General features: G+C 33.2%; 8 protein-coding genes across 8 annotated transcripts; 2 read left to right on the top strand and 6 right to left on the bottom strand.

The window, feature by feature from the left end:
* Positions 1 to 370: 370 nt before the first annotated feature.
* LOC134262027 (uncharacterized) lies at positions 371 to 4,872 on the bottom strand. The gene is made up of 3 exons (XM_062744405.1): positions 4,514 to 4,872; positions 3,250 to 3,396; positions 371 to 1,399 (listed from the first exon to the last, which is right to left on the bottom strand). Exons 1-3 carry the CDS (start codon positions 4,671 to 4,673, stop codon positions 1,173 to 1,175), a joined length of 534 nt encoding a protein of 177 aa, XP_062600389.1. The 5' UTR covers positions 4,674 to 4,872; the 3' UTR covers positions 371 to 1,172.
* A 15,912-nt stretch (positions 4,873 to 20,784) lies between these two features.
* Positions 20,785 to 25,301, top strand: LOC134262013 (neuroglobin-like). The gene is made up of 3 exons (XM_062744394.1): positions 20,785 to 20,943; positions 22,427 to 22,658; positions 24,806 to 25,301. Exons 1-3 carry the CDS (start codon positions 20,792 to 20,794, stop codon positions 24,959 to 24,961), a joined length of 540 nt encoding a protein of 179 aa, XP_062600378.1. The 5' UTR covers positions 20,785 to 20,791; the 3' UTR covers positions 24,962 to 25,301.
* A 2,261-nt stretch (positions 25,302 to 27,562) lies between these two features.
* LOC134262014 (uncharacterized) lies at positions 27,563 to 29,353 on the top strand. The gene has a single exon (XM_062744395.1). The coding sequence runs from the start codon at positions 28,214 to 28,216 to the stop codon at positions 29,213 to 29,215; it is 1,002 nt and encodes a 333-aa protein (XP_062600379.1). The 5' UTR covers positions 27,563 to 28,213; the 3' UTR covers positions 29,216 to 29,353.
* A 3,662-nt stretch (positions 29,354 to 33,015) lies between these two features.
* LOC134262015 (uncharacterized) lies at positions 33,016 to 35,243 on the bottom strand. Its single transcript, XM_062744396.1, has 5 exons — positions 35,126 to 35,243; positions 34,722 to 34,838; positions 33,996 to 34,107; positions 33,766 to 33,889; positions 33,016 to 33,614 (listed from the first exon to the last, which is right to left on the bottom strand). Exons 1-5 carry the CDS (start codon positions 35,201 to 35,203, stop codon positions 33,182 to 33,184), a joined length of 864 nt encoding a protein of 287 aa, XP_062600380.1. The 5' UTR covers positions 35,204 to 35,243; the 3' UTR covers positions 33,016 to 33,181.
* A 4,395-nt stretch (positions 35,244 to 39,638) lies between these two features.
* On the bottom strand, positions 39,639 to 41,240 carry LOC134262024 (uncharacterized). The gene is made up of 2 exons (XM_062744402.1): positions 41,047 to 41,240; positions 39,639 to 40,749 (listed from the first exon to the last, which is right to left on the bottom strand). The coding sequence occupies exons 1-2, from the start codon at positions 41,238 to 41,240 to the stop codon at positions 39,639 to 39,641; spliced, it is 1,305 nt and encodes a 434-aa protein (XP_062600386.1).
* Positions 41,241 to 44,765: 3,525 nt separating this feature from the next.
* Positions 44,766 to 47,046, bottom strand: LOC134262017 (uncharacterized). The gene is made up of 2 exons (XM_062744397.1): positions 46,949 to 47,046; positions 44,766 to 46,566 (listed from the first exon to the last, which is right to left on the bottom strand). The coding sequence occupies exon 2, from the start codon at positions 46,544 to 46,546 to the stop codon at positions 44,876 to 44,878; it is 1,671 nt and encodes a 556-aa protein (XP_062600381.1). The 5' UTR covers positions 46,547 to 46,566; positions 46,949 to 47,046; the 3' UTR covers positions 44,766 to 44,875.
* Positions 47,047 to 62,654: 15,608 nt separating this feature from the next.
* LOC134262018 (uncharacterized) lies at positions 62,655 to 65,305 on the bottom strand. The gene is made up of 4 exons (XM_062744398.1): positions 65,080 to 65,305; positions 63,264 to 63,344; positions 63,042 to 63,185; positions 62,655 to 62,960 (listed from the first exon to the last, which is right to left on the bottom strand). Exons 1-4 carry the CDS (start codon positions 65,292 to 65,294, stop codon positions 62,795 to 62,797), a joined length of 606 nt encoding a protein of 201 aa, XP_062600382.1. The 5' UTR covers positions 65,295 to 65,305; the 3' UTR covers positions 62,655 to 62,794.
* Positions 65,306 to 70,562: 5,257 nt separating this feature from the next.
* Positions 70,563 to 71,102, bottom strand: LOC134262025 (uncharacterized). Its single transcript, XM_062744403.1, has 2 exons — positions 70,952 to 71,102; positions 70,563 to 70,894 (listed from the first exon to the last, which is right to left on the bottom strand). The coding sequence occupies exons 1-2, from the start codon at positions 71,100 to 71,102 to the stop codon at positions 70,563 to 70,565; spliced, it is 483 nt and encodes a 160-aa protein (XP_062600387.1).
* Between the last annotated feature and the right edge of the window lie 987 nt (positions 71,103 to 72,089).

The raw sequence follows: 72,089 nt of genomic DNA on the forward strand, positions 1-72,089 counted from the left end.
CGGACGGACGGACGACGGACAAAATGTGATCAGAAAAGCTCACTTGAGCCTTAGGCTCAGGTGAGCTAAAAAAAATACTGGAAAGAATATGTAATGCTACGTGTATCAGTTCTTACAGAATTTCCTGTTTTCACACTAGTATGTTGTTTACACGTTGGTCTGTCGATCTGATGCAGGAGCTATAATGCTGATGGAATGCACCTATAGCTAGCTCCGGCTGAGGTCGCACGAACAGAAAACCTTTGTTTATAAGGGGGAACTTGCCAACAAAGTTATTTTATCTTTTTTATACTTTAGATGCGCCTGTATACTAGAAACTTGGCTTCGATTCAAACGTGTATCTGCAAAAAACAAATCACAAGCCTTTCCACACAGTTTCATCAGTTTAAAAAGAAAACCTTTATTATGTAGTACAAATTATGTAAAATAAATTAAAATACTTCTAAAACACAATGTAAATATATATATATTTATATAGACACGAGTAAACTATACATCTCTTCTTGCTGAACATTTGTTAATAGGCACCTGTTATTAAAATTTGTGAACAATCTAGCAATAAATGTAATTCAGCATCAAAAATATCATTAATTGCAAATTTCATCCAATATTCCCTCGCCTTGACTCTTTTTTCTCAACAAACTTAACGGCTGCATTTGACGAATCGGTCGTGAGAAATGTGTATTCTTTCTTAGAGTTTCTTCTCTATTTGACAAAAATGGACATTCTTGAGATTCTGATGAATAAGTAAAAAAAAAAGGGGAGTCATAATAATTTTTTTCCGCTAATGCCGATGTTGATAACTACAGAGATATTTTATTAATAGCCAGCAGCACAAAATAAAGCAATCTGTTTGATAACAACTTACATACAAAGAATACTAAGGAAAAGGGAAGGAATTAAAAATGTCCTGGATGACTCGCTCTGAGATAATTTATTGTTTTATTGTCTAATTAATTTGAAAACCACTTCTCAGTTTATAATGCTGACGTCACTGGCAAGAGGAACAATATAAAAACAACTAGTTTTTGTTATTATGGCACCTCGGTAGTGAATAGATACCTATTCCAAACGAAGACAATATACACATTAATCCAGCAGAATTGATTGAGTCATGTTATTCGACCTCAGTGTATAAACGTATAAAATCTCTCTGGATCTGAGGCGTGGATCTATCTTCTCGCTACAGTGACAGTAGTGGTGGTGGTCTTGGTGGTTCGCACCGCGCCCCCACTGGATCCGCCGACGATGATGACGTGAGAGCGACGATCGACGATGAGCAGGATGCCGCCGATAACGGCGAGGATCGCAGCGATGATGCAGAGAACGAACGCCCAGGATAAATTATGCTTGGCCTGATCAATCACATATATCAAAATACCAAGTATGATCAAACCGGCTGTAAAACAGAAAATATTCATAAAATAAATGAATGGATGGCTGAAAACAATCTAATGTAAATAGTGAGCTAGGTATTAAATTAAAATAAATCGCTATATATATAGTCAACTTTTGTCTTAAGTGATATAATATAATAAAGCTTCAAGAAAGTATTACTGTAAGCTTATTTTAGCGGTACATGTATAGTCATATAGTTTGCGAATTTTGCAAGTCTTCTTCAGTGACACATCGAATGCCTTGTGCAGGGCCTTTTTCCTTTTGTTGACAATAAAACAAATTCATAACATGTTGATGTAGTTGAAACATAGTATATAGCCCACTGTGTATATATATATATATATTATATACACAATGTATACAGCACAAATCTGTAAATGAAAATCGGCAAATTTATATATACTATCATGTAGGGTGCATGTGTAATAGGGTGTGTGTGTGTTGGGGGGGGGGGTACCCACACTTTAAACCCTGTCTCCAGAACCGTTAGAACAGTGCATTTGTATCCCCAAGTTGACCTTACAGCATACTACTTAGTACATAAATGCATCTTGGCATAAACATCATAGGGAAACCACATGAAAAAGCTCTTACAATGCTCTTTGTACCGACCCAACCCTTGTTATGAAAATACTTGATCCGCGCTGGTTTGCTAATATTTAAAATTCTTTGATCATGTTGATAAGAAATGATGTAAACTGTGAGATGCTTGCAATGCGTTCGTTTTCTTGCTTCTTAATAAAGTTGGAATATTCCGACCAGGATAAATTAAGCGAAAGCACAGGGGAAGATTTGGAATGTTTTCAAGTTGTATCGATTCACAGAATAACTTTATAAACGCCAGTCAACCCTTACCATGATTGATACATGTATATCCTTAACATTTCGTGACATTTTTATAAATTTCACAAACTTCATCGGCGAACTAAGAATTCTCACGGAATGAATTACTCACTTGTAGTAGGTAAACTTTTACATATTTCTCTGTGCTACAAAAGCACTCATCTGTAACTAATTCTTGCATGCTATCGCGCTCATAAAAACAAAAAACAAAAAATTAGGAAAATATTTGGCCTGTGATATATTTTATGAAAAACATAAATTGCACACATTCATTCGTGTAACCCACATCAGGTATGAAATAATCGCGCGACCATCTGATTTAGCTTCTGATTGAATGCAAGCGCGGCATCTATACTATCATTAAGTTTCTCCTGAATGTCTCATTGCGTTTCGTAGCAACAGAATCCCCTAGATCTATCAGACGTGTGGGTTGCAACCCCCTCGTGTCTTACACACGGCGGGCACCTTGCAATATTTTGGATGCAGCTGTCAACACGTTTCACCAGAAAGGCATTCCAAGTTTCCTCTCTGTTTAGCGTCTGCTAATCCTACCTATATGTACTCGCTAAAAACAAACCAGCCCCCCCCCCCCACCCCCACCCCCCGAGAGAAACAAATAAATAAAACAGAACCTTTAAAGTCCTAAAAGACAAAAAATCAAGGGATTAAGGTATGTCAACAACCAAGGCGCACGCATACGCTACACATAGGAAAAACTTGGAATGGCCTAAGATACACATGTATAAGCAACAACTGTGAATATAGACTCAGTAAACTCACCAACTTCATTAAATCGTCGGCGCCCCTTATCGTTTTAATAAAGATCTCTAAGAGAAATTATTACTGGGAACAAACGAAGATATAATCCTTTACTTAAAACAGAAAATTATGAACTTAGTTTGATCTAGGTAACTCTTCAAAAACAAAGTGTACAACTTGTAAAGAAACTGCATTGAAGCTCTGCTATAATTAGAGGATTTTTCATGACGTCATAATGATCGATCTTACCTGCCACGAATGCGCAGATGGCGGAAGCCAGGACAAGCTGGAGGTTCGGACTTGCGCAGATATGGACCAGCAGCAAGATCAGGATGATGACCAGCAAAATGAAGGCAATCGTCTCAAAGGCACGGATCGCGCCCATAGATCCACTCCCTAAAACATAAAAAAAAATCTAGTGAGGATATTGCTCTCGCATGCATGTACCATTATTTTTCAAATATATTTGATAAAATAAAATAATCATGAAATTAAGAGGACTGGAAGGCGGTGAGGGTTGGAGTCCTTTTGAAGTTCTACCTTTTGAATTCATACAAAAACGTATAGGTCTTATTTTGATGTTAATTGTGTACATGTTAGCATTAGCAAATGATATAGATATATTATTAACACAGGGAAGTATATACATTCTTTTTTTAAGCATGAAGTTAATCATTCTAAGCGATTCAAGGATGTAATTTTAGGAACTTATTTAACATTGTTCAATTCATTGGTGACATTCAACATTTTGCATTGGAGATATAATGTCAATAAAGAGAAGCGTCTTTTGAAATTATATGAAGCTGTTTTAAAGTTTAATTTTAACAAAAAGGCCCGTATGAGACAAACTTTGCTTATATTTTTAGACAGGATCGAAGAAAGAAACGTCGTAAGGCATTGATACTGAAAGACACCCTTAAATCAGCATTGACTTTCTACTGTTAAATTGTTAATTATCTCTAATTTAAATACATGAAAAAGTCATTGTTTGCATGATATGTATGCTATATTTATTGATTTGTAGCATCCGGCCCCTCCCGGTTTCCTGAATCCCATAAAAACACGATACTCTGGCGGGTCCTGAAATCTTAAAGGGTAAGTTTGGGGCCAGGGTGGGGGGGATCTTCAGCCACACCAAAAAATATTGATATATCAAAACCTGTGTCTTTTTTTTTGGACACAAAGAGGAGGCGGGTCCATTGCCCCCTTTACATTAGCAAGTGGGATATATACATTAGTAGAAATCAGGCGCGGATCCAGGAATTGAAGTTGGGGGGGGGGGCGCCAAAAATAGGCAAGGGGTCTGGGGGCCGCCTTGAGGCCCCCAGTGGGTTCAGGGCAAAGCTCCTGGATTCTAGAGATTTTGTAGGGTAAAAATGAGGTCTACCGAGTAGACATATTTACATTTTCTAGACAAAACTGTGATTTACGTTAACTTTGACAATTTTAGGGGGGCGCGCGCCTGGTGCGCCCCCTTAAATCCGCCACTGGAAATGGTAAGACTGTTACTTACCTGGCATTTCATTACAGCGGCTGGTGCACCACTGCCAGAGTCCAGCATTATAATTGTAGTACGACACCCAGTAGGGACAGGCGAATCCCAGGAGCTGACACACGGCGGCCCCTATCAACAGACCAAGGGCCACCTTTAACAAAACGGACATCACCAACATGGCTGCTTAAACTATCAATATATTATCCGGGACAATAGAAAATGCCTCTCCCTAAAGCGATGCTACACACACAACAACAAACACTCCGTGTGTTGGCTTACTACACACAAGATGAATCAGCGCGGCAAAGCGACCGCCGCCTACAAAACAATTTTTTTCGGAACGCGCCCTTCCGTTGTAAATTCCATCCAAAAAGGAACTTGAACAGCTTAAACAATTTCCTTCTCTTTCTAATTTGTAAGACACTATAGCTCTTTACTCATATTTGTATGCAAAAAAATCATTTGTCCAAAATGACTACCATCTCATAACGAAGGGCCGGGGCTTTATCTCTGTTTTATGTCGCGTAATATAAATAACTTAATCAATATCTACTATAGCCTGTTGTTTGTATTAGCGGTCAGAGAGAGAGAGAGAGAGAGAGAGAGAGAGAGAGAGAGAGAGAGAGAGAGAGAGAGGAGAGTTTAATAAAAAGACAGCACTTTAAAATTCCTTGGTGAAAAAAATTACTTAACTGTACATGTATTGCTATTAAGATAGGCATTGACAAATTGGTTACGTTTTATTTCTAATTTAGGGCAAACTGCGGTAAATTATTCCTTTTTGCATGGCTATAATTATGAATAAGGATCACATTCTTTGTGAATGCAGATGTACATAATAGGAAGCATGAGTCAATTTAAAGCCACAATGAATTATTCTTAAAAAATCAAAGTACATGTACTCCGTATCTGTAGAGATCATAAATTTACAACTGATTTACTCTTAAAATTAACTACGTATTTTTGAATTTTTATTCTGACAAATTAGTAACATACATAACATTCGTATCTACTCGAAATTCCCAATCCGAACTTATAGTTTATAACCCCAATCCATCTCAATACGATGTAAAACTACAACAAAAGATTGATACACGAACTACTTTTATCGTCTTTCTGTCGTCTGTCAAACGATTTGCATAAATTATATCCAATCGTTTACACTGCAACTATTGTAGTGATGTCCAATTGATGATATGTTTGTCTAGTGTAGAATTAGTCACATCTTGATAAATCTTAAATAATCGATTTTTTTGCCCCCCCCCCCCCCCCCCCCAATAAGAGATGAGTCTACATGCACACGCCTCGGTGTAACAGCTGATATTATCCGCATGTAGCCCGGAGTGAACCTTGTGATCGGTGTTTATGACACATGAACTTCAGCAAAACTCATAAAATTTTGAAGTAATCCTCTTAAAGATTGACGTGTACTTAACATTTATCTAAAGCATTCTCTAATAAAAGCATTTGAAAGTGTATACATCCTATCATTGATGGAAAAATTCAGAGTTATTTTTTTTCCCGGTAGAGACCCAATGCATGTGATTGTAAAAAAACAATAATAACGTTTATAAGAATGGAAAAAAAGATGGGGACGCTTAAGGATAAATAACACAAATTTTCTTTTCTTCAAAATTCAAATATTTTTGCTTAATTTAAACAGGTGCCTCAGTTACTGCGGAAGTTGTCAAGTTGTAAATCAATCTAATTTATAATTTAGATGTTAGATCCGCTCGCATACTCGCTAAACTAACAACGATGTAAGTGTATCGATATGCAAGCGGATCTAACATCTCATTTTAATTAGATCGGTTGAATGTATTTTTTTTTATTTACTGCCAATCAGTAAATTAAAAATTTACGATATGACAAAGTTTCATCTGTTTGTAATTACAACTTCTGTGTGGGAGAAATTTTTTTTGTGGTATAGATCTTTAAAGGATAATAGAGCTACATGTATACAGATCAAAAGCCATTACGAGTGCCCTCTTGTACACTGAAATCCTAGAGGTGTATTTACACAATGTTAGGTATGAACGTCATTTATTTGAAAAACATTAGAGCCTCGTTTAAGCCTTCCTTTATCATACAAGATCCAATTGAGTTTTCCTAACTCTTCAATAATCGGGACGACCAATCGTTTCGGATTAACGAGGTTATACTGTAATAAAAGTACGGATTGGGAATTCCTTCTGTTTTCTCCCTTTTACATTTCATATATTTATTTTTCCAATTGAGGTATCTTTATTATTTCATTTCTTCTTTCTTTCTTTCTTGTTATTTTTTTGGCTATGATAAACTGAGTCTTACCCTCCTGTGAAGTTAAGCAGTCATTTTTCACAAAAACAAAAAGAATGTGGAATGGAACAACTCATAATAAATATTCGAAGGAAATATTCAAGTTGTCTAACTCTAAAGAACTGCTGGATAAAGGAAAAATAAGCTTTTGTTCGCTACTTGTAATGAAAACAGCAAAATGCGGAGGAGGGCTTTACCGCTACTTTGATAATGCATTTGAAGTGGGCTGATTTACTGGCGGTCGACTAATACACAAGGCATCTGATCTGAAGTGAAGTTATATTTTTCCATCCGCTTTCTCGCTGCGAGTGAACGAAACTCATCCCCTAAAAATTCTTATCTTTTTTTTTTTTAGAGAATAATCAACAAAATTTCGAATTGTGATGCATGTTGTTTAAATCTACTGAAATAAATTTTGCAATTTTTTTTGTCTATTTTATTGCAGATATTACTAATACATGCATGAAATATGCCGTGCTTTATTTTACGAAATGATATTTTTTATGCATCAGCTGTTACACGGAGGCGTGTGTAGGCCAATCTCTAAAGGGAAAGGGGGGGGGGGCAACGGCAGGAAAAATCTATCAAGATTTGACAATTTCTACCCTGGAAAAATCTATCATCAATAGAACATTAGCATTGCCCTCCTGTACAAAACAGTTGTGCAGTCATAGGTCATACATGTATACAATAAAAAAATCACTTAATATTTCTCAGTATACCAGCTACTCTACCTAAAACATCTGTACGGAGAACTCATACAAAGGAAGATAAGGCAATAAAAATTATCGTGAACCATTGATTACTGTTTGAGTAATGGTTCTTTGCTAGGAATAATTTCCATGTAGTCATGCAGAGTTTCAAGGGAAGAGGAACTGTACATAATACCCAGGGTTATACATTATTTTAATAATCTCACGTGTATAGTTGATATATATACTGGTACCACATGAGTTTGTGTACTTATTAATTTTACCGAATTTTCAGTAAATTAAAAAATACGTAATACCTATTAGGCTGTTCAAAGTTAATTCTACGTGTAACGTCACATCTTAAGTTCAAAACCTACGAGGGAGGGAGGAAAAAAATAAACAAACAAAATTTTCAAACAATTGTGAATTTATTCAAATTAACCTATTCAGTACATTAAAAACATTACAATCAAGTAATATGAGCATTTAACTCTTTACACCTTACTGAACTGTTTTGCAACATACACTTAATGTTCACGTCATAAAAACAGAAATTTACCATTTCCCCGCAAGCATCGTATTGCGTGGTATACGTTTCTCTAAAATTTGTCGTAAATAATATAATGACGTAGAATTTTAATACAAATATAACTTTTCTTATTTTATGAGATTTTTGCAAGTATAAAATAGAATGAAATTGGCATTACATTAAAGATTAAATGAACTTTTTAAAGTGCGTGAAAATGCGTGATTGCGGGGAAACGGTATATGCGTGATTTTGCGTTAGAAATAGGAAACAGTATATGCGTTAAAATGCGTGACTGCGGGGAAGGGGGTTAATTGATATGACACCCAAGATTAATTTTCCTAGCGGAGTTTTTCCTTAGTATGTTAAACCCCTGTCACACCGGGGCTGCGTCCTCACGGCGACTGCACGGCGTCCTCAAAAAATGCAAAACGCCGAGGTGCTCGCAGTGGAGTCTCCTACAGCGCCGAGACAACTCGGTGAGATCTCCACTGAACGCCGTAGGGTCGCGTAGGGTCTCCTAGAACGCCAGAGGACGGCGATCACTTTGGGCATGCACAAAGTACGCGCCGTGTGATCGCGGTCTGATAAGAACGCAGTAGCGTAGCAGCGCGATGAGATCTCCAACAACGTAGTGGGAGCTCCGTACGAACGCCGTGAAGACGCACATGATCGCAGCACGAACGCAGTGATAGAAGACTGCGCTTCCGCGGAGACCTCACGGAGATGTCGCGGAGTCCTTGGAGATGTCACTGCGTTTCTATCGCGTTTTTACGGCGCTTCTAATGAGATTTATCGTCTTGTGAATTTTTCGACAGCGATTACACGGCGACAGCACGGAGTTGTCACTGCGATCGTTGCGCTCCCGTGGCGTTTCTACAGCGTCCGTTGGCGATCACAATGCGCTTTCACGGCGTTGTTAGAGCATTGTTAGCCAGCTCACAAAACAAGAGCAATGGGATCATAATTCCAACGTATTTGATTTCCTAGGAGCATTTAAGTAAAACATGGAAGAGAAAATTACACCAGAACTTGTTCTGTTGTTTCACTTAAATTTTGTAGAAAACTTTTCAGTTTGTTTATTTTTTTTTACGTTCATATTAATAAAATCAAAGAAAATTAACAACACATCTGAACCGATAAAATTGAGGAAAAAAGTTTAATCATAAAAGTATTAATAATTTAGTACTAAATTATTTAAATAGAACATTTTTAATTATTAAGAATTTTTCTTGTCATAATAAGAAGTCTTTTCATCGTGTAACTTGAATCTTTAAACAAAAATGTTTTACATTCCTTCTGAATATATATCAATGGTTATAGAACGCATTGTGAACGTATTGTGAACGCAGCCAGCGCAGTGAGAACGCCGTGAACACGAGGTGAAAACTCCTAACGCGCCGTGAAAACTCCGCGGATGTGCAGTCAATCGCAGAGAGATCTCCGTGGGAACGCAGTAGAACGCCGTAAGATCGCCGTAGAATCGCGACCGTCGCCGTAGGAACGCCGTGACATCTTCACATTGTGAAAATTTTACAGAAATTTGGGCAATTTTCCTGAGATTCCACGGCGATTTAAAAAATTTAACAACGCCGTAATGACTCCGTGTGAACGCAGGTCGGTGTGACAGGGCCTTTATTAATCAGTTTGAGTCCTATTGTTAGCAAAAAATGTAGTCTAAGACTGAATGTGCAGGAAAGTGTCTTTTAACTAGGCCTCAGTTGTCCTTTGAATTTAAATTGCCACACGTCCATGGTACCCTGGAGGCAAATGCTTCTTCTTGTGGGAATAGTTGCTCAATATCTACAATTAAAATTATTGATGACAATATTTAAAACTGTTCATGTTGAAATATCCTCAAATTGAATTATGTCGTATTTTTTCTTAATATTAGATCTACTAGCATTAAGTTTTGAAAGTGTGAATACTAATATTTGGACCATACTGATAGCTGTTAGATTATCTTTAATACCTTGAATTCCACACAAAAGACAGGATTCTTCACTTCTTGGAATACCCCAACCACTTTCATTACTCTCCTTCACTTGAAAGGCCCTATCTTCGGTAAGATTCTCCCTGCTCAAATGGTTAAGACAAGTATTATCTTTTCCAAAAATTGTAGCTATTTGTAGGTACATGAATTATGAAGAAATCAATTATCTTACTCATTACTGTTCCTTTCGATTTTTACAGAAATATTTTTTTAATATGAAACATATTGAATAAGATTTAAATGATGCTTTTCACTGTATATAAATCTTGGTTTTTGACACACTTTCCATTCAGTAAAAAAGTTTTTTCGATTCTCTTCAAAATACAATGAAAAGTTCAGCCAATAGAAATCACGAAAATCCAGAGTCTGTCAACGCTCGATGTACAAGATTCTTGTACAAATTTTAAACGGGGAAGATTGGAAATTTAAATGTACTATAATGACTTATTTTCAAAGTTTTTAGGGAACTATTTTGCGGAGTAAAAATTAAAATCTTAATTAAAAAATCCTTTTAAGGTGTAACAAATTAAAATAAATAATGTTTTCCGATAAGAAATATAATTTACAACTATTATTGATACAGCTTTTAATCATTTACAATTTTCCCAAGAATCTTGCATAACAAGCGTTGACAGAGGTGTATGTGGGAGAGAAGCGGGAACGACAACTCTGTATAAGAGAATGGAACTGAGAGTCTGTCAGTCTGTACATGTGACTGGAAGACTGACAAAAAATCAACAAACTAGACTTTGTCTTTAACTTCTATTTTTTACTTACATTTATGGTCCCAAGCTCTTTAATTCACTATTTTTCTTTATAAGACTGCATTAAGACACCAACTGCCTTTACTGCGGCTATCAAACACATTTTCTGTCACTACGGGAAGCAGATTTCAGTCGCTAATTATAGAACCAAACCGGAACGGACATACGAAATTCCGAATTGTTTGTTTTTTTCAAAGACGAATTTCTCATAAACCTACGCGCGCGGGTGACGTTAAATATAGTTTTAATTTTAAACAGCCTTATAATAATAACACTATGATTTTTTAATTACTGAAAATTTCTGTAGAATTGATAGGTACGCGAACTCCTGTGGGTATACGCAGAGAGAGAGAGAGAGAGAGAGAGAGAGAGAGAGAGAGAGAGAGAGAGAGAGAGAGAGAGAGAGAGAGAGAGAGAGAGAGAGAGAGAGAGAGAGAGAGAGAGAGAGAGAGAGAGAAAGGTGATAGACAAAGGATAAAATTGCTATAGCCAGATCTTATTCTAATATTTAATCAACTGTGATCGACCGTGATCATGACAACTTGTATACATTTTCCCACAATAAACTTCAAAATACACCGTATCACGAGTTTTTATTGAGGGGCGGCTAGAATTCCTCGTAGTTTAATTTTCGTGAAACATAAAAATTGATAGTGACTTACTATTGAATATTTTCCATAATTATTATGGGAGAGGAACTCGTGTAAGATTAATGCACACTATATTGGAACGACCAATTTTTGGAGTGTTTAATCCTTTGGCATCCTGGTAATCACTTACCCGTAAAACTTACTAAAAGTACCCGTAAAACTTACTAAAAGTACCCGTAAAACTTACTAAAAGGGGAGAATGCATGAGGCGCAATAATTAAAGAAGTTATTTAATCTAAAACAAAATGATACAATGAAAAACAAATACGTCAGTGTTTTCCTTTTGTAGTAAGTGAGCTGAGAAATATCAGCAAATCGAACACACCCGGAAAAAAAATTCAGTGCTATGACATGCTTGGCGCAGTGCATGGTAAGAATTTTTGCTACCGACTCCTGAAGTAAGGAGTTCATCCTTACGGGCTAATAATGATGATGTACATGTTCTAATTGAATACCAGTATGTGATGTTAATTATGTTGATGAAGTATGTGTCTTTGATCTTGTGATGATAATGATGATGTACATATTTTATGACTTTACGATGATTATGATGATATACCCCTGGTATATGTTTATGATTTGACAATGATTTGGTAAAGTACATGTTTTATAATTGACGATGATTTGGTATAGTACATGTTTTATAATTGACGATGATTTGGTGATGTACATGTTTTATAATTGACAATGATTTGGTAAAGTACATGTTTTATAATTGACGATGATTTGGTAAAGTACATGTTTTATGATTGACGATGATTTGGTGATGTACATGTTTTTTTTTATAATTGACGATGATTTGGTGATGTACATGTTTTATGATTGACGATGATTTGGTGATGTACATGTTTTATGATTGACGATGATTTGGTAAAGTACATGTTTTATAATTGACGATGATTTGGTAAAGTACGAGGGTCGTTAGAAAAGTTCGCAGACACATTGAATTACGGAAAATCTGTTGTGTACTGTGAAGTATGACCTATGTCTAAATAAATTCCTACATTTTGTTTATTGGTATGTAAAAAATCAGGTCCATTTTATAAAATCTTGAAAATTTACAGCGATTTTTACTATGAGGTCATGGGATTCACGGAGCAATCACTTGACGTAAGGCGACGTGACAACCATGCAGATTTCAACCCGTTAAGCTTTGTCGCAGTTCTATAAATATTTAATTTCTTAAGATATTTCTTATCTTTTTTCTAGTTTAAAATTAAATATCTATATCAAGACATGTTACTGTTCTTCTATAATGTCTTTTGTACTGATTCGGATATTATTGAGATCTTTAAAAAAGTTATGCAGTCAATCAATCAGGTATGGAAACTGTGCTAAAACCATATAGGCGCAACACAATCCATACGATACGGGGGTATTGAAGTATCGGTGGAGTTAATCATTCAAAATGTTAATCCTTCCATTCTTTTGAAGCTATAACCATTTGAAAACTTGTCCATTGTAGGTGTAGGAAATTTCCGGCAGCATCTTGAATATTTTAATCTCTTTTAGACATTCTCACGTCTGCATACACAATTTTTACGTAGTGCAGTGCTCCATGACGCTCAATGACGTTCCAATTTTTGGCTGTGTTTTTAAGCGTTGATCATTTATAAACGGCTATAAAACAGTCATATACCTTCCAATGTTGTTCAAAATTTCTTCCAGTGACTTTTCATGAATACTTTAGCGGCAGGTAAAATGTCATAAATCTCTTTGCGTTACAATTGTGCAATTTTTTTATTTTAGTAAAGAGTATTATTTTGTGATGTAAACGTGCCAAAATGTAGCATGCTCCGTGAAGCAATTTTTATCAAAATAAAACAGCTGTATATTTTTCAATAATAATTTAACTAGAGAGCATCAAATTCTTGTATATTTATTGGAAAAAAGGTAAAGAGTTTATCTGGAAAGTTTGACCGGTTTCGTTGAAATAGCGCGCTCACAACAGAACTTGTCCGCGAACTTTTCTAACACCCCTCGTACATGTTTTATGATTGACGTTGATTTGGTGATGTACATGTTTTTTTTATAATTGACGATGATTTGGTGATGTACATGTTTTATGATTGACGATGATTTGATGATGTACATGTTTTATGATTGACGATGATTTGGTAAAGTACATGTTTTATAATTGACGATGATTTGGTAAAGTACATGTTTTATAATTGACGATGATTTGGTAAAGTACATGTTTTATGATTGACGATGATTTGGTGATGTACATGTTTTTTTATAATTGACGATGATTTGGTGATGTACATGTTTTATGATTGACGATGATTTGGTGATGTACATGTTTTATGATTGACGATGATTTGGTAAAGTACATGTTTTATAATTGACGATGATTTGGTAAAGTACATGTTTTATGATTGACGCTGATTTGGTAAAGTACATGTTTTATGATTGACGCTGATTTGGTAAAGTACATGTTTTATAATTGACGATGATTTGGTAAAGTACATGTTTTATGATTGACGATGATTTGGTGATGTACATGTTTTATGACTGACAATGATTTGATGATGTACACGTTTTGTGATTTGCCAATGATTTGGTGATGTACATGTTTTATGATTTGACGATGATTTGGTGATGTACATGTTTTATGATTGACGATGATTTGGTGATGTACATGTTTTTTTATAATTGACGATGATTTGGTGATGTACATGTTTTATGATTGACGATGATTTGGTGATGTACATGTTTTATGATTGACGATGATTTGGTAAAGTACATGTTTTATAATTGACGATGATTTGGTAAAGTACATGTTTTATGATTGACGCTGATTTGGTAAAGTACATGTTTTATGATTGACGCTGATTTGGTAAAGTACATGTTTTATAATTGACGATGATTTGGTAAAGTACATGTTTTATGATTGACGATGATTTGGTCATGTACATGTTTTATGACTGACAATGATTTGATGATGTACACGTTTTATGATTTGCCAATGATTTGGTGATGTACATGTTTTATGATTTGACGATGATTTGGTGATGTACATGTTTTATGATTTGACGATGATTTGGTGATGATCATGTTTTATGATTTGACAATGATTTGATGATGTACGATGATATATGTGATGTAAATGTTTAATGGTTTTACGATGGTATTTGTGATGTACATGTTTTATAATTTGACAATGATTTAGTAATGTACATGTACATGTTTTATGATTTGACAATGATTTGATGATGCACATGTTCTGTGATTTGAAGATTTGAATGATGATGGATTGCTGGAAAATTGAAGATCTGTATAATTTGCTTTCTAAAACTATCTTGCATTGTGTTCAACTAAAGATATGAAGATCATAAACTTTAAATCTATGCTTTTGCAGCTTTAACCCCCAGTCTTTGCACTACACGGACCTTCTTTTCGCATTCTTATAATTATCCTTTCTCAGTCGGCATATTTATAATCGAATTACTATAAATTTTACATATTTCAATAAGGCGTTGACATTAAGCAATCAAGTAATGTCATAAAACTAAGGTATGTGAAATGTATACAATTAAATTCATATTCAAATTAAAAGGTCCTGTGGTAATATTATAGTGGTTTTTTATATGACGAATAAAATTAGCCCATAATCACTGGAATCACTTTGTTCGATAATGTTCATATATCAGATTAATGCTAACGAGGAGCTGTGATTATGGTGTTTTATTCACGTAAATATCAATACAATGTATTACTTTTTTAGGTATCTCAGACTAAAATACATCTCACGCGACATAACGATTCTAATAAAGAGCGTTAATTAGCACGGTAAAGCTAATCAAAACGGTTTCTGTGATTGACACAAACGATGCCTTGTTATAGAGATGTATAATACAGAACTACAGTGTGACACACGGATCAATGTAATGGTGCATTTTGTTGGTTTGGAGCATAATAAACGGTGACCATTTGACCGGAACTAAGCATTGAAAGTATCTGATTTGTTTTAACGGCCAGCCACTGAATCCCACGTGTCTTCAGGTAAAATAAGCAGCGATTCATACAGGTAAGTTAATTGATTGCATTATAATTAAACATAGTGTTTTGAATATTTTTTGCAAAGTATAATTCTACAAGTATTTAAGAAACTAATAGTTTTAAACATAATTATAATGTATCGGGGTAATCAGTTGATGAATGGAAAAATAAAATGAGAACAGGTAAGTCATTAAAATTACTCCTAGGTATATAAAAAAGCTGTCGATCACTGCAAACAGGAGAACTTTAGGAATGTCAGAAAGCTTAATTGAGAAGTAGAATTTTATTCACTGAGAGAAAAGTAATCTTTTATTTAAGGTATAAACTGTGTTTCAGAATTTGTAATACACATGTAAGTTTGCAACACACCTGTAAATTTTAATGCGCATTGAGTCTACAAATGCTTTAGGCTGTTTTTCCTCATAGAAATTTCTGTAAAACAAAGGGAATTCGAAGCTACCTTTTTTTGTTGATGGTTTACTGATAATTAAGGAATTCATTGCAAATTTGGTGGTTGAGTTAACTTAATGAGAGATTGATTCTTCACTGAAACCAGAGGCCATATTTTACTGTCCCTGGTGAAAACAAGAGCGCGGAAAGAGAAAAGATTTCATTTCTCATGGAAAAATAAGGGAAGCTAGGATATTTTTTAGTTCAAATCATTTAATCAAAAGTTTTAGTATTATTCTAATAATTTTGATTTAATGGATTCGGTTTATAAATGTCGTCAGAACACGTATATATAGTCGTAACTTTATATGGTAAGTACAAAAATGATAAATCAATGATAAATACATCATATAATTATTTTCCGGAAACAATCTTTTGCACATCTCGGAATTGGTCTCATTGTCAAGCAATATTTTATGTATGTAGAGAAAATCTACTCCTACTCGATATATTCAAAAATTACATTATAACGTCGGCACTTAAAGCCAATCCAATTTGGAAAATGCAAGTTGGAAGTATTCAGATAATTTTTTTTTCTTGAAGAATGGTAAGAATAAGCGATTTATTCTTCTCAAATAGACTATAGAGGTGGCCAGGAGCTAGGGGGGTATAACGGCACCAGCTCCCTACGACAAATTTTGCTGTCCTCATCCATTACGCTTCCTCTTTGCAAAAACTTGGATTTGCTCTTGATTAATGCTAAGCCTAACATTTTTACTTATGTATGCCATAAACTATTACACTTTCATCTTTCCTCGCAATGCCAGGGCTCCTGAGTCAAAACGTTGCCGATGGATCCCCGGCATATTTCATTCAATATTTTAGGGCTTACTTCTCTCATTGAGAAGCACCAATCAAAAGAATGCTTTAATAAACAGTTAGATAATGTAAACAAAAATGAGTCAGTTGAAACTTCAAATGCACATTTTACGAGTGGTTTATTACAGAATGGCTTTATTAATGTTATTGATTTAGATAAGAAAAAAAATCAAGACTTGTAATTTTTCGAAAGTGGTCGCTTCAGCCAGCCCACGAATATTGAATGAAATATGCTAGGGGTCCAATGGTAACGTGTTGACTCAGGACCTCTGGCATTGCGAAGATGATCATGTTCCGTAATTTCCATTTATCAGATGTTAATACCTTAAATAATTAAGCACAAGACACCTATTGCCAAATTTCCAATTTCATGGCCGAGCTTTTAACGTCCAATGCCTCTTTCTGATAAAAAAAAAACCCCTTCTTTTTTATTTTAAGTGGCATCCAAGTGACCCTGAATGTTTTGGTCATAAGCTAGGACTTAACAAGCAAATTTTTTTTCCCATAACGTGTTACCTTGACCTTGTTTAAATGACCTTTATGGAATTCACCATGTCAGCTTAAGTTTGAAAAATCAACTATATAAGCTTAATTGTCTGAGTGAAAGGCCCCATTTCATATTTTCTTGCATTTTCTTTTTTACATCTGACGTTCCCTGGCGGACCTACAAAGAATACATGCGTTAATATGTAGCAAAAAATGAATCTTGTGAATGGTGCCGGAAAATTCTGACGATTTTATTATCAGCTTCGGAAATTTGAAAGTTGCGAACGGATTCCTGAAAAGTTGTTTTTAGTGTAAAAGAACGAATAATATGTACACAATGTAATCAAGAAATCATGTTTAGAACCTCGTAAACATCCGGTAAAAGGTCCATAACCAGTGCAGATATCGGAACCGGATCATGCGCACTTGATTCAAACACTAATTGATTATTTCCGGTTCCTAAATGGATTCGGAAAAGCTTTTAAGAAGGGACGTGCTTAATGACAGCCCTACTGACGCTTTAACGTTAACACGATTAAATAAAGCACTGCAGTGTCCTTGAAACTTTTTTATGAGGTTCAGCACAGTTCACAAAAATAAAAACTCTAAAACATCAAAGTCGAAGGATAAAAAAGTTTTACTTCGTTTGTATGTCTGTCAATTCGTTTGTTGATATAGTTCTAGGTATTCTTTGTTTCTCTGTGAATTAAAGGTATTTGTTGCATGATACACCTGGAGATCAGGGATTTGTGTAGGTATATTGATTGATTGTATATTGTTTAACGTCCCTCTCGAGAATTTTTCATTCATATGACGTCACCGTATGCTGAAGGGCTTCAAATTTAGACCTATACTCGGCACTCGGGGCCATTGAGCAGCGAGAGTTCTTCATCGTGACAATGCCTACCGTGACACGGGACCTACATTTTTTAAGGTCATATCCGAAAGACCCGTGACTTTCACTTCTAGTGCCGAGCGCTTGGCGAAGGAACTGTCACTACCTATGTTTACGTCTTAGGTATGACGCGGCGCCGCGAACGAGAATCGAAGCCGATAGATTTAACAAAAAAAGGTAAACCCCAATTTTAAATGCACAGAAAATGTCTATCTTGGCCAAAAAAAGTGAGGGGGTAAGCCCCCCCCCCTCCCCTAGCCCCCGGTTTCGACGCCTATGCATAAAGGCCATGTACATGTAGATAAATTCCAAATAAAGAGTAAAGACATATTATCATTATTTTTAAATTAAATTGTCGAAAGCAGTCGAAAGGGGATGCTTAATCCTACGTGACACCTGATCAATCGTCTGATGCTTTTCGAGATCTATGTTAACTTTGCTGTTCTCCCAGTCTGATTTTTTATTAATGGACTTTTAAGCTTGAAGAAGTTCTTAGCCTTCATATTACAAGTAGAACGATTTACCATATTTCTGTTAAAATATGGCCATGTTCTAGTAAATATATAGTAAATACATGTATGGCTAGACATTAACATATATAAGTTTGATTTCACATAACTATTCGCTTATGTAATAGATGCTAGGCAGGGTCAATGAATAGATATATACATATTTGTGCTCAGATTTGTGAAATGTGGATAGCTAGGCTATGAAGTTTACTACCGCATCATCGAACATCAACTAAAAGGTCGATGGCGCGATAATGCGGTAGAGCGATAACACTGATGCGTTAACACGTATGGATCGTTTCATCGTCATCATACCATTGCGCTATCGCCATCGCACCATTGTGTCATCAAGCTATTGCTTCATCGTGCGATCGCATCGTCGTCATCGCATTGTCGCTTCCTTGCATAATGGTCTTCGCGCTATCATTTCCTCTCTCCTTCATCCCCAGCAGAATCCGGTTTTGCATATTTTTTTCTTTGGACACAAAAGTTCAGCGCGCTGAGATTGTTCCATTTTATCGTATGTATCCTATTTTAATCAGTGATTGCGTGTTTCCCTTGTTTCTTTTTTGCTAAAGAAAATTTTCAGAAATAAAAAAAAATCGAGGTTTCGTGCTTCACAAATCTGTTTGCATTTTGAGTTATGGCGTGCTTGGAGACAAATTCAAATAAGTCCTATGTCGCCGTTTTTTCGATTAGATACATTCAAATTTAATTAAGTCGCAAATGTATCTTCTTTGTCTTTAAAACCAACACAGCTCCTATTTAAGGTTACACGGACAAATATTGATGGAAGAGTTTGGAGATATCCTTTCTCTTCTATCGGTAGCTCTATTGACTCGAGTGTGTAATTAAGGCAGAGTTCAGAGCTTTTAATGATTTTATTTTATGCTATTTGGTTTACTAATTGACCTTTTCACAGAAAGAAAAGCTCCATAATATCATATGTTTATTGAGACGAGTAATGGTATTTATAGGCTGAATGAATGACACAGCCGTTAAATGAAGCACATCCGAAACAGTGAAGATTGATTGATTATAATTTAATAGATGATATGAAACATTTACTAGTCCAGCCTGCCAAGTTCATCTTGACGCTTGTTTCTCACTTGTATCGGTCTTCTTAATCATTGGATTTTAATATTGCAGAGCCTAAAGATGACCGAGATAGTCTTCCAACTATAGGCAAAGGCAAACGTAAGTAGTTATAACTTTAAATTATGTAAATAAACTAAGATACAAAAAAAATTAAAAGTCGATAACGATTAAATCTAGTTCTACCTTTATATGTCTCAGGATTTTTTATTTAAAATTTCAAATTCTGTGAATTTCCTCATAGACATGAGAAGCTTCGCTTAACAAAGAACAAAAAGTTTTATTTACTGTCTTGAAAATATTTTCAAAGTATATTATATTATATTTCTAAAATTAAAATATTTCCTTAATTTCCGTTGAAATAAACTTTTACTGTTGCGCATTTTTAAAAATAGAACCTGCATTTGAATAAAGCTCTCTGTTTTCTGTAATTTCTTTTACTAGTATTAATAATTATTCATATTAAATATCATTATTGTATTAGTACCTGTATAGTCCGGAACCCGTACATTTCGTTGCACTGTAAATTCTCACATTTATTTTCATTGCAATATTACTGATTTCTGTGTTCTTTACCCTTTGTAATCGGACACCCCATCTCTTCTTACACTTAATCTCCCAGTGGTTATGACGTACTGGACATGTTTCACTGTATCAAATCCATAAGAATAATCCTCTGAGTGAAGGGAAATAGTTTATTATACCAGGCAGAATGGGATGGGGTTAAAAGTCTCGTCATAGTAGCCTCATATGTTATCTGTTTCTTTTTTACTTCTTTTGAACAAATATCAGGTAACTTATTTTGTATACTTGGCCTTGACCTTTCAACTTAATTTGTGAAAAAACATCACCATCCACATTCTTTGAAAAGAAATGACATGTCTGAACTGCAGGTCTAGCTCCTGATAATTTTTTTTCAAATACCAACCTTGACAATTTCTGCTTATGACCTTGAACTTGAAGCTTACTGAAAATTTTAAAATGCAATATTGCCTGTATATATATGAACTGTAACGGATATTTATGGTATAGTCAACCTTCCATACAGTATTGACTTTAAATTACTTTCAAATAATAATCTAATGTCCTTTTTGTTTATAAGAAAAAACCTACAACCATGGGCTGTACGTTCTCAGGAATTGAAGAGGTCAACCTCGAAAAGAGGGAACTGGAAACATACGTAACTCCCGAGGACATCCGATTGGTCAAGGAGAGCTGGAAAATCGTAGGACAGGATCTAAATGGAGCCGGGATGATGGTCTTCCACAAGTAAGTGTCAGGAAGAAGGAGGGGGGGGGGTACGAAAACAGGGGAATAGGAAAATGTCCTTTAAAGTGAGGTGGGGGCTTAAATGATGCACAGAGAGCCTATTAAGTGTTCTAAAATGGGAAGGGGAAGGGTTTGGGTTGGGCATCCTCTAACAAAGAGCATATCTATTGATTAAAGCAGCATTGAACATCGATCCTGATGCAAATTACGTCACTTCCGTTTCGCACAGCACCGATTCACTCACCAACAAACACACACACATACACACAACTGTATTTATTTACAATATCCCCTCCGACCGCTAAGCGAGTGGATAAGAAGTATTAAAGATTGTCTGTAAAATTTTATCAAATGTCAACGTCAGTATGTTAGATATCTGCTTAACTTGTATTTTTAATTCCATGTCAGTATAATGAAGGGTGAAGAATAATGCCAAAATCTATTCTACAATGACACAAGTTTCTTAATTTTCTTCCTTTGATTTGGAATTAAATCTACAAATGTTTCGTCTTTGATTTTTTTAATACTCGCTGAAAAAAAAAATTATTCTAATACATCTTGAAATTGATTTTGTCCAAAAAGATTTGGAAAGCCTCAATTCCTGCAATTCTATCGGTATTTCTTGTATATATCTTTCTTGTTTCCCATAAATTACATGTAGCTAAAACCTGTGTAATAAAAGAGCCCTTTGGTTGTGTTCGTATTGAAAGCTTTGGTACACGAACAGATGTCCAAGGACCGATAACTGAGATTCGTGTATGTTTATAATCTAAGTGTCGAGGAAATGGACCCTCGTGTGAAAGGGTTCTCGAGTGATTTTCAAATATTCGTGACAATATTTATAAATATTCGTAGACGTCTTTCTTATAACATCAAAACCTCCTCTAAATAGAAAGAAACCATATAAACTGTGAACAATTTGATAGATAAGACTCTTAATTTTAGAAATATTTTGTTATTTTTAATTGTCCCTTTTGCAAACATCTGTCGTTTGCAAGCGCATATCAGATATGACTGACAATTTTTAAGAGTCTATTAACATGGTTTTGAGTTTCATCGTCCTTGACCTGAAAATTCACTTTGTTATATATCCAAAAAGTCTGAAAACAATTAGTTTGATAAATAGAGAATAATACATACCTTTTTTTTGTGCAGTTGACCAAAACATTAACCAAGGTGTGAAGCTCAAAATTGATTTTTATGCCAAAAAAATATACACACTAATTCTTAATTCGATTTGATTTAATTTGAACATATTTTATTATGTAAGAAATGCATAAACGGATTGGGCAGCAGGCATAGCCTATATAAGCCCTCTCCACAGGTACAAGGTTAATTAATACACATATACTACATATAGTTACAGGTTCATATATCACCAATAAGTTATATATAACTAACACAAAATTGAATGGAATTTAGGAGAAAAGAAAAAAATTCTTAATTCGTTATAAATACTATCGAATTTCACACACTGTCTCAGGTTGTTTGAGAAGAATAAGGACCTTAAGAAGCTGTTCCACAACCTGACCCGACTGGAGGCGGACGGAGAGGTGGTGCTGGATGACGAGAAGTTACAGACACACTCACGGATCGTGATGGACGGCCTGGGGGCGGCGGTGGAGAGTCTAGAGGACTCCGTTATACTGACCAACATCCTGATCCTGATGGGCGAGCGCCACGCCGGATATCACGTCAGACCGGAAATGGTCGGGGTAGGTGATTTTGTCACCCGCTTTCACTGAAAGTGGGGAATATAATTTGGGTCTGTCTGTCCGTCCGTCTAGCTGTATTTATGTCTGTAACACTTTCCTTTTCGCTTGATATCTCCAGAAACGTTTGAACATTAAAATTTTACAAAACTCCCCATGCATGGCCTAAGGATGACCCTAAAGATTTTGAGGTCAAAAGATCAAAACAATATATGAAAAATTTCTTTTTGTTTTTTAACACTTTAACACTTTTTGATATATGACAACTTTTGTCACCAAAATTTCATTTCAACTCTCTATGTATGGCCTAGATCACAATTGTTAATTTAAAAGTCAAAAGTCAAGGTCGTAAATTGATACATTCTGCCCTAGTTCATAGTCCAACTTTCATATCTGAAGAAGCTTTTGAGTTTTGTACCAAAACTTCTTATGGACCCTCCCTTTTTTCTTAAAGCCTCCCCCCTTTTAGATCCACACATGCTCTTTCTTTCCTTTGGCGCGGAATTAATACAGATTCTCTGAATTAGCTTGTTTAAAAAAATTTTTTTTGGAGAGTTTAAACATGGCTATAATCGAGAGAATTAAAACAAAAATTATTGTTACACATACATTTACATGTGCGTTGAAATAAAACTTATCAGCGTCTGAAATTTGCAATCTGCCATCAGTTTCTGTGATAAAATATCAAGAATTGGGGTGCTTTTATAATCATCTTGAGGAGTTTGATATATTCACATATTTGTATTGTTACCTGAATTATTTCCCTGTACTTTTGGCTTACATAAAATAAAAATTAGTACTTTAAAGAAATTATCCTGCTTCATTGTATCTTATTTATTTCTACTGAAATGATGTTTTGTAAGTTTGTAATTGTAAGTCATGCTACTAACGTACCGACCTTGTATGGGTTAATTGAGAGTCATTTCCTCTTCTGTTATTTCTATCCTCAGAAAACCCCCTCCTTGATCTTCCTATTACACCATTCTCCTCCATGTTTTTAATTTTTTGTCGAAATGTTAACATTGATATTGACGGATATATTTCTCCTTTTAATTATTGACGGTGAAAGTCATTCAAAGTTGTAAAATATAATCAAGTCTATTGAGTTTAATGTTAACTGATAACAATTATATCTTTGAAATTTACTTTCAATAGGAAACAATTTCAACATCAGTGGAAAAACCATTTTATAAAACCGAAAACATTTTGTCTGATGATTTCCGGTCCTACAATTCAAATACATGAAACGGCATCTCAAAATATGGCGTAAAACTACATCAGTTGCACTTCAAAATTTTCTCTTTTAATTGCCATCGCTGAGTATGGAGTTTTATAAATGTAAGATTTATGTTATACATGTAAGAAAGATTTCGTTAATTGTTTTAATGTTTTTTAATGTGTCAAAGGAAATATTTTTAAAAACTCAATTTAAGGAAACCTTTGAGTACAGATTGGGACGGGGTTGGGCACTTGTGCCTTCTGACATCATGAAGCAAAAAATTATAACGCAGATTACGGATTGATAATTAGGGAAAAAAAGTACATTTATATATACACGTGTATAACCTTTTCCCTAAAACAGGTACGTTCATTTCTCTAGTTTCACTAAAAAAAAAAATAGAGTTGAAATAATTTTTTTCAAATGCGACATGTCTATTATATACATATTCAACATTTTAAAGCCAAATAACTTTTTTTTCAGATATCAGCAATATTTCTGATGGATTAATATTTAAATATTATATAATCTGCATGATATTTTCTGGGTAAAGTGGGAGAATTTTGTAATGTTTTGTCACAATGTCGAAAATATGTGCAAAATTTTGTTAAGAATTACATGAAACAATACAAAGTCGCATATAATATAAGAATAAACGAAAAATAAGGATTTCTTTATATTTTTGGGATTGATTATTTATGAAATTTCCATTCAAAATCAGTCAAAAAGAATTAAAAATTAAATAAATCCATCATTCATCAACGTTTTGTAAACGAATTAAGATACATGTACATTTCTAGGGACATGGTTTTGTCTTTTTTCTGTGTTTGGTTGAGAGATAACATGGACCGTCTTACATGTATTTATATAGAACAATCGATTTAGCGAACTGTCAATGCTGAACACTGTTTTCATGATTTCTTACTTGTAGCTTTTATGGCCCGCCATTAGGGATACCTTTAAAGAAAAGTTAGAAGACGATTTTACTCCCGATATTGCACGTGCGTGGACGCACGTGTTTGACTACTTAAAGGCCAGATTCCAGGAAGGTATCCGCCGGGGCCGAAATCAGAAGAACGAGATGTGAGCGTGACGTGAGCGAGATGTCATCAATATTTTAGGAATTATGACAAATTCCAAATAAAATGCTCATAAAAGTATTTAACTATCTGATACAGTGATTGAGTTATACTCAGGGATTTCTAGAGTGTGACGAAACAGTTATTACTCTCTATCGATTGACTTCGAATTCATGTCAAGACTGTCATAAAATTATTAATAGGACGTGACAATGTTTAGCTACGTTCAGGCTGGAAATCGATGTCACGTGACTTTGTACATTTCCGGTTTATTTATCATCAATGATTCCGTCCATAATAAATGTTTTCTGATCAAAAGAGTTGAGGATTTTTTATGTTTGATATTTGATGTGACTTCAAGATAACAAACATAAGGCTTATAAACCAACATACAACAAAAATGTGTTTAACCTGTCATGTATTTGTAAAAATGTAGCTAAATATAATTTTCAACAAAAACACCATAGATCTACGATATTCATTTCTTTAATCTATATCATGTTTATACATTAATGTCACACTGTTGTCCTACGATGACGGGAAAGAACATTTGTTTTTAATTTAATAGCCAGAAGCTGAAACTCAAAGTCAACAGTTTTCCTGGTCACGTTTTGTCAAAATATTTACCATAAATAGCAAAGTAATAAAATATGAAGAGTTACCTGATAGGTTAACTTCAAAATATTTTTAAGTACTGTAGTGTAGATGGTCAACACTTTTACTGTTTCCCAAGACGATCTTGTCAAACCATACATGTAATATTGTCATATTGCCTTTATTATTTCTTTTTAATATGAGTTATATGAAAAGACACATTTTTAAATATAATTTGTCTTGTTATACTTATATCAATTTAAAGAAATTTCATGTAAAGATACAAAACCCAACAAATTTATAATGCTGTACATGTATTAATGATTAACATGATTCCTTTAATTCTATTCCGTGTTCAATGAGAAGTATAAATGGTATATTGGTTACCATGATTTATAGGTATTGTATACTTATGATGTTAGGAATATGTATTGTTAGGCGCTACTGTTATTTCTAGTAAAGGAGAGGAATTATATAGACAAAGCCTAGACATCGGTCAACACGTGCGCTTCTTTAGATGAGTATAGGTGTACGAGGCCCATGTGGAATAGGGCACTGAAAACCCTTTGTTTTTATATTTTTTTATTTAAAATATCTATAACTTATTTCTTTAGTTTTGTAAATTTGCACCGAGCATGTAGACACAGACTGCTTTACTAAGTACGGAGTGTTTCAGCATAAATAAACCAGTTCTACCACGGCTTTCCCTTTAAAAACTTGTCTTGATGGGAAGAAATTTTGCAGAAAATGTAAAGAGCATAAGGCGTACAATTTTATCAGTAAGAATTTAAAAAAAACTGCATTACATATTCTTTAGACAAGATTCCTAAAATACGGAATTTTTATTATGAATTTAATGTTTCTCCCAAAAGGCTGCTGTGTTCCTTCTGAATTGATAAATTTACTAAATAGGGAAAGAATTCGTAAATTCTGCAAAATTATGTTACCTTTTATTTGGAAGAACTAATTCTTTAAGCAACAAAAGTATTGTATTCCTTGTATGTACATATATAACCATATTTTTAACATATTTCAAAAGTACCATTTCAAATATAATTCCAAATATACTGACGCATAAATGATTAAAAGTGATTTATCAATTAGCAAATAATGTTTCACTCCCCATCTTATTGGAACATTGAACAAAAAAAAGTATTTTTCTTCAGTGTCAGATCTGCGCAATATTTTGTCTTTTTGTGTTTCGTTGTGGAAGGATAGCTTTATCAGTTAAGTGATAAAAATTCTTTCTACACATCTTAAGATCATGACATAAATTTAAAAAAATCGTAACATGACATGCAGGGTTTTTAACCTCACCTGTGCTATCTCGCATTATTACATAAAGGTATTTTTAAATTTTTTTTATTCCTATGCATTAAAAGTATTCATTAAAGTTTAAGAAAATAACAAAAGCTGAAGTAGAAGAATCCTTCAAAATATGCCTTTTTATGTTGGAAAACCGCCAGTTTGTTTTAAAATTCATGTTTATCTTTGAGTTGCAACATTTGTGTAAGTTGAGATAAAATTGACATCTTTAATTGTAAAAAAAGGGAAATTTGAGAGCCCTCGAGGCTTTTAATTGACCGTCCCTCGGCGACTCTGCCATGTCATTTTTTGTTAAGTGGTTCCCTTCCGCTGTTGACATTGTCATTTCGTGTACAGAACACACTAATCCCCCCGTTGACTTCCGCACTCTAAATAACCACGTCGTATTTGCAGAACTCTTCAAATGGCAGCGCGGGCCAATTTTATCTTTTTTTATTAAAATTTTCAGCATTCACAGAAATGCAATATTGGATCTACTAACTTAATGCAAACGTAATTTAATGGTTTCTAGATAAAGACCTGCCGTCGTATTTCACAGTTTTTTACCCCCTGTTAAGTGGATGTGTAGACTGCGAACATGGAAGTCGTGCCGCCTTGTACACTTTTTTGAACAACTTTAAGTATTTCTTAATAGAACAAGTATATGTTTTGTTTAAAAAACTTTTGACTTAAGACAAAAGGCCAACAGCTTGAAGAGAGCGGAGAAAATTATAGAGGGCCCGATGACGTAGAAAATCCTGCCCTGGGTACGCGGTGATTGAGGGGACCCCCTCACCCGCCAGAGTTAGACCGCTCTGACAATTACACACTGTTTATTGTGTCAACAAATTTTCTTGTTTGCCGCCAGAATTAGAGTTCCTTCCAAGAGCCGGCGTGTGTTAACACAATGTTTGGAAAAATTCACTCTCGAATATGCTTCCGAAGGGACCAAGCGTAACAATGCAATATTTGTTAATCATTTAAAAATCTTTAAAACGTTCGAGCGTGACACTGATGGATAAAAGCTGTGGGGATATCACAGAGGTGTAGCGAGGTCCTTTTTTTCATTTTGGATCCTTTTATGTTTAAGTGCACAATTCAAAAGGATAAGTCAAATTGTTTTGAATTTTCAGTTAATAAAGGGAATTCCATTAAAGTGATCTAGGTTCCGAGATACTCGCTCTGAAGATAACATCTAACAAAGGTGCGAAAAACTTAACGAGTGAAAACAAACAACGGGATACATACATCTAATGGAAAGACACAACACGATCTCCTGTTTATTTTGGTAAACAGTCTTGGCTTCGGAGCAGACGTTAAAAATATATTTTCATTGTTGGAATTTTGCATTTTTTGTTTGTATGATGACAATTAACCCGACTCTTGGACACCTTTATCACGATTTCAGCATCAGCAATGCTTATACCGCTCTAGACGTCCAGGAACTTTTCAAAACGAGGCAAAGAAATGCGCGCGAAAAGCGCCAACTGGACGAATTTAACAGGTATCTCAATAAGGCACAAGAAATCAACCTCCGAAGACTGAACCTTGAGGAGAAATGCGTCCGGTACCAACTGGCGGACATCAATCTTCGCTCGGCCTCACTAAGAAACGGACCGAGACACGGGTCGCTCCGAAGATCCCAAACCTTCAGCATCGCTAGTCCCAGCACGCTGTCGTCTGCGTACCCCTCCATTTGTACGTCTGCTGCGCCTTCCCGCTTCTCTGGTTCATCATCACAAGTTTCCGGCACCAGTTCTCTGGAGACGGGGGATCTACAGCTATCACGCAGTAAGTCAAATATGTTTGTGAGAAAAGTGAACAATGTTACAAAATCACTGTGTAAATTGTATGAGAAACAACAACGACGAAAAGTGGAAAAAGAAATTTTACTCCGAAATGTTAGGAAAAATAACGAGGAATTACTCCAGAGATCGCGGGTGCATTTCAAAGATTCAGACACTACACAGAACTTGGAGAAAATTCTCGGAAATTCTTCAGAACCTTGTAAGGAATTAATCAAACAGGACACTCTTGGTTCAAGCATTCCAAGTACAGCGAAAACTGATACGACGCGTTCAGAAACAATTTCTCTTCCATCCCTGACAAATACTGGCGCTGTTAGCTTGAACAAAAATATTAACAGGACCCTATTCCAAGAGGACACGAGATCGAACGCGGGTAAGCTCTCTATGTCTGATGATCTTGACCTATCGGAGTTCAAGGTCAATGCTCAAAACAAGAGAACAATACCGGAAGTTTGGCAGCTATACAAACAGAAAATGGCGGCCGATGAGGATGAGATTAATGAACCTCTTTTAGTGACAATAACTGCTCGGTACAGGAGAACTTTGGTGCACTAAATCTACAGTGTACATAATACTGGTGACAATAAAAGCTCACTAAAAGGGAATTTGGTGCATTAGAACTGAGCGGATAGTTTCTGATTGTGTTTTGAAAACTGCATATTTCTTCATTTCGTCCAGTAGTCGCTAATGGAGACATAAAACACAAAATTTATCTTTTATATTTTCAGAAAATATGGATAATTATTAAATAATATTTTTGTGGTTTCCATTGCCAGTATTTCATTAATTATTATTTATAATAGTTTAACTAAATCATTTATGCTTAGTTCCTTTAAACTGTGTTATTCAGATATTTCTTTTTTCGTAATGTATATATACGTCATTTAATTGTTAAAGAAATTTAATATCCAGAATTGTTTATAGACATTTAATAAATATTTTGACTTGTTTCGCTAAAAATATTTTCAAGAACGATAATGGAAAGATAAATCTTGTTGATGGATGCATATTATTTTACAACTACAGAAAACAATTTGATATTCTGATTTAAAAAACAACGCCTCATAATTTTTTATCTACTAAGAATTATATAGATATGATGGTAAATATTATTTTCATAAATACCTCATATTTATACTTTTATTGTGAGATGAAAAATTATTGACCATACCAAAGTTTCTTAACATCACGATTAGTCATATTATTCATTTCTGGAAAAAAAGTTAGCAACGCTTCATACTGCAAACTATTAAATTCCATTTGAATCTAATGCTATTGTTGTTGATGAAAATCAATGTTTGGAATTAGATAAAAAATGTGAAATTTGAAGCAGAGGGATATTATACCTTAATTACTCGGAACATTAGTGACATATTTCACGAAATACAATATAAGCTTAAGACACATGTAAGTAACATGATTAAATTAACAGCGATGCACTTTTAATTTTTTTGTTAATTAATAAGATTTACACCATAATAAGATACGATTCACAATACACCATGTACATTTTCCCTATGTCTCTCGCCTTTACAGAATCTTTATCAAAACGGACAAGAAAGGATTTAACAGTTGATTAATTAATATAAAAGTTACGTAATTACCAATAATACAGGTGTATTTTTTCCTTTACCCATGTCTCTCACCTCTACAGAACCTTTATCAAGAACAGTTGATTAATTTAATAAAACTTACGTATATTTACAAATGATACAGATGTACTTGTACTCCTATACGAGGTAACTTGACGTTTCGACAGGTATACACCTTTACAAAATCCATCTCTACGGAGGAATTAACTTAATTTTATATATATACAGATGTAGGACAAATGAGAAAATACTCGGCACTTTAGGTTTTTTTTAAAATTCGTTTTCTTAATTATTTTTCTTTTGTTTTAGATAAAAGATTATTATTTATAATATGCATTTTGAGAACAAAATATTTTAAGTGGTTATATTAAATTATATAATTATCAAGGTTACAGCAAAGCGGAGCATCCCTTTGCAAAGAGGACATCGATCTCGATGCAATTTACGTCACTTCCGTTCCACACAGGATCGACCCACTCACCTACAAACAGACACGTATATATTCAACATGATTGCTTAATTACTTCCCCTCTGTTGCGAGGTGATTAAAAAGACCTCTTCTTATGTAAATTTCCAACAAATATGGAATTATTTTTGAAGAAAAAACCCAAAATATTTTATTTTCTTAATTAAAGTGTTGAAGAGAACACTCACAGCATTAATTTAAAAAAAAAAAATTCATTTTCATACAGTTAAATGGGACGAATAGATATGTTTTATTTTATAAAATATTAATTTATTAGGAAAATGAAATGTATCGAGTTATTAAAGGATTTTTAAAATGATAAAATCGGTTATTTTAATGATTTTTTTCCTTCATAGCCAAAGTAATGCTGATCATTATAAATTCAAACTTTAAATTCCACGGGAAAATTTAAAATAAAACCAATTAAATTGAAGTTTAGAGGCCTCGGTAATCCTTCAAACGAAAACAACGCATGTGCACGATCAAAAAAAATCTTGATAATAGATATTTGAAATTTTAAAATAAGATTTGTTTATGGCACGTATGACATAATTATATTCTTCGTATTGTAAACGTTTATTTATTTTTTTAAGCTTTTGGTAAATGATACATATTTACCAGCTTTTATGTTCGAGGGATAACTTGTACTTTATTCCAATAAGAATTAATTACATTCAGTCAGAAACTTACAGTCACATACATCAGATAAGTCTCAAGAAGAATTTTTTTTTGGTTGGAAATTAAAACATGCAAATGGCGGGACCAAAGGCTAGGAACTTGACTCTTGAACTTCGATTTATTGAATAACTAACATTGCATGATGTACAAGTTATCGTTCTTTCTATACAATGTGAATCTTGAAATAAATTTTACCGAATAACTCAATTCAAAATAAAAAAAAAAAACCAAAAAACGAAGGGGTAAAAAACTGGAAATGAAAACTACTTAAATGAGTCAAAATACATGACGCAATGTGGTACACACTTTATTTTTCAGTACTTCTTATTTTGCGTCAATATGTTCTTAATAAACAACTGACAATATATTAAGTTTGAAGGGTCCTTTTTTCTTGTTTTTTGGAATGGCTGATATAAATGATATGTTGTAAAATTTTAGTTTCATGGTAAATTTAAAAAAAAAAAATTGTTTATACCTTACGCCGTAGTTTCAAGTTTTGGATTTTTTGCTCTACAAAATTACAAGTAAAGAACTTCGAATTCTTGTAGTAAAAGATATATTCAGTGACCATTGATTGACAACATATGCAATTAGCAATATTTGCATGTATAGATAATCTAAATTATTTATTTCAGTTTGCAAAGAATCTTTTGATGTAATTAATTCATCAGGAAAATCAAGATGTCGCTCAGAGTATAGATAAAACTAGAGGTACTGTGAGCAATGAGCTCACTAAATGATACCCCCCCCCCCCCCCGCCTCCCATAATGTCCAGGTTTTGCCATATATATTAATTTACGGGAATGTGTAAAGAGGGATAACTCGTATCAAATGTTATTCAGAAGCCGGCATATGTGACGTCAAAGGTAAGAATATAAAGGCAATGTCCATGTTTTGCTATGGGAAACCTAAAATACGTGTCGGATCAAAAAGTAAAATAGGAGGTGCACAATGGCAATATGTAATAAAGATTCTGTGAAAGTTTCATTAGAATTCACTCAGTAGTATAAGAGGAGTTGCGGATATGAGATGGGTACCCCAAAGCGTAACAGATGGACGGACGGACATAACGATTACTATATACCCTCCCACTTTTCAAGCGGGGGAATAAAAAAAACTATTTCCTTCCCGGCCTGCTTGTGAAATTTTCATAAACATAAAAGTTGAAACCCTTCCATTTTATAAATAAAAGATTGGGAGCCTTACGTTGTATAACATGTACAGATGTATAGATAAAATAATTGTAAATGATGGTGAATTAAATTGTTTATCTTTATTGTTGAAATTCGTGATAGGAATTTAAATAAACAAGAAATGTTTGTAAAACACTAATGCCCCCAAAATAAAACTTGACCTAGATATTCTTACGAGAAATCTGTATACCAATTTTCATTTCAATATGTGCAACCTCTGCGAAGAAAATAACAAAAAAACTGATGGTGGACCGACCGACAGACAACAGCAAAGTAATATGCCCTCCCTTCTTCGAAGAGGGAGGGGCATAAAATATACTCAAATAACATTTAGAAGGTACATCAGGTTAACCTACGTCTGCTTTTATTATCATCAGTCAATCACTGTTAAGGTTTTGCAATCTTATGATAAGAGAGATAATTCGAGCAGGGATTACATGTAACATTTAAATTTTTTTTTTTGCAATATATGGTCAAATTTTACAGTACAATACGTTCCCAATTAACTCAGTATAAGCTTCCTTTCGTCGAAATCAGTAAAATAAAGGGATTAGCAAAACTTGTAAGAATTTTAGATAAATCAGTTCTCAGATCATCCCGGGAAGTTACCATTAGGGTTAACTTTAAACATTCTACAATCAAACTCTGGACCTTTCACTTCCGCTAGTCCCACATAACTAGTTACATTCTTAGACATGGCGTTGTTTTTCACGATTTCCGCCGCCGCAAAACCATCTTGTTTTATCACACTCCTGGCGAGCACTGAAGTCAGAAATTTGGCGACACCTCTTCTGCGATACTTTTCTTCCACAAATAAATGTCCCATAATTCCATCAATGTTCTGTACGGCCCATCCGGCAAGATTTCCGGAAGGCACGTGATATACTGCATATCCCGGAAATCCCCACGTTTGTTCGTCTAACTTCATCTGACTGATGCCCTGTGGGGTAAATTTCCAAACTTCCTCAATTCTCCTGGACACTCTCTCATTAAATGGACCCACATAGAAGCCGTCAGGAACATCTCTAAAAACGGAAAATTACGAAGTCAAGCAAAATACTAGTATTTACAGGGCTAACAGTTATATTAAACAATACAAAAGGGTAATACCTGAAAAATTGGTGCATTGATTTCAACTTGAATATTTTCTGATATGTTACAGATACAATTACTTGCATTTTCAAAATTTCTTCTTCTTTCGATGTAAAATACAGCTGGGTGGTTCCTGGGACGCTTACGTCACGGAAACTTCCGGACGGAAAAATGTCTTCCAAGACCATCAACGTTCTCGCATTCACCCCTAAATCATAGAATCGGAAAAAATTGGACAATTATATAAAGAGATGCATATTTGAAAACATCACAGCCTATTTTGATTAAATAAATCAGTTTTAGTGTCCAGTAACCTCGAAAAAACAATTCCTGATTTAAATTGAGTACGCCGGGAGACAGAATGACGTCACGAAGGTTGTTATGGTTCGTACAGTGAACGTTGACCAATGATCCACAGTATATATTCTGGAAAATAAAGAAAACAAAACTAGAATGAAATTCTCAATTTGCTTAATTGAACGTTAAAAACATGCCCTATATATCTAATGAAGTACAATTTTGAGAAGAGATGCGGTAATACATGTATCATTAATAAATTTCTAGTCTTATTATGGCCCTTTTACAATGCATTGCTAAAATATACTAGGATTTACCAAAATTGTTTGGTAAACCCAACGTGTTCTTGCAAAACTCTTGTTAATGATGAAAACATAATTAACATTTAATTTTTTTTTGTAAATTTTAATATAACTTTCAGAAAAGGAAGTCTTCATTTTAAGTCTTCATATTAAGTCTTTATTAAATACATAATGTTTGAAATATATGAAACCTCTACAAAATGATAAATGTAAATTATGTGGCCACCTAAATTGTATATCTGTTGTTAAGAATAACAGGGAAGTAAAGTAAAATTTCCGGAAGTGCAGTGGTATGACAACGAGGTGAATGGCCCGGAAGTAAGTGAAATGACTCGGAAAATTATAATAATATCTGAGCTATGATTTTAATATTTAACTATCTAAATGCACAACTTAACATAAATCTTGATTAAAGATTCAATTATGTGATTTTAAACAAACCTTACTCTTAGTTTGACTAGCGCTGACGATGAAAACCTGAGGCAGATTTAAATTGTCTACCCACAATTCCAAGCCACTTGGAATACCTCGGATAAAACTTCTGACCATGCCATACATCTGAAACGAAATATATGAGTGGAGTTTTATAGCACAAAATTATATTCATTCCTTAGTGATCAAACCCAATAACTTGTTTGGAAATCATTTATGGGAATTAATGTTAAATTGATTCGAATCGAAAGTCACTAAAAAAAATTATATAATCATGTTTCAATTGTACTGAATAATTTGCTAATATAACTGATAAGGAAATGACCGACTGATAAAAATTTATAAAGTATAAAGATGTATGAATACCGTTCATTATTCTTTCAAATCAAAATATATGTTGACCTTTGACCTACCTGGGCGGACTCGGGTAGTCCGGTTGCGAGCTGGGTGAGAATTTTACGGAGATTTTGATGAGGGGCTTTCACCGCCATTGTTCTTCAAGTCAAGGACACTTATCTCACCTCTATCTATAACTGTCTTATCAGACCAAGAACGTCCGGTGGCAAAAACTGCTCGAGAGAAGACAAGTGCCACATGTCACATAAACTTTTTCATTCTGCACATTCTTCTCACTTTGCTACGTTAACGTTCTTAATATGAAATTGTGATGAATTCCTCGCATCAAAGCAAATGGGGAATTTAACAAAAAAAAAGTTGAAAAACCGATTAAATATTTTAAGAAAAAAATAACCAACGTAATTATATCAACTTTATAATTTATTGACAAAGTCACATGTAAATATTGCATTATATAAAAATATATGATATTCTTTCATGACAAAACCCAGTATACAATGTATATACAAATAATGTTACAGGCAGTAGGACAACCTTACATGTACATTACATTATATTGTATCCTTTTTTCATGTATCAATTGTATTATTTTTCTTTTTGCATCCCACATTATATTATACATGTATAAGGAAAGGAATTTACTAAATTATATAGAACTCGTTTCCAATCCCTTTGATTGATATGAATAAACTGTTAAGAAAAACTTACATTTAAGTGTAAAGAAAAATACCTGTACATGTATCTTTTTATTTATCGGAATTTTAACCACCACAGGTGATTTTTAACTGTAGCGGAAAATTAAACAGTAAGTTATTTTGAAATTGAGTATCAAAAATTGAATTGCTCCTAAAAAAGTTATACCTGACATTATCAGGGATTTTAAATATTTTGAAACCGGATATAAAATAAGATTTAAGTGCCTTTCAGTTAATATTTTTCTCTATACTCGGTGATTTAAAACCAAGATCAATTACACGTGTTTATCTCCGTTAGTTATAATTATATGTATCCTTCAAATAAGAGAGAGAGAAAAAAAAAAGTTTTTAATATATCTTTAATCCAGGATAGAATAATTCTTAAAATGAACCAATACGAATACGCCTCCCATCGTGAAATTAATTATTTGTTAATTGAATAGACCTAATATAATGAAAAGGAACAAATTAGACGTTTACCTGTCACAACATGAATTCCATTTTGTCTAGATTTAATCTCGATATCTGAAGTCAGAGTGTGTTTGTAAAGCTCGGTATTAATAATTCATCAATATTCTTCATTTATTAATAATGGACAATTAATTTGAAAACCATGCTGTGCCTTTCCTTATTTCATTATATGCGACACTTGAGTTATATTTGCTAGGACAAGGCACTCAAGGTACATTTTTCAAAAGGATAAAAGAAGACACTTTGGTCCCGTTTTATCTTCTAATGATACAAGAAATTAATCGCACAAATATTCCGTATCTGAAAAGTCACTGGTCTAAAATGATTATAGCACCATTTTTCCATAAATGAGTAACACAATTTTAAAAATATCATAGCAAGACGCCAACAGATACACTAAAGTGGGCCTACAAATTGATCATGAAAAGGGGAGGCCAGTGAAATAATAAAAGTCAGGTTATGTTTGTTAATGCTAGCCAAGGACAGATTATGATCCAAAACAAATAATTTAATTCTTTTCAACTGAATAAAGTTTCCATTCCCTTCCAAAATTAACATATTTTCACATTTTTTTAGTCATGTCTATTCCAGAACACAACCATAAAATATTAATATTCACATAGAAGAGCCACGTTCTAGAGAAAATCCTAATGAAGTTTCCGCCCTTTTGTATGACGACAAATCACTCACAAATTCACCCCGTTTTCTCAGTTTTCCGGTCGTTTTCGGACGCAGCGCACTCCATCCCACGTTCCTGTCGTATTTCTCCGCGGGTTGAGACCGGAAGTCCTTCCGCAGTTCTAGAGAGATCAGAGATTTTTCTAGATTTCTCGCGACCTCAAGCCGTCTCCTGAGCGGATAATTCATATGTACGGTTCGTCCGTGCTTGGCTTGTTTGTTAGGATAACACACCGCATCCTCTCCTTGAATATCAATCACGGGAGCGGAAGTGAAGACGGCTCGTTTCCGGCCCGTGGTGGTGGGTTTGTTTGTGAGAAATTTGCTGTCCAGACAGACGTTGTGTATCTCTATTCGTGTTCCATGGGAAGGTAATGACGTCATTGAATTTATTTTGTCCGGCGGCACAAACTTTGGAGTTTTTACGTGAAGTAGAACCAGATCGTTCATTAAGTCATATTTGTCTTTCCAATATCTCAGAAGCATCCGTCTTTTAGAATCGTTTATTTTGTGTTCAGCTTCCTTCAGTTTGTACTCCTGTCGTTTATTGTTAGAAATGGCATCAAAATATTTAGCACCGCTCACATCCACCATTGTTACAAAAGAAATCCTTAACCGAACATTGGAAGTCACATTTTGTTTATAACTTTGTTTCGTAAAAGTCAGTTGAAACCTAAATCTCAGAATAAATAAAACACGTCCATTGTCACAAGAAAAAAATCTAAGTAATCCTTAAAGAAAATAAAACAACACTGACCACTTATATCGATATTGTATTGTCAAGAGGCAGGTTGCGCCTGGGGTGGTCGCATCAATACAGTACAATGATAATCTCTTACGATAAGACCACTTATTTATATAAACAGTCCTATCTCTGTCTACCGGAGATTATCAGACAGGTTCTAACACTTGTAACCAATCCGTGAAAAGCAAAATTAACAAGGTTCTCCCAAAGATCATTTTACTGTGGTGAAGATTATGTTCTTTAAACGCCAATCTCTTTAATTGCTTTCTCAGTATTCTAATGGTTACATTGGAGGTTTAAATATTTCTATAAATTGAAACGTTTTAATTGCATTTTTGAGACGGCAAGAGCAACCGGGTATACTCTCTGTTTTCTGTGTTATTAGATGAAACGGAACATTTTAAAATGAATGAATTGCAACATAAAAATTGCTATATTTGAAGCTAAATGGTAATAATTTTTAGTTTTCATTTCAAATGAATTACATTGTATCTAAAAAAAGGAGGATTATTCAAATAATCTAGACGATTTTGTAAAGGAAAAATTTACTACGGCACACTAAAATGAGTTTTAAAATTAAATGTAAGTATGTGATACATTAATTTTACTTTTCATATATCATGTATGATTGTTAGAGAATAGATATCTATTAAAGTTTATATGAATTAGACAGTTAACGTTATTTATTGCAAATTACCTGTCATTTTATTTATATTTTTTTTAAAGCATTTGACAGATTATACTATAATTTCATGATTTAGGCTACCGTGACCGGTCAGAAATAAAGGAAAAATATTTTGTGGATGTTAATATATTCTTATTATGCAGGTATTCTTATTAGCGTGAAAAAAAATTGATATTTTTTTTTTTAAAAACCTTTTGAAGTGGACTTTCCAATTCAGCAATCTCTCTAGATCTGAAACATTGATTTCGACACTTTGTGCACTTACGTCCATCCTTTTAAATATTCATGATAAAAAAAACCCATCTAAGCCACAGCAAAAACATGAGACAAAATGATGAAATTTTACTTTTTTCTGAAACCATAAAACCCGAATTTTCAAATTAGATATTTGTAATACTTTAAACAAATATTTTCCAGGGGTCATCAAAAGTGAGATAAAAGTATAAGGAAATAGAAAGAAAAAGGTAGGTGCACTGCCAATTTTTTTTTTGTTCCCCGCTGAAAGTGGAGGATATTCATTTCTGTCTGTCATTCCGTTTAGCTGTCAATCTGTCTGTCTGTCTGTAACTCTTTCGTATCCACGCGATATCATATAATGATATCAGAGCTTTTGCAGTGAAAATTAACATAACAACTCCCCGTGGACTACGAAAGAATCTTATTGGTTCTCAGGTCAACAGGTCAAGGTCATGGATTAAAAAAGTCTCTTTAACACGTTAGTTTCCTTGTAAAGCCTTTGAGCCTCTGCAATGCTATTTTGAACCACACTTTCCTATGGCATAAGGAAGATACCTAATGATTTAATGGTCAAAAGGTCGAAGGTCAAAATTGTTCATTAATATTTTCAGTCTGTGCGTAAACCTTTCAATTTCGGGTGAAATCTCAAGAAGCTTTTGAGTTTCAGATTACCAGAACAATATCTATACCATAACTCCCTGTGGTCCCGATAGCCCTTTATTGACTTCAGTACATACATGTACATTTTATAATTCTGCAAAACGGGGTAGGGCGGAGGGGTGATTGGACCCCCAATCTGATAATCCTTCTCAGAGTTTCCTATAACGGGATAAACAAGTTCTCTGATTTATGTTGTTCGAAAAATTTAATAACTATAAACAATATTTACGTACAGTAAATATGCTTTTGAAACATTATAAATTTTGCCTTCAGGTAAGCTAATACAGCAAATTCTATAGTTATTGTCATGCATTATATTTCTTGTATAACTGTTTTTTTTTTTTAAATTTTGGTTATCTGGAAATCACATGAGATATTTGATTTTCATCACTTGTCTGTTACTCCTTAGAGCAACAAACAGATTTGTCATTTGTATCTGTAAACAGTCCCCAGGGTTCATCCAGTCCACAGTTTATGTAACGGAGGAACTGTCCATCTTGGTCAATGATGTGGACACAGTCATTGTTTAAATCAGCTGTAAGGATGTGACTCTGACTGTCTGTGGTGATTCCTAGTGGACTGAATGGTTGGTTCTTTGGAGCAGGAGTATGTCCAGTGTACCTGAATCTCAGTTTCCTGGCCTGGTTGACCACCACTATTGCCTTATCTTCAGAAATACAGATATCCAGGTTTCTGTTCTCACAGATAGAATAACCACAAGTACCAAATGAAAAGAGAGGTTTACCCATCTCATCAAACTGAATGGTTTGTTTTACTGTGGATCCAGAATAACGGACAACCTTGGATCGCTTGTAATCATCATACATAGTAACTAACAGGTCCCCATGGTGGGTTATACAAACACCGCTAGGTATCCAGTTCTGTAGTCTGATCACCTCCTCTATCTTCTCATTCTTCACCATGTTAACAGTTTTCTCACATAAACCAGTATAAACTAGATCTCCACTTTTTGTCACTGCTATGTCATTTGGTATGTCCCCTGACTTGGTTTCGATTGACTTGAGTAGTGATCCCTGACTGATGCTGTAGAGTTTTATTGTGATGTCATTTCCACTTGTCCAGATTTCTTCATCACTCAGACAGGCCACATTGAAAAGGTAACCTCTATACCCAGTGTCTATAGTGGTGACAGTCTCTGGTTGATCAAGCAGCTGTTTGACTGGAGGAGAGGATCCAACTTCTGGTGACTCTGATTTTGTCATGATAAATTTGTATTCATCCTCTTCTAAAACACCAGGCATAAATTTATACAATTGATCTTCCTGTATTTTACTGGGAGAAAATTCGGGGACATCAAATACGATTTTCTTTGGAAGTTTTCCGTATCTATCCACTGGAGACAAAAAACTGAACACCTCAGAAATATTTGTGGAATTTAAAGCATCATCGATTGAATTGATATCATCCTGGATGTCGGAGATTTTCTGCTTTATTTCATCAAAATGTTTCTGCAGAGTTTCTAACTGTTTCTTTTTAATTTCATCAGTTCTAGATTTAAGTTTATTGACCAGTTCAGTAATTTCTTTATGCCAAATTTCCTAGTGTTTTGTTATTGCTGCCAGGAGATTTTCATATTCCTCTTGTACTTGATTTAATCTCTTTTCTACATCACTTGCAATGCCCTTGTAAGTTGGATGGATTGTTTCATTCAATTCTGTACGTTCCCTAATTATCTTTCCTTTTCTTGTACTCACAACGTCTAATATTTTCACAAATTTATGACTTAAGTGTTGATCGGAAGCAATGCAAGTGTTACAGACAGGAATGTCACATTGAGTACAGTACATTTCACATGTTTCCACTTCATGTGACGTGCATTTAGGGTAAACCAAAGTAGACTTCCTAGCCTTGAAATCAACAATTTTATGAGGTTTTGAGAGATCAGAAGAAAAGTGTTCTCCAACACAGTGCATTTGTGCCACAGCAATCTCACACAGGCAACATCGCATCACGTCCTGGGCACTGGTACAGGGGTCCATAACCCAATAGCTCAAAAATTCTATAATAGGAACGAATACTTATAATATATTAACCATTTAGATTTACATTCTTTAACATTATACTCCATTAAAATGTTATAAGCAGGTCATCTGCCAGTTAAAGCAATATTTGTTTAATAATAAAAACATAATATACATGAATGATCTGCTTGATATTTTTTTAAGAATGATAACACATTATAACACAATCACGTTAACATCGCTGGAAACCAGGTTAACAAAATAGTAAACATTATATAAAATTGCCTACTTTCGTTTTCTTCGAATTGTGGAATTTAATTAATGTATGTAAATTTGATAATAAATAAATTGTTTAAATCAAGAATCGCTGCTTCTCGAATACTTTCAAAAATATCAGTTTGTTAGATTCTTCATGCAGGGAAACAAATATAATACCTTGAATTATGACGAATTTTGTCGCATATTATAATCGGAGGGCGTGAGTCGCTTTTGTCTATGCCGAGAGTTGTCGTTCTTTTCCTGATGGAAAGTGAATGAACGTCTCGCCTGTCTTTATCCTTAATTTTGCTTTGGAAAAAGATATTTCTTGTACATTTTTGTTTTCTGCCAACATTATTAAGCTTGATTAAGTTACAAAAGAAAAAAGGTAGCCTTTTTAAAGTAAGTTAATATAAAATTTTTTAAGATGACAATTTAACAAACTGAAACTTAACGTAGACCTTTTTTAAATCGTACAACTTTAGGCAAATAAATATGTAAATGTATTGTGTGGTATCACTTGACACCTAACATACATGTATATGTTAATATTCCATCGCAGCGGGTTAGGGAATATATACATACAGTCGTTGAGAGAGCGTGTGTTGTAAACAAAATATGCACCAGTTGGAGTACAATTCACATCTTTCTATATCATGTTACATGCATTTAGGATACATTTAAATGATTGTACCTTCCCTTGATTGAAATCAACAATATGTATCCTAAATGCATGCCTAACCCTAACCCTAACTCATATATAGAAATACAACGAACAAATGCTCGCAGAGATGAATAAAAAATGCTAAATGGACATATTAACTCCACTCAGTTGTGAAAGAAACCAAAACTGTATGTAAGCATTAACATTTGACCTTTTATTCTTCATTCATGTAAATATATTTCTTTAAAATCCTCTTTGTCCGTAATTGGATGAAAGTCAAATTCATCCATTGACACTTTCAGGTTGGATGTTAAAAAAGATCAAATTAAATCAGTTTATTTTTTTCAAACTCGTTGTGAGTTTTTATCTCCGAACCTCGGCGAGTTTGATAAAAATCTCATCCAACCGCTAATCATTAAAGATTTTTTTTATCCAATGTTTTATATATCACTATCAATGTTTTACACTGTTTTTTTGATATAGAAATTAATGTTCTTTATTTCACTTTATCACACTCTAACCAATTCATGAAAAGAAAGAAGCAAAATTAACAAGGTACTCCCAAAGATAAACATGGGATTTACTGTATATGTGAAAAATGAAGATTATGTTCTATATAAACGCCAAAAAATCTAAAAATTGCTTTCTCAGTATTCTAATGGTTACATTCGAGGTTTAAATATTTCTATAAATTAAAACATTTAAGTGCATTTTTGAAACGGCAAGAGCACTGAGTATAATACACTTTTTGTTTTCTGTGTTATTAGCTGAAACGTATAATTTTAAAATGAATGAATTGCAACATTAAAATTGCATTATTTTAAGGTAAATAGTAATATTTTTCTGGTGTTCATTTAGACTATTAAAATAATCTAGAGAAGGATATGGAGATAACGAACAGTATTCAATCTCAACGTCTACATCAAACAATATACAAAAGAAGAAGCAAAAATTAACAAGGCTCTCACGTAGATCATTTTACTATGGTGAAGATTATGTTCTTTAAACGCCAATCTTTTTAATTGCTTTCTCAGTATTCTAATGGTTACATTGGAGGTTTAAATATTTCTATAAATTGAAACGTTTTAATTGCATTTTTGAGACGACAAGAGGACCCGGGTATAATACACTCTCTGTTTTCTGTGTTATAAGCTGAAATGGCATTTTAACAATTAATATTAATTAAAATTGCAGCATTTAACTAAATGAAAAATTGTATTTATTTACAAAGTATTGTATAAGTGATAATATAACCATTTTCCAATTATCATCAAGGGGTCTTTAAACGAGACTGTATATTGAATTCTTTTTATCAACTTGCCTGTCAATAATTTAATTTCTTTTAGAAATTGTGTCCATACTGTCTGTCTAAAACACTCTTGCGTATCGAATATCTCAAAGGAGCTTTTGAGATATATAACCGTATGTAGGTGATAACCATATATTTTTGCATAAGTCAAATGGAAGTGGACGATTAAAATAAGTTAAAGTCATCACGTTTATCATATAACTTTGATGTTAGAATTACCATTAGTGTCTTTTTGTAAAATATCCAAGTATGCCAAAAGAGAGATGTTTTATATCAAGCTCAAAAGGATATATCAGGTAAGGTCGTAAATGGAATATATATAATTATTAATTGACAGATACGTAGTAGGATATATGCCTTGAAAAATGTATGATAATTTTGCCACAGCAAGCGTTTTGGTTTTAAATGCATAAATTTTGCATAAATTCTGATTTTTTTCATATGAATATAAAAATAAGTCTGCTAATAAGACATGATTTTGCAAAATGTTATCCAAAATTTTGATCTCACAATAGATTGTTGGAATACCTGATGCAAAAACCACATAGATATTGTCAATCAGAAAAAGCATCTTCTTGATATTTTAACTTGAAAAAATACTTCCTATGTGTGCAATCTGAATGTTGCATAACAAAATAATTTTTCAAATGACCAATGACGAGGTAAGTCAAAAATTAACAATTCAAGAGATTTTTGTTCACAGAAGCAGCTGTCAATGATATAAAACAAAGCCTCGATTTTAATTTGTTGTCGCAAAAAATATGATTGTGTATAAATTGAAAAGTCACGTAAGTTTTTAAGCTAATTTGATTTTTGTAAAGTCTTGTGATTTCAAATTGTCCAAAACTGCACAGAATTTTTCATCTAACAAGGCTGATTTACAGTTGACTTCTTGAATGTATAGTTGCACAGTACTCTTGAAGTCGATTTTTAAAGGGAAACATCTACTTAAAACACTAAAATGAGTTTTAAAGTTAAACGTAAGTACGTGATACATTCGATTTACTTTTCATCTATCATGTATGATAGTGCGTAAACCTTTCAATTCAGGGCGAAATCTCAAGAAGCTTTTGAGTTTTAGAGTAAATATCTATACTCTTTCTCCTACTGTCCCGACAGCCCTTTATTTACTTCAGTACATACAATTTATAATTCTGCAAATCCGGGGAAGAGAAGATGGGGTGATTTGATCCCTTACCTGATTATCCTTGTCAGATTTTCCTTTAGTGGAATGATCACGTTTTCTGAATTATCTTGTTAAATATATTTGATAGAGATAAAGAATATTCACGTACAGTAAATATTTTTTAAATACATAATATATTTGCATGCAGGTAAGGTAATATAGCAAACTTTATAGTTGTTGTCATTTATTACATTTCTTGTATTACTAATCTTTTTTAAATTTTGGTTATCTGGAATTCACTTCAGATATTTGATTTTCTTAACTTGTCTGTTATTACACTGAGCCACAATCAGATTGTCATTTGTATCTATACATAGTCGATAGGGAGAACTCAGTCCACAGTCTATGTAACGGAGGAACTGTCCATCCTTGTCTATAATGTGGACACAGTGATTGTTCTCATCAGTTGTAAGGATGTGACTCTGACTGTCTGTGGTGATTCCTCGTGGATTGAATGGTTGGTTCATTGGAGCAGGAGTATGTCCAGTGTATCTGAATCTCAGTTTCCCGGCCTGATTGACCACCACTACTGCTTTAGCTCCACTGTCGGACACACAGATATCAAGGTTTCTGTTCTCACAGATACAATTATCAAAAGTACCAAATGAAAAGAGAGGTTTACTCATCTCATCAGACTGAATAGTTTGTTTTTCTGTGGATCCACAGTAACGGACAACCTTGGATTGATTGTTATCATCATACATAGTAACCAACAAGTCCCAATTGTAGGTTATACAGACACCGCTAGGTCTCCAGTTCTGTAGTCTGATCACTTCCTCTATCTTCTCATTCTTCACAATGTTCACAGTTCTATCATAGTAATCAGTATAAACTAGATCTCCACTTTTTGTCACTGCTATGTCCTCTGGTCCGTTCCCGGACTTGGTTGCTACTGATTTGAGTAGTGATCCCTGATTGATGCTGTAGAGGTTCATGACATTGTCATTTCCACTTGTCCAGATTTCTTCATCACTTAGACAGGTCACATTGTAAAGTACTCTATACCCAGTGTCTATGGTGGTGACTGTCTCTGGTTCATCTAGCAGCTGTTTTACTGGAGGAGAGAATCCAGTTTCTGGTGACTCTGATTTTGACATATTAAATTTGTATTCATCCTCTTCTAAAACACCAGGCGTAAAATTATACAATTGCTCTTCCTGTATTTTATTGGGAGAAAATTTAGGGACACCAAACACGATTTTCTTCGGAAGTTTTCTGTATTTATTCATTAGAGACAAAAAACTGAACACCTCAGAAATGTTTGTAGAATTAAAAGCATCATCGATTGAATTAATATCATCCTGGATGTCAGATATTTTCTGCTTTATTTCATCAAAATGTTTCTGCAGAGTTTCTAACTGTTTCTTTTCCATTTCATGAGTTCTAGATTTAAGTTGATGGACCAGTTCTGTAATTTCTCTGTGCCAAATGTCTTCTTGTTTTGTTATGACTGCCAGGAGATTTTCATATTCCTCTTGTAATAGATTTAATCGCTTTTCTGCATCACTTGCAATGCCCTGGTAAGTTTGATAGATTGTTTCTTTTAATTCTGTACGTTCCTTAATAATCTTTTCTTTTCTTTTACTCAAGACTTCGATAATTTTCACAAATCTATGACCTAGGTGTTGATCAGAAGCGATGCAAGTGTTGCAGACAGGAATGTCACATTGAGTACAGTACATTTCACATGTTTCCACATCATGTGACGTGCATTTAGGATAAATCAAAGTAGATTTCCTGGCCTTGAAATCAACAATTTTATGAGGTTTTGAAAGATCAGTAGAAAAATGTTCTCCTACACAGGTCTTACACAGGTTGACAAGACATGTATCACAGTGCATCTGTACTACAGCAGTCTCACACAGGTCACATCGCATCACGTCCTGGGCACTGGTCCGGGGGTCCATGACTCACTATCTCAGAGACTCTGTAATTAAAAAAAAAGTATATTTACCTCTTTTACATTATACTCAATTACACTTATAAAATGGGCGTACATGTTTTTCAGTTAAAGCAATATTTATTCAATAATGAAAATTAAAACAATATACATGAATGGTTCGATAAACAGTGTACATGTACCACTATCATGTTAACATCGCTAGAAGACAGGTTAATTAAGAAAATAGTAAACAGGTAAACAACGTATAAAATGGCCTACTTTCGGTTTATTTCGAATTATGGAATTTAATGCAGGTAGATTTGATGGGTACTAAATAAATTGTCTGACTTAAGAATCGCTGCTACTTGAAATCTTTCTAAATTATCAATTTGTTTTAGATTCTGCACACAGAAAAACAAATACGTACCTTGATTATGTTAGAAATCGTTCCAATTTCTAACAAGAGAGTGCGGGTGGCAAAACAATTTGTCTTTACTAAGAGTTGTCGTTCTTTTTCTGATCGCCCGTCTTCATTCTTAATTAACAAAGATATTTCTTGTCAGATTTTGTTTTCTGTCAACACTATATAGCTAAATTAAAACACATAAGAACACGGGTAATTTTTGATATGGTAGTTAATTTTTGATTATCAAAATAACAATTAAACAATCTGGCAGTTAGGGGATTTCAAATTGTACAACTTAAGTAAGGATATGTAAGGTATCTACGGATATTAGACTCTACTTGTCTAAAGTTGTCGATTTTAAGCAAAGAAAGCTACATTCACTTTAATGTATCCTAAAACTTGTCATATAATTCTGAAACATCGCGAACTTTTGTGACATTGTGTATGCAACACCAAATTTTATAATATTTTCCCCATTACATTGTCTTTATGACGGGTTTTCAGGCTTTTTTTAAAATATAAAACCATTGATGCAGATTCTTTTGGAGCATTTGAATTACATAAATAAAAAAGGAAATTTGGCGTCCATGTATACAATTTTGGCATTCACATTTTTTCGTTTCCTGATTTTTTTGTAAAGGTGGGTTTATACTCTTCTGATTTCAAGCAACTGTTTATAATTTTCAATGACATTATTGTAAAAATATAATAAACAAATAATAAAATATCTTAACCCAACTCAGTCTGTATGATGTGAAAGAAACCAAAAGCTGTATGTAAGCGTTAGCAAAAATTGAAGAATAAAAAAGACTAATTAAATATTAAATTAACTTTCCAGGTATGGCTTCATATACAGTCTATTCTGTCTTTGTTCCTTTATTCAGGTTGCATTTAATGATTAGAGTGCATTGTTACAGAACATAAACAAATTTATAGCGATTGCAGCCAGCTCCGCTTAAATTGACTGAGCTCTGAAAGCAATATTTATCTAATTTGGACTTGACACATTGATCCAAATGAATTTTTTCCGCTGACCTTTCGACAAACAATGTAAGACGTACACATCTCGTAATGGCAACAAATATTCACTAAATAATAAACTCTTTTATGGCACGCCGATGGGTTCAAAAATATTTTCTGCACGACCTTAAACAAAAATTACACGAGCAAGTCAAAACTTACACAAAGTGCGGAAAATACACACAAAGTTATTGAAATTTACACAAACTATACAAAAACTACACAATCAAGAAAATATTTACACGATATAATGAGCAAATTACGCAAACGTAAAAACGAAAACTGCACAAGTGAGAATACAACATCGACATAATATACGGCGCATCCTCATTGCGCACATTTCATTAATATTCATTAGAGAACAGCTCAATGTGGTTTGGATGCTTGAAACGTTATAAAACAAGAGGATGAGTAATGTGTTAACAATATTTTATTCAATCTTTTAAAAAAGATTCAGTCTTTCAGAATTACCCTAAACTCTCAAGTTGTGCACATTGTGTTTTATAAATTTAAAAATTGACAGGTACACAATATGCATATAGATTAACACCCCTAACAGAATAGATTATGTATTTGTAAGTAGCGATACTTTAAACTTTATGAAAAATATATTTATTAGACGCATACCAGGCACACACAATAAAAACACTAGAATGAGCGATCATAGATACTTAAAAACATCTGTGGATTTTAGCAAACAAGAACGCGGCTCCGGATATTGGAAATTAAACGTATCTCATTTAGATAAGACTGAATATAAAGAAGGTGTCATCAAGATTTTTAATGAATTAGATAAGTCACTGGATTCAATTTCAAAATGGGAATTATTCAAAGTAAAGATTCGCGATTTCTCAATACATTATGCTAAACAATCAAAACACAACATAAAAACTAGAGGTACTGTGAGCGATGAGCTCACTAAATGATACCCCCCGCCTCCCATATGGTTAAAACTGGTGAAAAAGTCCATGTTTTCTTGTGGCTGGAAAGCTCAAAATATGTGTCGGATCAAAAATTAAAATAGGAGGTGCACAATGGCAATATGTAATAAAGATTCTGTGAAAGTTGCATCAAATTTCATTCAGTGGTATGAGAGGAGTTGCGGATAAGAGATGGGTACCCCAAGCGTAACAGACGGACGGACGGACAGACGGACGGACGGACAGACAGACGGACGGACGGACGGACAGACGTACAGACGGACGGAATTAACGATTACTATATACCCTCCCGCTTTTCAAGCGGGGGGTATAATTACTATATACCCTCCCGCTTTTCAAGCGGGGGGTATAATGAAGATACAGTTAGTTGAAAAGAAAATTGATGAACTTGAAAATCTTCCTAGCGCTCAAATTAATATGAACGAAAAAAGAAAATTGGAAAAAGATTTAGATGAAATGCAAAACGAATTAGCAAAAGGCGCACAAATAAGATCTAAAGCACAATGGATAGAAGAGGGCGAAAGAAACACAAGTTTTTTCCTTGGATTAGAAAAGAAAAACCAAACTAATAATACAATTTTTGAAGTACGAAATGAAACTAAGACATTTTCTTCCAATTCTGAGATATTACACGAAATGTGCACTTTTTACGAAAACCTTTACAGTAGTAAATTAATTGATAAGGCTGAAATATCATAATATCTACAAAATGTTAATTGTCCAGAATTAGAAAATAAAGAGAAGGAAAAATGTGATGCAATGCCTACAATAGATGAATGTAAAGAAGCTGTTTTTAATATGAAGAACAATAAATCTCCTGGCTTAGATGGTTTACCGTGTGAATTTTATAAATGTTTTTGGAACACTATAAGCCCCTTATTTTACGAAGTACTGCTTTCCGTTTTTGACAATAAAGAGTTGACTTTTTCACAACGCATATCTCTTATTACAGTTTTATTTAAAAAAGGAGACAAGAATGATTTAAAGAACTATCGACCTTTAAGTTTAACAAATACTGACTATAAGATAATAGCTTTCATATTTGCAAGAAGATTACAGAAAGTTATAGATCAATTAATAAGTAATGAACAATCAGCATATATTAAAGGACGTTATATCGGAATTAATGCTAGAACTGTTTTAGATATTTATGAACATTGTATGGAAAATAATAGTGAAGGACTTTTGTTATTTATAGATTTTGAAAAAGCTTTTGATTCGATAGAATGGAATTTTTTATTTAAAGTACTAGAAAAATTTAACTTTGGGGAAAACTTTATCAGATGGATTAAAATTTTATACACCAACCCAATTTTTAAAGTAAAAAATAATGGTTGGATTTCCAAAACGTGTTCTATGTCTAGAGGCATAAGACAAGGGTGTCCCATTTCAGCCTGGCTATTTTTATTTGTCGCAGAAATATTAGCTATAAAAATAAAAAGTAATGAACATATCAAAGGTATTAAACTAAATGCAACTTCTCCAAAAATAAAAAATCTACAACATGCGGATGACATAACGTTAGCTTTAAAAGATATATCCTCATTAGAAACAGCAATTGAAAGTGTTCAAACTTTTTGCAACCATGCTGGATCAAAAATTAATCTGAATAAAACACAATGTATACTTTTAGGTAGTCTCAAGGATAGGCACTCAAATGTTTGTGGTATAAATGTAACTAATGATGCTGTTCGCTGCTTAGGTATTTTTATTGGTCATAACAAAGACCAATGCTACAACTTAAATTGGATTAAAATTTATGAAGATAGGGAAAAACTGTTTGAATAATGGAAAAAAAGAAAATTAACAATTTTTGGAAAGTCTTGTGTAGTTAATTCTTTGGCTTTATCAAAATTAATATATGTTGGCTCCATATTACCAATTCCAGACTACGAGTTGATAAAAAAAATTTAAAAGTAGTGTATTCAATTTTATATGGAACAAACGAGGTAGAATTAAGCGAGACACTGTTATAGGCAAACAAGAAAAAGGGGGAATAGGATTAGTTGATATTGAACTAAAATTAAAGGCATCTTGGGTAACAAGACTTAGTGATGAATCTTGTATACTGAATAAAGTCATAAATGGATACCTGAATGAAATGAATATAGACATTAATTATTTACTTACATTGTCTGAAAGAAAACTCGAAAACTTTTCACTTATTTCTCGCCTGTCTACTTTTTATAAAGAAATATTTTGTTATTTCAATGAATGTAAAAAGGAAATAGAAATATCAAATTTATCAAATGTCAAATTTGCACAACAACCACTTTAGAATAAAAATTTATACCAATTTAAAGGTAAAACAATATGTTTTAAAAATTGGATTGCAAGTAATATTTTGTACACGAAAGATCTCTTTGATGAAAATGGTAACTTTAAAACATTACAAGAAATTTCAAATACTTTGATAAATAACTCTAACTGGTTGTGTGAGTACAAGATTCTAAAAAAAGTAGTAACGAAACAGATTAACATGTTTGATATGAAGTATTTTTACCAAGACAACTTCTGTAAATTCTTTCAATTTTAACAGTGGTTTTAATTGTATTACAGATAAAAAATGTAAGTTTTTCTATGAGAATATGTTATCTAAAAAGTTTAAATATCCATGTTATCAATCAATATTAGGTCGAAACTTCTGTGTGAGTAAAGAATACTGGTGTAATATTTATAGAAATAAAATCAAACTCATGTATGATAAACGTCTAAGTGAATTTAATTATAAATTGTTGAATAATATTTTATGTTTTAATTCTTTCTTACGAAAAGGTAAATTAAGAGAAAATGCAAAATGTGAATTTTGTGGAAATGAAAATGAAAATATAAAACATCAAATTTTTGATTGTGATAATGTAAAAGGTGTATGGCAAAAGTTGAATATTATTATGAACTATGATGTGCAATGGAAACATATTGTTGTAGGATTTTACTTGGAAACAAATTCAAGAATTCGTTTTTATAATACTATAATATCATATTTGGCATATAAAATATATAAATTTAAAATGAAAAGCAGAATAGAAAATATTATACAAGAGAAGTTCATGTTAGAAAAAAGCATTAGATATTCATTAGAAAAAGATATAAATTTCATGTTAAATTTGTCAAAAACTGGTATGTTTAAAGACCTAGTCAAACTTCTAACAAATTTGTTATAATGACTTATTTTGTAATGTTCTTTTTCTTTGTTGTTTTTATGTTGGTTATCCTAAATACCCGGGTTAACTGGCAATTGTAAATGGGTATTGTTGGAACTGTGTAATAAAAGATAAAAAAAAAAACACCCCTCAACATTCTACACTGTCTTGTATAGAAAACGTAAAAAAGGGGGGTGCAAATACATCATCGGTTGCGTGTTTAGATTTTTTTGTCAATCAGCTGTATAGCAATATATATAGCAATATCTTTTGAAAGTTCAAAACAATGATAATATCATAGTAAAGGTAAATAAATGAAAACAGCGTGAGGTAATACAAGAGAGTTAACAACAAACGAAACTCTTTTCCCCCACCACCCACTGTGTGTACTATAGTAATAATTAAGGTTGTGGATGCGTGACCTTTTCATATCGAGAGATTGCTGGCTCCCTGCTGGTGCTGGAATGAAAGACACTTGTACCCTAATCGATTTATAGTTATTTGACACATCAATAATACCTTTTGATTGAAGGTTACTAGCAATTCATTCAGAGATTTTGAAGCAATGTTGCTGCCATCTGGGTTGTGGAATTTGCCCGATACATTTTTTGAAGTAAACAGTAAAAAAACCTAACAAATAATTGCGCAACTTTAATTTTAATATTAAACGGATCCATAATTTTTTTTTTTAAATAACTCGTAGTAAAATTATACAGTGTTTTACTTATGTGGATTTCTGTTTTTCTAGTGTAGATTATTTTGAATAGGTAAAATGCATATGAAGGAGTTAAACAATTTAAAATTATATTATGCTGATACACATTTAGAATCGCTTTTTAAGGTGAGGAAGGGGGGGGGGGCGCAAATTATACCTAAACATTCTAATTAACAAGCAGAAAAAAGGTAAAGCGTCCAATCTCGAAAATCCTATTTCGTTGAGGTAGTGATCGAGGCACCTTCAATTCCAATCCAACAACAAGAAGGGGGCTTTTCAGTTGAAATTTACAATGGATCGGAAGTAGTTTCTGATTGCAAAAAAAATGAAATAAAAAAAATAAAAAATAAGAAAAAAAAAAAAACGAGGGGGGGGGCGGTCCCTTCTGATGCTACGTGCCTGAAATATATTCTTAAGAATTTAAGGGTACGATATCCTTGGATTTGCCTGCGCTCGACCTATCAACAGTTAAAAATTGGGGGTTGGGGTCAACCAGCATGTAAAGGAAAATTTACTACTGCAAAATCTATACTCGAAAATGAGGGGGTATGGGGGTGGGGTCTACAGGCCTGATTGACGATTAATTTCGTTTCATAAAAATACAAGTATACTCATGTTCTTTATTTCATAATGGCCATTGACATGTATTTGGGTAAAAAAATGTAATCTTACAAGAAACTTAGTGTTTGGAAAATAATTTTAAAAATCTTGAAGTCGAATTTGAAATGTAAACAGAATTTGTTGTCTTGGAAAATAGTTGCCACGCATCGAACTCCATAAAGAACATAAATTATTTGCATTTTTCAAGAGTGATAAAACATTACATTCTATTACACTGCTGTATCCATTCTTATTTTTTTATTGCTTCCTATTTGTAACATTGTACGCATAGATGTACTTAGTAAATTACAATTTATAAGTATGAATACATGTGTTATTAGAATAAAATTAAATATTTTTTATGTTTGACGTTAGATCTAAATACATGCTGTGTACATTTAAGGTAATACCAAGTTTTTTAAGTTTAAAAAATATATATCCAAAAAAATGAATAAAGGTATATATAATTTCCTATTCCGAGTGGTAAAGAAAATAAAATATATATGTACAAATGAAGAGTACCAAAATTAATTTTACAGCTTAATGATTATAATCAGCAATATAATTCTGCCAATTTTATGAATAATCAACTTTATTAATCGTTTGATTATGTTCAAGTTCATTTATTCTCTCAAAACAAAATACATGGTACATGAGGACAAAAAGAATATTTACAACTCGTATGATAATGTATAAAATGAAATAAATCAGGGGAGAAATTATGGAGGAAAGACTAAATCATATAATTTTAATATAAACATGCAGAGTTTTTTAAGTGACATAGCATCTTGTTTTGTCATCAGTTGAGAAAATTTTAAAATATTTGGTCTAGTAAAGTAGTACTCATTAATATACTTTTTCCTGATGTTTGACAGTGCAGTACATTCAAACATTCAAGTATAAAATGAAATTCATCGGCAACATGTTTAGCATTACAGTGTACATAATCTTTTATTTAATGGTATACCTGCCCATCTTCCCAGCTCAACTGGTAGACGGTGATTAGTAGTACGGAAATTGACCAGTATTTTTCTAAATTAGTGGTAAAATACTTGAATAATTTTCACACTCAAAATTTGTTTTAAAAGTATTATACATAATACCTTTAGAAGAACTATTGATATCAGAATACCATTTTTGTATAAATTGATCTTGTAATCTTTGTTTAGTGTTTATGTGTTTAAGTTTTTATGCAAGTATTAATTTTATATTTATACAAGTAATTTGTAAGTTGTATCTATAAATTAGAAATTTTCAAAATCTATAGAAAGTTTATTTAAATAAAAACAAAAAAATAATTCTAACAAATCAAGATCCTAGTCAGCCGCACTGTTTATCGTTTGGTACTTTTATAGTTCGGAGTCGAGAGCATCATATGCAATGTTGTTTTTTTTTTACCTCGCATTATACGATTCCTTCTTGTCACAATTTTTGTCATCAAATAATACCTCCATATATTAGTTAGGATCTCGGTCAATACAAGAAAAATATAATACTTTGAAAAACTATGAAATATTCTCACATATAGATCACATGGAAACACTTCATTTGTTCGATTGGCATTAGCTAGAAATCGGATCGAGATTAATTTAGCAAAGAAATGAAAAAGCAAAGTAAAGCACATGCCATCGTCAACGCCATTTAATTTCCATTCTCGATTACATCCAGCTAGATAAAGAGTACAGAAAACCAAGAACGCGATGAATATTCTATGTGCATAATAATGATATGCGCAGCTGTATGCGCAGTAAAATTGTTTGTGTAATTTTTAGTTTCCTCTGCTCGTGCAATTTTTGATTTTTTTGTTTGTGCATATTATACCCCTAAATCGTGTAAAAAATTTCGAATTCGTGTATTTTTCGTTATGTTTGTGTTAAAATCTTTCAAACTATGTGCAATTTTTACCTATACGTGCATTTTTATTTTACTCGTGTATATTTTTCATCTAGCTCGTGTATAAAATCTTGATCGTTGTGCAGAAAATAATTTTGAGCCAATCGGCGTGCCATACTCTTTGTTTAATCGATATCATATAAACTTCGGAAAATGTGTAGTAGAAAAATTCCTATTTGTTTTTTTTTTTTTTTTTTTGTATTTTCAGACTTTGTTATAGAAATGTTGCTCTGATGAAATCTATGGAAATAACGAACAGAATGTACTCAAAAGTCCCTTAAGGAAGCTCTTAACACTAACTGAAACTGCCTTTTTCACTCAGAGAAAAAATATCATATAAAGATATGCATATTAAGACTTGTTCATTCATTTATAACATAGGGTACGAGCCTTATTTGAACAGGAAAAAAATTGACAATGGACTATTTTTGAGCAGAAACACCTGTTGTTTACTTACATTGGGAAAATTAATTTCTTACTCTTAGTCTTATATAATACTAAAGATATTCAAATCTATAATATATCAAATAATTAATTGTAAATAACAATTGAAAAAGTGAACGTTGACGAATGACCAACAGTAGGTATTCTGGAAAAAAAAGAAAACAAGACCAGAATAAAATTCTCTTGTTTTGCAAAACTGAGATGGAAGAAAATTTACAAAAACTACAAAAAAGTAGCACTTGCGAAGAAATACAATAGTTATATTTTTATCAAATCAGTTCTTTTATTAAAGCCCTCTTACTTCCAAACTATTCCGCAAATTTAGAACTGTTGTAAATCCGTGTTCTTGCAATACACCCTGAACATATTATTAATGAGTTTACAAATTTTTTAATACATGTTTCAGAAAATGAGTCTGATTCTCTTAAAGATTTTGACTAGTGATTTGTTTCGAAAAGATAAACCAAAAGCATTATTTATTTTCAGTCTATGTATTCCACCTTCCCATAAAGGTTTTAGGTAAAAGTCAGACTGGAGATAGAAAGAGAGAAGAAGAGATGGTTTCAGCAATGGTCCCAATCTGATTCGTAATGTACCTAATTATATTTAGTGCTGGGCCATACAATTTCAATATTATGGCAAGGTTTGATCTCTGCTCTCTGATATACTAGTATGCATGAATGTCAACTGTTTCTAAGAAAATACTGTAAATATATATAATTAATGTGCAAGCAATATCTGCGAGCTCAACAACCTACTTTTACTCGCAAATTCTTATCCATGCAAACCAATTATTGCGCCTAGTGTCTGTGGCAAAATGTTTCCTCAGTCAAACTGATGAATCAAAAAAAAACAACACAAAAACAAACAAACAAACAAACAAACAAACAAACAAACAAAAACAAATCAAACAAACAAAAAAAAAAAAAACAAAAAAAAAAAAACAAACAAACAAAAAATCAACCCTAGACCCGAATAATTGTTGGGATACAGTATTTTAAACATTGGATCCCAATTCATTTTTTGGTTGGCTTAAGATTTATTTCTAAATTACAGATTCATAAATTTGCTACTGAAAAATTGGAGAAACGAAGACAACAAGATTAGCGTGATCAAGAAAGAAGATGGAGCTGAAAAGGCGGACGGAGGAGCAAGCCATATTTGACAAGGAGAGATAACTCATGTATTACTAGTTAACTGTTGATTTTTTTAACTGCAAAGCAAAAAAAATGAAGTATTTCTCTGTAGAAAACTGCAAGTATTACGATCTTTATAGAAAACTGCAAAGTAAGGTAATTGAGTATTTCTCTGTAGAAAACTGCAAGTATTACGATCTCTGCTGAAAACTGCAAAGTAAGGTAATTAAGGATTTCTGTGTAGAAAACTGCAAGTATTGCGATCTTTATAGAAAACTGCAAACTAAGGTAAATGCATAATCTCTATAGAAAATTGAAAGTATTACGATCTCTTTCAAAAACTGCAAGGTAAAGTAATTGAGTATTTTTCTGTAGAAAACTGCAAGTATTACGATTTTTATAGAAAACTGCAAAGTAAGGTAATTGAGTATTTCTCTATAGAAAACTGCAAGTATAACGATCTCTGCTGAAAACTGCAAAGTAAGGTAATTGAGTATTTCTCTGTAAAAAATGCAGATTCTGCTGCTTTAAGGAGAGCATGCTAAAAAAATTGTATAACTGTATGCTACTGTTCAAAACCATGAATTGTCTTGATTCTCTTAAAATTTACCTTAAAATGTGATTTTTTCAGGATTGAGTATCGCAAGGAACAGTTAGACCAAAGGAGAAAAAAAAATGAAAGAAGAACGGAAGGTTGAGGTAGAGATAGAGAAAGAGAGAAGACTGGAAATCCTGAGGGAGCAGGTATGTGTGATATTGTGCACTGTACTGTGTTATTATTTAAACAATATGATTAAGTATTATATAATTAACTCCATGCTAAGTAAAGAAAAAAAGCAATTAACTGCATAATTATAACATGAGCTATACATGTTCAACTTAAGAGCATATAAGTTTGTACATATTGTATAATTATGTACATCAAAAAAGAATTCCACTAAAAGCAATAAATATCACCATTACAGTGAAATTGTAATCAAAATGAAAAAAAATGTAAATCATTAATCAAATCATTTTTCAATCACAAATTAAAATAATTTTTAGCTAATTTATCTACTATAAATATGTAAGACTCCAAAGTGCGATGGTAACGCCAAAGTCCGATGGTCTCGCCAAACCCCGATGGTCTGCGCCAAACCCCGATGGATCTTTATGGACGCCAAAGTCCGATGGTCACGCCAAAGTCCGATGGGTCGTTTCCTATGAGACACGTTGCGCTAAAGTGCAATGGTCTGACACGCCAAAGTCCGATGGTGCGGAGAAACAATCGACGTTTATGACGTCACAATAATCCGACGTCAATGATTGATGCCGTTGTCCTGCAATCAAAGGCCATCATTTCTGAATTCGTCCTCGAATACTATTTTATTGATTTTGCTTATTGCTTGCACCTTCCAGATATATTAGGATTATTCCTCGCACACAACTCCGATTAGGGTTAGTCCTTGCATTGCACAACCCGAGAGATTTAGGGTTAGTCCTTGCACACTAGTCGAGTGAATAGGGTTAGTCTTGCAAACACCCAAAATATCTAGCTTAAAGTTGATACACACTTTTTGAGCGTTTAGAGTTAGTCTCGCACCAATCTGAGAGATAACGGTTAGTTTTCGCGTTTATTTGTTTATTTATACTTATTTTTAAGACCTTGGAATGGCGCGGCATCGAGGTTTGGCGCAGTAGTACTATGACGTCATAAACTTTAATTGTTTCTCCGCACCATCGGACTTTGGCGTGTCAGACCATCGGGGATTAGCGTAGACCATCGGACTTTGGCGTGACCATCGGACTTTGGAGTCTCATCGCACTTTGGAGTCCTACAAATATATAAAATCATTTTGAATAATACTTACAAATTGGCTGAAGTATATAATATTATATGTATCATTTTCTAATTGTTTTCTTTATAATAATACTATAAAAGTCAGATGAGTTGATTTTCTGATAATTTCACCTGAATTAAAATTTCGCCAAGTAAAAGATCGGGAACCTAATTATGTTAAACTGTAAAATCACATATTTTCATGTGGTCAAATTTTCATAGTTGGAGTAAAATCTCTTGTTTCGTGGGGATTTGAATTCGTAGATGAAGAATTGTTGACATGTATTCATGAGTCTCTTTAAACCTTGAAAACAACGAAAAAGTTTACCACCACGAAAATTTGTGATTTCACAGTATGCATGTCATTCTCATGCAAATTTCTTTCTGTCTGACATTAGTGGAAAATGACTATTGAAATCAACTTGAGTTGCCTCTTGCACATTAAATCTCAAGCAACATGTTTTTCTTGTTTTTACAATTCTTTTCTTTTTCATATGACATGTATAAGGCAGGCACGTAGCAAAAGGGGGGGGGTCCCAACATACTTTTACTATTTGGAATGTTCATCTAAAGGCTGGTTGCCCCTTCCTCCACTATATAATACATGTAATTGATATCAGGGAAATGTAGTATTGTATGCAAAAAATAAAATTGATTGAAAGAGGTTGGCATTGGCCTCTCCAACACCCCCTCTCAATGAAATAGGATTTGCGCATTTGAAAAAGTTTTAATTTTCCCTTTTTTTTCTTGTCAACTTTTTCAGGTATGTCAACAAAAATTCTCTGGCTGCCCCGCCCTTCAAAAACGATACTACGTGGCTGTAAGGAATACCTGTCTAGTTTGTTGGGTATGCCAGTGCATCAACGATGAGTTAGAAACATTGATGATTTATGCGTATATTTATATGAACAATGTGTAATATTATTTATTTTTTATATGTATAGGTCAGAGTTATAGCTGAAAATGATGCAGTCAGAATGATGGCAGATACAGATGTACAACTAAATAATTCTAATTCTGTATATACTAATTATAAATTAGTTCAATAGTACTCGCATGTGCTTTTCTTCCGTCAATGTAGAAGGAGAAAAATGAAAGAATTGTAAAACGCAAACTTGTCCATTCTCTAATTGTTCTTTTGTAGGCATGGCAAGCCAACAACGATTAAGATGAAGAAATAAACATCGATAAACCTTTGTTTGCTACATGTATAAACACATTCCACTCAAACAGGAAGGTCACATTCTATATGAGGACACTTTCTGTTTTCAATGCTTGCAATTATACCCAGTGATCACTAATTCTTTTTAATATAATCAGATAACCACGGATTCCTGGATGCGCCTTGAGGCCAAACTAAGGGAAGCGGGACTCCATAATTCCCCTTACGCCAGACAAGTGATGCTTGCCGTCCCTCCCCCACAAGCCCTCAGGAGGGACACGGAGTCCACTGTCTTTAAGTACGACTGAAGAAGCCAGAATAAAGCGCTTTGTTATGTGTAAAGTCTGTGGTGTAAATTGCCAAAAATTGTGGGAGAGTCATTAATTGAATTGAACATATTTTATTGACAATTAAAGCCAAAAGGATAAGCCATTAATTCACTCTAATAGTCAAAAATAAACTGTAATACCCGGGTATAATTTTTATTTACTTATTTGAATTCGTTGAATTTATGCCCAGAGTGAGTGGATAAACAAACTGAAAATTTCTGGTATGGAAATGAAAAGTGGAATATTTAGATCATTTTCCCACCTTTGCCTGACAACATTTACATATCGTTCTTTGAATAAAGTACTATTAAATTATTGATGATGTTACAATGCAATTATGTATATGATGATGAAATTGATAACAGGTGTTCTCCCTTTGTAAAGAACAAACAAACATTACCCCATCCCCACATCTATAACAAAAGAAATCTTTTTACTGAAAAGAAAACATTATGATTTTTTAATGAAAATATATATTCAACATTTAAAAAAGATTGAATAAATATAGAATGTCTATACCTGTATGCTTCGCAGTTTATAAAGCGTAATCTGCCCGAAGTTATGCTATATCGTATAACGAAAGTTGAAATAAGCTTTATTCCTTATAATTTAATTTTGGTGTAGACAATGAGACACTTTCTTCTCCGGAAATAGGCCTCAAATGAAGCATATTTTTAAAAAGTAACGTCAAGCGGAGAAATACGTTTTTGACGCGACTCATCGTGACATAGGCAATTTATGTTATACAAAATGGATACAATCTTTTACCGAATCAAATAACGTGTTTCAACTCAAATTAAATTATCTAAACTTATCCTTCTTTATACACATTTCAATTTTAACGGCAAAATACAGGTACACAAGCTCAAAGTAACCTACTGATGAGCTAGGTTCACTGTATGCGTAAAATGGCCCTGTCCTTATTTCATTTAATAAACTACCACCCTCTTTCCTATTTCATAGATCAAAATAAAGTAGACACTTAGTGCGTTTATTTTCTATAATAAAATTTCTTTTTGAGAATCAAAGTATTGAAAAACAGGCTTTAAGAAAATGCAATGTTCTCGAATTTTGCAGAAAACATGCGTATTTGACTACATTCAGCAAAGAATTAAAATTTGAGCAAAGCCCAAGATCCCAAAATTAAAGCATGCTATTTAATCTTGAGAAACATATCTTTCATTATGTAATCGCATATTTTGAACCAGAGGTTGTGCTCTATATGAAATATTGAAATTTGCTTCAACTTTAGCCAATTACAAAAGAATTGACTGGATATGGGAAAAATTACGTATTTTATGATGTCATAATGCAATGACTAGAGGAAATATTACGTCTTATTAATAGAAGTATGGTCACAAACATTCTAAGTGATAAATACTGTATTTTCAACCTAAACTGAAAGTTTTTTTTATGCACCTGGATCGATAGAATCGGGGCGTATATTGTTTTGTCCTGTCTGTCTGTTTGTCTGTCTGTTATCAACATTTTCTTCGTCATAACTTTTGAACCCTGATAGATAGAGACTTCATATTTGGTATGCATACCCCGAGGATTAAGCTCTTTCAAATAACCCAAGGTCAATGACCTTGTGACCATATCTGTCACCTATATGCTTAAAAAACTTTTTGAACTTTCGCTAAAACGTTTAAAATTATAGGAGAAAGAGACTTTATATTTGGCATGCAAACTCCAATTATGTGCTTTCAAATGACACCAAGGACATAATTGTTTGACCTTGACTGGGGCCTGTGTGCTAAAAATATTTTTCTTGAACGTTGTTGCCGTTGGGTGCATAGTGTTTCACAAACATATCTTGTTTTCAGAAATTTTCAGGGCCAAAAAGGCCCTAAGTGGATCTTTCTCTTACTTAAATGACGATTTGAAAATTATTCGTCAAACATTATGAAAAAAGGAATATACATCTAACACATCAGTGTCATATTTGGCTACCGTTTGTAGTAATTTAACAACCATTTGACAAATTTTATGAACCTGATGGCTTTAACTTTTCAATTGTCAACTTCATTTACTTATGTTGCATAAAACCTTCATCACCTGCATAGGAGTTTAAAATATTTAGTTGATTCGATGCGCAAGAGCATGTTCTACGTATTAACAATTTCTAAAACAAGGTTATTTATTGGCAAACAGGTTTATAAAAAAATCAGTCCCGTTTAAAGTTATTAAGTGATTTCATAATTTCTATATTCGATACAATGATCTTGTCAGCAAATACAATCTTCCATTAAGTCAAATGTTGATTGACATTTTCAAACTAATTGTTAGACCAATATTTAAAAACTGAAATGACAACGGAATTTTCTTTTTTCCCGGTTTTGACACCGAGGTGTGACCGGTAGGCAGGGGATGCTCACATCTACATTGTACTCGATCCCGATTGATGTTTTAGAGGTCCAGGTTTGCTCTGCTCCAAAATTTGTATCTTTTAATGGACGTTTGGGCTTGAATATTGTTAGTCATCTCAATATATTTCATGAATAAGATAAACTCTAACATAGCATCAATGCTTTTATTTATGTATTTTAACAGCAAAAGAAAATCCGGCAACATGTTAAAGGCTCATCTATTGTAGAAACAAACTCTAGAGAATTACATATTTTCAGCCTTAGAACAATTGGATCCCATGCTGTTCCATTTATGGCTAACAGAGCTTGTACTCTCTGCAGGAACAGCACTGAGGTAACAGCACGGTTTCATACTCAAATCTATGCTTGTCCGGACAGAATATCCAGACGCTGAAGTAACGGAATCGGTCAGCCAAACAAGCGCTTTTCAACTTGTTAGTTTGGTTTCTTTTCGAGCAATTCCTGTTAAGTATAAACATAAACTGCATTGTAATATACTGACAAGGGAAAAACAGCAAAAAAGGTACTTTAACATTTTCTTACTTTTTTCTGTCGCACTTTGCGAATGTTACACATTGCCGGGAAGGAAACACAACATAGCATTTTTTTCCTCCTCCTCTCTTAATTTCTGTTGTATACTCGAATTTGATTGGACAAACATTTTTCAGTCCAATACTTGACCACTTGCTGAAAAAAATGTTAAGTTTTAAATTAAAAAGTAAGGCGCACTCTAACAGAATATTATGAAAAATAAATAATATATACCTTGGATCACAGTCACACGATTTCTGAGCTAGAAACTTCTTTATTCCCATTCTGCACTTCAGCGCACGCTGAATTTTTCTCCTAAAATATAATTTTAATTTTGATTTGAAAAATAAACAGTCATGATATATTGAGGTTTCATTCGAACGAATATGACGAAAACTATGGATACAAATCCTTTCACTGTTGCTTACATTTGGCTAACTGGGTTAGAAAGTAATAGTTAACTAACAATGTACCATTAAATGCTCTGTAATCTATAAGTAACATACACACTCAACATGACTTTCTTAACATTCAATGAAGACTATGTTTTGTATTTAAGGTCAGACGACACGTTCTCAAATATATGCTTTGTATCTTTTGGTATTATATAAAATTCATTCATATTTGTTAATGTCTTCTGATTTTGACATTTAAATATAAGTACACCAAAAATGGGGATATAGACCATTCAGAAGATAAAAAAATACCCATAATTGTTTTATAAGAAAAATGACACTCTGGTATCATGTCCAAATGCCTGGTAAGGTACCCTAATTTTCTGCGGGGAACTTTGTTTAGTACTAATTCTTCAATTAAAAATCAGAATATTTTTTAATATTTTTGATCCTGGAAGAACTCTTATTTTTAATATCAAATTTAAAAAAGCTCAAAATTGAGCTTAATATTGAATCTTTTTCGTGCAACAATTTTCATTTTAGGTACATGTATCTCGGTATGTTTCAGGGGCCTTTGGAAATCTCCTTGAAGTACATACATGTAAGTAAATACATTTTATAGAAATAAAATTTCCTGTAATCTAACCTTAGATACCAATGTTTATTAACATTATATGATATTAAAAGTGACCTGTGTTATCTTATAATGATAGAACAAACATTTTACACTAAATATTTTTTTACGTTTGGAGTAAAAAGTTTAAAACATGCAATTTTTACCAAAGGTCTAGTCAGTACCTTAATTAGCATTTCCCGAAAATATATTTAAGATTTAATATATTTTCCCCTATAAAATATGATTAGATTTAATGAAGAACTTTGAAAGAATAACATGGGTATATAATTATACAGTATTTTTACGATTCAAACTCATTTTTGTGAGTACGTTTAATTACCAAAACCTTGATTTTTAGTCCTGGGAATCGGACCATCTTAAAGGCAAAATAGAAGGGGCAAATTTTTGTTTAAAGCTAAATTACATATGTTTTCAAGAAACTAAAACGTCAAGACTCTTTGTGACTCAACTATCAGGCAAAGACACGGGTATTTTTTTTATAAGACGTTAAGGTGTTTGTCGATTCTCTTTCTACGGAAATTATATCTGTAAGTTTTCTTTTATCTACGTAACTAATAAAGGTAAGGGATGCTTTAAAAGGAAATAAAGTTATATTCACGGATATAGATGTAGAAATTCATCGAATGAGAAGTGGAGGTTTATTCAACCATAAAAATACTTCAAAAATCAGGTTGATTGATTTTATGAACAGAAAATATTTACTATCATATATCACTATGACAACAAACTATCAGTACATTTTATCGATATCATTAACCAAATTGTTAAAACTTTTTAGATATGGGATCTTTTTGCATACCAAAATATTCAATTGTGATAAAATGTTGCACTTCCAATCAAGCAATATTTGAATATGAAGATTTGAATGATAAAGATTACTGAACGGGTGGTAAATTCTGACCTGTTTTTGAAAGATTTGGGCCTTGATGTACAAGGTAAATTCTGACTTAATTTTCAAAGATTTAGGCCTATATGGTAATTGATGTTAAGGATTATTGAATCCAAGGTACATTCTGACCTGATTTTCAAAGATTGAGGCACAGATGTAGCCTCCAAATTAGGCGTTGTAGGTTCCTTCTTCCAGCATTCTTTTTTCTTGTCATACTTCCCTTTACCAAACTTTATAACATCGCATTTCTTATCACCAGAAGCCTCGGTTAGACAGATAACAAGGCATACTGTTGCTACAAGTATCCAAACGCACTGCAATATAAATAAAAATATTAATAGCATTGGTTAGCAATTTGAACAAAACGTGGAATTAATCTTCAAAATTATAAAGAGATGATATAATTTATTTATGAAAGTAAAAAAATAATCTGATTACACCGAAAAATTAAAATTAATATTAACTGTATCCATGCTGGAATAAGAGAAGCAGAGTGGATGTGAATAAAATACAAATAAACTCCAAAGAGGACAATACAACAGTTCTTCAACACTTCTTTAGAAATTTTTATACAAATCCCCATGACGGTACTCGTAAATGCAAAGATTTTAAGCATCGCCTTCAAAAATACCTGATCTGGGTAGCCCTAGCCTGTCAATCAAGTGCATGAAGGTCCATCATTGGATGCTGGAACATGATTGACATTTACTTACTGGTCTCTGTGTATACACTGTACACTTTGTTTGGAATTCGTGTGAACCTTCAAATTAACTTTTGATCCTTTGATGTTAACCGTACAGGGTAAAGAGAAATTGTATTACAAAATGAAAAATTTTGACTTGACTATATGAATTATATATACCTTTAGTATTTGAAAGGATTTTAGCATAATATAAATTAAAAAAGATAAACTTTGGTACTTAAAAACTTTTTTTCTGATTGAATTTCTATATTGATTTTAATATGGTAAACAGTAACCGAAAGTGAAAATGTTATTAAGTTTAGAACAAGACTGTGTGAAGTAACTGAATTTAAAAATATTTAAAAATGAAATATAGATGAAATATTTATAGAATCACAAGTAAGATATTTTTCTTCATTATTCAGATAAGAATTTACAAGCAATCCTGTTTAGGATTTTCATGATGAAAAAAAGGTTAAACCTACTTATTTCTTTTTAAATGAAATGTAGTAAATTAACAAGATTAATTAAGTTTTTAAGTTAACAATTAAATATAATCCGTCTATTTTCCAGGGAAAATTGCATTCGTTATGTATGATTACATTTGTTTTATACATAACTTAATTTCATTGCTGTTTAAAAGAAAGATTAAAAAAAATAATTAACAGAACTAAAATAAGATACTAATTAAAAAGCTTACCTCCATGATGGCAGACAGTCGAACTTGACGGAGGCCAGTGAAGTTCTGATTTTCATCCGAATCTTTATATACCCTTTTCTGATTATATAAAAATAAATAATATTTGCGAAACAGTCACGAAAACCTTTTTCACTAGAACTGTTTTAGTATCTTTTTTAGAAATCTTTAAGATAATAAGGGCACACATTTCATGAACTTCAAGATCAGCCACCATGAAAAAATCATTTAGGTAACCGTCGAGAATTTTCATTTTGTTTTTCTTTACGAAATTTATTTTTACCGCACTGCAATCTCGTAATGATGGTCGTACTTCACGCATGTTATCCTGTAAACTGTTCCTTCCGTCCGAAAATTTTATATTCAACTTAAATACTATAGAACGGTTTCATTTACTAAATTTTCCAGACTGTTAACAGAATTTATGGGTCTCTAATGGCGTTTTTCCGTTGTCTACGCAGAATCTTATTACTGATCTCTGTTCCACCTTCTGAAAACGTCCTTTTTTCGAACAATGCAGATCCTGTCTCAATATATTCTAACCTCTATTTCTCAGCCATTTCTAAACTCTAAATGTTCAAATTTTGCAGGTTTGAGGTTTTAACTTTTGTCAACCTCATAATGTAAAAGCAATCCCAATTTCCGCGAAATTTTACGAAATACAAATGAAATTTATAAAGTGATAAATAACTTTTAATAAAAACTTTGTGGTGCTCCGGGTAACAATCCCAAGTCTAATAATTAAGCTATGATTCTAATTATATATTTAAAATTTAATATGATTTTACATTTTTTAATTCACATAAAGGATTATACTGTAAGCGTATTACATTTGGCGGTGTATTCTATTTAGCGATATTGGCGGAAAACAGAGTCCACTAATTCAAATACATCGCTAAATGTCTTGTATTATCTTCTATTATCTTCTATGACTAGCAAATTTAGACAACGTTAAATCAAATCTACGCTAACTTGCTGAAAATTGAATTTCTGCCAAATATGGTACACGCCAAATGTAATACATTTACAGTAAGTATGATAATAAGAAATATCAATGACACCATTTTTATTTAAAATTTTAGCTTGTCCACGAACTTTACGGACAACACTCGTATATGGAGATGACGAACAGTATTCAAGTCCCAAAGTCCATTAAACAATACAAAATTGAAGCAGAGCTAACAAGGACCTCCAAACATCTGCAGTGGGATCAGATACAATGAAGCATCCCCGGCCAATCGGTTACAACCGCCGTATGCTCCTCTTCATGATCAGTAAATAACGGAAAAAATTGTCAACAATTCAATGTTTATAAAATGGCCTTACAATCAGTATGAAAAACGTAAGTCAGTAATCGACTTAATGATAAATGTCTGGTGTCTAGCTAGAAAGGAAAAATGTCAACTTTTGCTAATGGTATACTTATATATTATATATAATGAAACAACTAAGGGAGGATTATCAATGAACAATCAACATCTTCCATTTGTATATGCTACTGCTGCTGCATTCATAAGCACGCATTTCTTGCATTGTACATATAACTATCATTAATCACTTTAATTTTCAAAAACTTAAATATGTAAGTAATTCCTTGTCTTTTTCCTATAAGAAAGATCTAATTATAATGTTTTGACATAATTACGTAATTATAGATAGCTGATTATTCAATTCCCTATCAAGTATATTGGAATGCCAAAGCTTGCCAGCTGAAGAAATCAAATATAGACCTATATTTAGTACTTAGGCCATTGAGCAGTGAGATATCTTTTTGTGCCAGCACATAGTGGGACAGAGGACCTGGGTTTAAGCGGTCTTTTCTGAACGAATGATGTCCAAGTCCTGCAGTGGAATTTGAACTCACAACATGAAGAACAACTCATTACTCCGCTGGTCGAAAGCATATTCTTAACCTTACCTTCCATGAACTACTTATCGTCATAGAAAGTTGGAAATTATGTCAATGTAGTTTTTAGCTCACCTGTGCTGAAAGCTAAAGTGAAATTTCCTGATCACAATTTGTTTGTAGTCCGTCTGTCCGTCCATTTGTCCGTCTGTCTGCAAACTTTTCTTATTTTCGACTTCTTCTACAGAACCACCGGGTCAATTTCAACCAAACTTGCCAAAAAGTATTCTTGGGCAAACGGGATTCAAGTTTGTTCTTGTGAAGGGCCACGCCTTCTTTCAAAGGGAAAAAATCAAAAAAAAAATATTTGGTTGCATGTTTGAAAAATCGTCTTCTACAGAACCGCTGAGTCGGGAAAGATAAAACTAATGTTGAAGCATCTTTAGGTAGTGTAGATTCAAGTTTGTTCAAATCATTATCCCGGGGGAGGGTGTGACCAAAATGAAAGTTATAGGTTAATGGGGGAAAGCCATAGTAAGTCAATATGTAAGCTATCTTAGTATTCAATTTAATTCAAATCACCCCCCATCTTTTAGGGATAGATCGGGACAACTTATGCATTTAGGCTTTTCAATACTGGATTGCTTTTTACTTATTCCTTCGCCCCAGTGCTCAGGTGAGCGATGCAACCCATGGGCCTCTTGTTGTATGAAATCGATACATTAAAACCAACAAAATTTGATGAACTCCGCATTCAAACTATGTCTCGGTAACAGAATTTTATTAAATTAATTGATTTCAAACTAGATATGGCAACTGCGCAATACATGCATACATATACTCAGTTATAAAACTTTGATAACACACTTGATCACAGAGATTTCCTTTTCGCGGAACAAAATAATTCTATATTAGCATTTGATTTTTTAAAATGAACATGTTTACCATAGCGTAAATTATTTCAATATTAGTTTAAACGCCATGAGTTATGAAGTGCCAAATTTATATTACAAATGAAACAAACTGATATATTCCATCTTTTCGAAAAACACTAAGAAGTTTCAACAGGTTAATTTTGAAAATAAGACTAGTAAATAATAGTCACACAATGCCAAAAAAGAATATTTTCCGTTTAAATCATACTTTTGAGTGCTAGTGTCGCTGCACATATGAACGGAAGATCATGATTGTTTATGGTTTGTTCTCCTTTAGTTGTTGATAAAATAAAGTAATTCTTCTTCAAACGTTCATATTTTCCCTTTCCAGACACAGCCTGTAACACGAAACTTTTCTTGATTCTTTATGTTTCATTTTCCAATTTTGATAAAATTATAAAATAAATATCCATTTAAGTTTTGTTTGCATATAAAACAATGGTTAGTACAATACCAAAGTAAAATAAAAAAAATTTCCATTCTTGTCAGGCTAAATATCTTATTAATGACTTAGATGATAAGTCAACTGCATTCATGTTTGAATAGACTACTAAATATCAAGTAAACTTAACTAATAGTTTTAATGTTAATCTAAATACATTAATAAACGTAAAAGACAGTACTTCTCAAAGGTGCTAAATGATACTTTCACAATTGCTGACATTGAAGTTCATGAAATGTGTGCCCTTTTTTATGTAACAGATTTTTATAACAGGTACTAACGTGGTGAATATCACTAAGAAGACTTAGTGAATATCACTAAGAAGAAAGGAAATTTTCTTTCCATACAATCACTACCCTAAAAGTAGTTTAACGATATATTGAATATAGATTTTCTAGATAACATTAGTAAATCGAGAATTTATAAGTAATTTTCACTATGTTGTATCTATACAATCCCGAACGCTTGACCTGGTACGTCAGTTGAATTTTTTTTTTACAGTGATACATTTATATATATTATAGTAATACATACTATATTTAATAAATATTTTCTGTGCGTAAACCTTTCTCTCTAGAAGCAATGGTTTTTGGGGTCAATATTTATACCAAAACTCCCTACGATCCCTATTGCCCTTTACGTACGTTAGTATTTGTAAATCCGAGGAAGGGGAGGGTGTGATTTTTTCTTAAGAGGGGTACACAAATTCTCTGAATCATCTTGTTCAAAATAGTTCTTGCAAGAATTTGATCTATAGAGATAAACAATATTCTCATACTGTAAAGTAAATGTTTCTGAATACATGACAAATTTGCATGCATGTTGTTGAAAGCTAAAACAGCAAATTCTAAAGTAACTGTTATTACAGTCATTGTTTTTATCAGCTTTTAGGATATGACACTGACTGTCTGTGGTGATTCCTCGTGGTTCACATGGTTTATTCTTTGAAGCAGGGGTACATGTATGTCCAGTGTACCTAAACCCCAGTTTCCCATCCTGATTGACAACCACTACTGCGTTAGCTCCCCGGTCAGACATGCAAATATCCAGGTTTCTGTTCTCTCTAATGATATTGTAATACTTGAAAAACGAATGGTTTGTTTCTCAGTAGATCCGGTGTAATGGACAACCTTGGATTGCTTGTTATCTTTAAGCATAGTAACCAGCAGGTCCCCATGGTAGGTTATACAAACACCATTAGGTCTCCAGTTCAGTAGTCTGATCACCTCCTCCATCTTCTCATTCTTCAAAATGTTTACAGTTCTATCATTGGTATCAGTATAAGCTAGATCTCCACTTTTTGTCACTGCTATGTACTCTGCTCTGTTCTTTGACTTTTTTGCTATTGATTTAAGTAGTGATCCTTAACTGATGCTGTAGAGTTTCATGGTTTTGTCACCTCCACTTGTCCAGATTTCTTCATCACTTAAACTGGCCACATTGTAAAGACATATAAACCCAGTGTCTATGGTGGTAAAAGTCTCTGGTTCATCTAGCAGCTGTTTGACTAGAGGAGAGGATCCAGCTTCTTGTGAATCTGATTTTGTCATGTTAAATTTGTATTCACCCTCTTTCAAAATACCAGGCATAAAATTACACAATTGCTATTCCTCTATTTTATTGGGAGAAAATTCAGGGTCCCAAACATATTATTTGTGGAATTTAAAGCATCATCGATTGAATTGATATCATCCTGGATCTCGGATATTTTCTGTTTTATTTCATCAAAAAGTTTCTGTAGCGTTTCGAACTGTTTCTTTTTCATTTCATCAGTTCTAAATTCAAGTTTATTGACCAGTTCAGTAATATCTCTATGCCAAATTTCTTCTTGTTTTGTTATGACTGCCAGGAGATTTTCATATTCCTCTTGTAATAGATTTCATCTTTTTTCTACATCACTTGCAATGCCCAGATAAGTTGGATAGATTGTTTCTGTTAATTTTGTACGCTCCTTTTTTATCTGCTCTTTTCTTTTACTCAAGATTATTCCATAATTTTCAAAAATCTATGACCTAGGTGTTGATCAGATGCAATGCAAGTGTTGCAGACAAGAATGTCAGATTGAGTACAGTACATTTCACATGTTTTCACATCATGTGACGTGCATTTAGGGTAAATCAAAGTAGATTTCCTAGCCTTGAAATCAATAATTTTATGAGGTTTTGAAAGATCAGCAGAAAAATATTCTCCCACACAGGCCTTACACAGGTTGACAAGACATGTGTCGCAGTGCATCTGTACCACAGCGCTCTCACACAGGTCACATCGCATCACGTCCTGGGCACTGGTATGATTGATTGATTGATTGTTTGTACATTGTTTAACGTCCCTCTCGAGAATTTTTCACTCATATGGAGACGTCACCGTATGCAGGTGAAGGGCTTCAAATTTTGTCCTTTACTCGGCACTCATTGAGCATTGAGCAGTGAGGGATCTTTATCGTGCCAACGCCTGCCGCTGTCAGTTTTTAAGGTCTCATCCGAATGACCCGCAACTATCACTTCAAAGTGCCGAGCGCATGGCGAAGGAACAGTTGC

This window comes from Saccostrea cucullata, unplaced genomic scaffold (assembly GCF_032062105.1).
Source record: "Saccostrea cucullata isolate Sc308-1 unplaced genomic scaffold, CSIRO_AGI_Scuc_v1 ctg2101, whole genome shotgun sequence".
Classification (NCBI taxonomy): domain Eukaryota; kingdom Metazoa; phylum Mollusca; class Bivalvia; order Ostreida; family Ostreidae; genus Saccostrea; species Saccostrea cuccullata.

Coding starts and splice junctions, on each gene's coding strand:
- LOC134262027 (XM_062744405.1), bottom strand. CDS start 4,673: ATGTTGGTGATGTCCGTTTTGTTAAAGGTGGCCCTTGGTCTGTTGATA. Junction 3,397..4,513: donor CCGCTGTAATGAAATGCCAG/GTAAGTAACAGT, acceptor TTTATGTTTTAG/GGAGTGGATCTATGGGCGCG. Junction 1,400..3,249: donor CATCTGCGCATTCGTGGCAG/GTAAGATCGATC, acceptor TCTGTTTTACAG/CCGGTTTGATCATACTTGGT.
- LOC134262013 (XM_062744394.1), top strand. CDS start 20,792: ATGGGCTGTACGTTCTCAGGAATTGAAGAGGTCAACCTCGAAAAGAGG. Junction 20,944..22,426: donor GGGATGATGGTCTTCCACAA/GTAAGTGTCAGG, acceptor ACACTGTCTCAG/GTTGTTTGAGAAGAATAAGG. Junction 22,659..24,805: donor TCAGACCGGAAATGGTCGGG/GTAGGTGATTTT, acceptor TCTTACTTGTAG/CTTTTATGGCCCGCCATTAG.
- LOC134262014 (XM_062744395.1), top strand. CDS start 28,214: ATGATGACAATTAACCCGACTCTTGGACACCTTTATCACGATTTCAGC.
- LOC134262015 (XM_062744396.1), bottom strand. CDS start 35,203: ATGGCGGTGAAAGCCCCTCATCAAAATCTCCGTAAAATTCTCACCCAG. Junction 34,108..34,721: donor CTAGTCAAACTAAGAGTAAG/GTTTGTTTAAAA, acceptor TTTATTTTCCAG/AATATATACTGTGGATCATT. Junction 33,890..33,995: donor TCAGGAATTGTTTTTTCGAG/GTTACTGGACAC, acceptor TCTATGATTTAG/GGGTGAATGCGAGAACGTTG.
- LOC134262024 (XM_062744402.1), bottom strand. CDS start 41,240: ATGGACCCCTGTACCAGTGCCCAGGACGTGATGCGATGTTGCCTGTGT. Junction 40,750..41,046: donor GAAGTGGAAACATGTGAAAT/GTACTGTACTCA, acceptor ACTTAAATCTAG/AACTGATGAAATTAAAAAGA.
- LOC134262017 (XM_062744397.1), bottom strand. CDS start 46,546: ATGGACCCCCGGACCAGTGCCCAGGACGTGATGCGATGTGACCTGTGT.
- LOC134262018 (XM_062744398.1), bottom strand. CDS start 65,294: ATGCTATTAATATTTTTATTTATATTGCAGTGCGTTTGGATACTTGTA. Junction 63,345..65,079: donor CCTCAATCTTTGAAAATCAG/GTCAGAATGTAC, acceptor ATTATATTTTAG/GAGAAAAATTCAGCGTGCGC. Junction 63,186..63,263: donor TCGTGTGACTGTGATCCAAG/GTATATATTATT, acceptor CATTTTTTTCAG/CAAGTGGTCAAGTATTGGAC.
- LOC134262025 (XM_062744403.1), bottom strand. CDS start 71,102: ATGACAAAATCAGATTCACAAGAAGCTGGATCCTCTCCTCTAGTCAAA. Junction 70,895..70,951: donor AGAAATCTGGACAAGTGGAG/GTGACAAAACCA, acceptor TTAAATCAATAG/CAAAAAAGTCAAAGAACAGA.